The sequence below is a fragment of the Dendrobates tinctorius genome, unplaced genomic scaffold (assembly GCF_039654945.1).
Source record: "Dendrobates tinctorius isolate UK_male_01 unplaced genomic scaffold, ASM3965494v1 ptg000180l, whole genome shotgun sequence".
Lineage (NCBI taxonomy): Eukaryota > Metazoa > Chordata > Amphibia > Anura > Dendrobatidae > Dendrobates > Dendrobates tinctorius.
In genome coordinates, this window is record NW_027361847.1 from 1280882 (window position 1) to 1352970 (window position 72089).

Genomic DNA, 72089 nt, shown 5'->3' on the forward strand with positions numbered 1-72089 from the left:
TCTACAATAATATATACCTGACAGGAGCCCGTACAGTCTGTATCTACAATAATATATACCTGACAGGAGCCCATACAGTCTGTATCTACAATAATATATACCTGACAGGAGCCCATACAGTCTATATCTACAATAATATATACCTGACAGGGGCCCGTACAGTCTGTATCTACAATAATATATACCTGACAGGAGCCCATACAGTCTGTATCTACAATAATATATACCTGACAGGAGCCCATACAGTCTGTATCTACAATAATATATACCTGACAGGAGCCCGTACAGTCTGTATCTACAATAATATATACCTGACAGGAGCCCGTACAGTCTGTATCTACAATAATATATACCTGACAGGAGCCCATACAGTCTGTATCTACAATAATAAATACCTGACAGGAGCCCATACAGTCTATATCTACAATAATATATACCTGACAGGAGCCCATACAGTCTATATCTACAATAATATATACCTGACAGGAGCCCATACAGTGTGTATCTACAATAATATATACCTGACAGGAGCCCGTACAGTCTATATCTACAATAATATATACCTGACAGAAGCCCGTACAGTCTATATCTACAATAATATATACCTGACAGGAGCACATACAGTCTATATCTACAATAGTATATACCTGACAGGCAGTGGCGGATTAAGTGGACTATGGGCCCGGGGCTGTTCATAAAACCTGGGCCCCTGTACCCCCCTTCCCACCTGAGCGCTGCGGTCCCCGTGCGGGAATTGACAGCCGTACGGACCGCAGCACTTGGTTTGCTGCGGGTCCATACGGAAAACCCGCCACCATTCCACCACGTGTGGACATGGCCTAAAAAGACGTTGCACATAAGCTGTAGGCCTACGGCCAATACGCACAAAATCGCCCAATGTGATCCTGGCCATAGGGGATCTACTTTAATGTCCCCACTTTTTAATTTGAAGTCCCCTTACTTCATCCATTGCAGTCCCCTATCACCCACTCACTTCATCTGCAGTGCCGCTTCATCATTTGCAGCCCCTTATCCCCCCTTCCATTTCATCATGTGCAGTCCCCTTCCCCCCAACTTCATGTGCAGCCCCACTCCCCCATCATCATGTGCAGTTAATTTTACCCCCACATCATGTGCAGTCCCACTTACCCCTTAATTCATCATGTGCAGTCCCACTTACCCCTTAATTCATCATGTGCAGTCCCACTTACCCCTTAATTCATCATGTGCAGTCCCACTTACCCCTTAATTCATCATGTGCAGTCCCACTTACCCCTTAATTCATCATGTGCAGTCCCACTTACCCCTTAATTCATCATGTGCTGTCCCACTTACCCCTTAATTCATCATGTGCTGTCCCACTTACCCCTTAATTCATCATGTGCTGTCCCACTTACCCCTTAATTCATCATGTGCAGTCCCACTTACCCCTTAATTCATCATGTGCAGTCCCCCTTATCCCCCACTTCATCATGTTCAGCCCCACTCACCCCCCTTCATCATGTGCAGCCCCACTCACCGCCCTTCATCATGTGAAGCCCCCACTCATCCCCCCTTCATCTTGTACAACCCCAGTCACCCCCCCTTCATCCTGTACAACCCCAGTCACCCCCCTTCATCCTGTGTAGCCCCACTCAACCCCCTTCATCATGTGAAGCCCCCACTCAACCCCCCTTCATCCTGTACAACCCCAGTCACCCCCCTTCATCATATACAGCCCCCAGTCACCCCCCCGTCATCATATACAGGCCCCAGTCACCCCCCCTTCATTGTGTACAGCCCCCACTCACCCCCTCCCCCATTTAATTCATTTTATAAATAAAAAAAAATAAAAAAAAGTTCCCCATACTTACCTCACAGCCGGCTCGCTTCCCAGCAGCGCCTCTGCTTTCAGCATCCTCCGGGACATGGCGGCGTGTGCACGATGACGTCATCGCGCACGCCCGACATCTGACCCGGAAGTACAGCCGGAGGGAGCCGGAGCTGAGCAGCCGTCAAGGTGACGGCCGTGCACAGCTCCCGGCCTCATAGAATGTGACGCGGGCGGCTGTCTGCTGCCGGTGGCGTCACAGCACAGGGCACGGCCGTCACTGTACAGGTGCTGGGGGAGCGGCACGGGGGGCATTTGCCTCTCTGACACCCGCCCCATCCGCCCCTATTAAGATCCGCCATTGCTGACAGGAGCCCATACAGTCTATATCTACAATAATATATACCTGACAGGAGCCCATACAGTCTATATCTACAATAATATATACCTGACAGGAGCCCGTACAGTTTATCTACAATAATATATACCTGACAGGAGCCATACAGTCTGTATCTACAATAATATATACCTGACAGGAGCCCATACAGTCTATATCTACAATAATATATACCTGACAGGAGCCCATACAGTCTATATCTACAATAATATATACCTGACAGGAGCCCATACAGTCTATATCTACAATAATATATACCTGACAGGAGCCCGTACAGTCTATATCTACAATAATATATACCTGACAGGAGCCCATACAGTCTGTATCTACAATAATATATACCTGACAGGAGCCCTTACAGTCTGTATCTACAATAATATATACCTGACAGGAGCCCATACAGTCTATATCTACAATAATATATACCTGACAGGAGCCCATACAGTCTATATCTACAATAATATATACCTGACAGGAGCCCGTACAGTCTATATCTACAATAATATATACCTGACAGGAGCCATACAGTCTATATCTACAATAATATATACCTGACAGGAGCCCATACAGTCTATATCTACAATAATATATACCTGACAGGAGCCCGTACAGTGTGTATCTACAATAATATATACCTGACAGGAGCTCATACAGTCTATATCTACAATAATATATACCTGACAGGAGCCCGAACAGTGTGTATCTACAATAATATATACCTGACAGGAGCTCATACAGTCTATATCTACAATAATATATACCTGACAGGAGCTCATACAGTCTGTATCTACAATAATATATACCTGACAGGAGCCGGTACAGTCTGTATCTACAATAATATATACCTGACAGGAGCCCGTACAGTCTGTATCTACAATAATATATACCTGACAGGAGCCCATACAGTCTGTATCTACAATAATATATACCTGACAGGAGCCGGTACAGTCTGTATCTACAATAATATATACCTGACAGGAGCCCATACAGTCTATATCTACAATAATATATACCTGACAGGAGCCATACAGTCTGTATCTACAATAATATATACCTGACAGGAGCCCGTACAGTCTGTATCTACAATAATATATACCTGACAGGAGCCCATACAGTCTATATCTACAATAATATAAACCTGACAGGAGCCCGTACAGTCTGTATCTACAATAATATATACCTGACAGGAGCCCGTACAGTCTATATCTACAATAATATATACCTGACAGGAGCCCGTACAGTCTATATCTACAATAATATATACCTGACAGGAGCCCGTACAGTCTATATCTACAATAATATATACCTGACAGGAGCCCATACAGTCTGTATCTACAATAATATAAACCTGACAGGAGCCCATACAGTCTGTATCTACAATAATATATACCTGACAGGAGCCCATACAGTCTGTATCTACAATAATATAAACCTGACAGGAGCCCATACAGTCTGTATCTACAATAATATATACCTGACAGGAGCCCATACAGTCTGTATCTACAATAATATATGCCTGACAGGAGCCCGTACAGTCTATATCTACAATAATATATACCTGACAGGAGCCCATACAGTCTGTATCTACAATAATATATACCTGACAGGAGCCCATACAGTCTGTATCTACAATAATATATGCCTGACAGGAGCCCGTACAGTCTGTATCTACAATAATATATAACTTTACAGATTGGAGGCTACAAGGAGATCGGCAAAAAATCCACTCCGATCTAGTCACCTCACCAGTGAATCAGCTACAGTGGAGTGGATAAAATGAGGTCCTCAAAAACATGTGACTACAGAGAGGCCTCAAAAATACAAAAATACAACTCCGATCTAGTCATCTCACTAGTGAACCGTCTACAGTGGAGTTGATAAAATGAGGCCTCAAAAAATCAACTCCGATCCAGACGGCTCACTAGTGAATCAGCTAGAATGGAGCTGATTTTTTGAGAACCACAAAAAGTAAACTCCAAACTAGACGCAACCCACCCGGGACGGAGCTGCAGCACTGACAGCGGAAGGGCCTGTGGTGACGTCACCGTGATGTGATCAGGGGGCGGGGCTCATCGTTGTTTCTTTTAACGGAAACTAGAATAGCCACAAAGAAAAACATAAAGAACCCAAATCCCCGTCACGTGATCCCTTGATGGAAAGTGAAATGCAGGATACACACAGTGACACTAGGAGCCGCCGATGAAGGGTTAAATAGAATTGGTGACTGGAGGAAGTGGCTCAGTGAGAAGCAGGAATTCCAGTTGTAAAACCGTCCTCACAGAGCGGGGAGCTGAGGAGAGAGAAGCGCCATAGAGTCTCCAGTGTAAGGTGAGTGACTGCAGGGGGAGGATATGTGAGGAGCCGGATACAGCAGGAGAGAACTGCAAGATGGAGGAGCCATGGAGAAGAAGAGCCAGAAGGCGGAGTGAGGAGAGCGCCGGGGATGGCACCTGGTGGAGCGAGCGCCTAGGGGAGGAGCCGGGAGCAGAGGGGCTGGCGCTAATAGAAGGATCCTCCCAGGAGGAACGGTGCGAGGAGCAATCACACAGCGGAGACCATGCTGCCGCCAGCCCGAGCTACAGGAAGAGCGACATCACAGGACAGAGAGTGGACCTGGAGGCGTCTTCACAGGGAGCGGCAATGATGGAACCGGAGGAGACGGAGAAACACTGCGCAAAGCGCCAAAATCACAGGATAAGCCAAGCAACGGCTAAAGAGCCCAAGTGACGCATGAACCCATTACAATGGCAGATACAGTGTTATTACCTGGAGGCTGTGGAGCAGATACAGGGTTATTACCTGGAGGCTGTGGGGCAGATACAGGGTTATTACCTGGACGCTGTGGGGCAGATACAGGGTTATTATCTGCAGGCTGTGGAGCAGATACAGGGTTATTACCTGGAGGCTGTGGGGCAGATACAGGGTTATTACCTGGACGCTGTGGGGCAGATACAGGGTTATTACCTGGAGACTGTGGGGCAGATACAGGGTTATTACCTGGACGCTGTGGGGCAGATACAGAGTTATTACCTGGACGCTGTGGGGCAGATACAGGGTTATTACCTGGAGGCTGTGGGGCAGATACAGAGTTATTACCTGGAGACTGTGGGGCAGATACAGGGTTATTACCTGGAGACTGTGGGGCAGATACAGGGTTATTACCTGGAGGCTGTGGGGCAGATACAGGGTTATTACCTGGACGCTGTGGGGCAGATACAGGGTTATTACCTGGAGACTGTGGGGCAGATACAGAGTTATTACCTGGAGACTGTGGGGCAGATACAGAGTTATTACCTGGAGACTGTGGAGCAGATACAGGGTTATTACCTGGAGGCTGTGGGGCAGATACAGGGTTATTACCTGGACGCTGTGGGGCAGATACAGGGTTATTACCTGGAGGCTGTGGGGCAGATACAGAGTTATTACCTGGAGACTGTGGGGCAGATACAGGGTTATTACCTGGAGGCTGTGGGGCAGATACAGGGTTATTACCTGGAGACTGTGGGGCAGATACAGGGTTATTACCTGGAGGCTGTGGGGCGGATACAGGGTCATTACCTGGAGGCTGTGGGGCGGATACAGGGTTATTACCTGGAGGCTGTGGAGCAGATACAGGGTTATTACCTGGAGGCTGTGGGACAGATACACGGTTATTACCTGGAGGCTGTGGAGCAGATACAGGGTTATTACCTGGAGGCTGTGGGGCGGATACAGGGTTATTACCTGGAGGCTGTGGGGCGGATACAGGGTCATTACCTGGAGGCTGTGGGGCGGATACAGGGTTATTACCTGGAGGCTGTGGAGCAGATACAGGGTTATTACCTGGAGGCTGTGGGACAGATACAGGGTTATTACCTGGAGGCTGTGGAGCAGATACAGGGTTATTACCTGGAGGCTGTGGAGCAGATACAGGGTTATTACCTGGAGGCTGTGGAGCAGATACAGGGTTATTACCTGGAGGCTGTGGAGCAGATACAGGGTTATTACCTGGAGGCTGTGGAGCAGATACAGGGTTATTACCTGGAGGCTGTGGAGCAGATACAGGGTTATTACTCTTCTCTTTCCTGAGCTCCTGTCTCAGTGCGGACGGTTTCGCCTTTGCAATTTCTGCTTCTCACTGAGCCAGGTGGAGCGAATCTCTCCAATCACCAATTCTATTTATCCCTTTACGGACGGTGCCTCGTGTCACTGTGTGTATCCGGCATTTTACTTCCCATCACGTGACGGGGTTTCATGTTTTTCTTTATGTCTATTCTACTTTCCGTTAAAAGAAAGAACTATGAGCCCCGCCCCCTGATCACATGACGGTGACGTCACCACAGGTCCTTCACCACTTCTCTCCTGAGCCCCGACCCCTGGTCACATGACGGTGACGTCACCACAGCTCCTTCACCACTTCTCTCCTGAGCCCCGCCCCCTGGTCACATGACGGTGACGCCACCACAGGTCCTCCCGCGCTCAGTGCAGCCGCTCCGTCCCGGGTGTGCGCAGCTCGTGTTCTCTGGGGTCAGCCAGCAGCAGATTTCCGGTTCCCGCCATTCCGGTGAGATGACAGGAGGGTTTGTGGTGAATCTGTGAGAGGAGAGTGTGGGGGGAGATCAGAGCTGTTCCTGTGGAGGCTCCTGCTCCATGTGACTGCGGCTCCTCAGTGTTGGGGACGGGCAGCATTGTATGGGGGATGTGCAGCGTCTCCTCCTCCCCTCACGGCCCCCGCTGGAGGTGGAGTTACCACGGTGACCGTCCCCCGCTGGAGGTGGAGTTACCACGGTGACCGTGCCCCGCTGGAGGCGTAGTTACCACGGTGACCGTCCTCTGCTGGAGGTGTAGTTACCACGGTGACCGTCCTCTGCTGGAGGTGTAGTTACCACGGTGACCGTCCTCTGCTGGAGGTGTAGTTACCACGGTGACCGTCCCCTGCTGGAGGTGTAGTTACCATGGTGACCGTCCCCCGCTGGCGGTGTAGTTACCACGGTGACCGTCCCCCGCTGGTGGTGTAGTTACCATGGTGACCGTCCCCCGCTGGCGGTGTAGTTACCACGGTGACCGTCCTCCGCTTACGAGGCTGATGATGAGCGGTCAGATCGGCGGAGGAGGCCTTGGTGAAGTTTTGTGGCTTTTCCTCCAGATTCTTCCTGATAAATGTTGATATTTGGGCAGAATTTAGTGATTGTCGTTCTCTCGTCCCCTGTGATTTCCATCTTCTCCTTCATCATGAAGACGCCGGCAGGACGAGATCCCTCCAGCTGATCCAGTGCTCATCCCTCCTCCTCCTGAATGACCCCCGAGGATGGACGAGGACAGGGATGAGACCACCAGGAGATTATTCCACTGCGCCCTGGAGATCATCTCCCTGCTGAGCGGAGAGGTAACTCCTCTACATTTCTATCAGCTTTATTGTGTGATGTGACGAGTCCGACACCGGGAAGAGGAAATCCAGAATAGGAGAGAAGGATTCTTTACTGTAAGAGCAGGGATTCTGTGGAGCTCTCTGCCCGGAGGAGTTGTCATGGGGATTCCCTATAAGAGCTGTAGAGGGGCCGGGATGTCTGTCCGGAGTGTAATAATATTCCCGGTTATGGCCCCAGATTACTGGAGACGGTTATTGATCCCGGGATTTCTACTGATTGTCAGATCTGGAGTCGGGAAGGAATTCTTCTCCCTAAGTGTCTCTCTCCATACACAGGATTACACAATAGTGAGGAAGACACCGGGGGACTGTGTGACTCCCATCATCCATCTCCAGGAGTCAGGAGGGCGGAGCCCGGGCCCCATCACAGAGCCTCCCCCGCACTCCCTGATACATGAGAGGAACAAGAGGATCCTGGAGCTCAGCAACAAGATGATCGAGCTGCTGAGCGGAGAGGTGACTGCTGGGACATTATACAGGACTGGGGGATTCTGGGTGATGAGCGGAGAGGTGACTGCTGGGACATTATACAGGAGGGCACTGGAGGATTCTGGGTGATGAGCGGAGAGGTGACTGCTGGGACATTATACAGGATGGCACTGGAGGATTCTGGGTGATGAGCGGAGAGGTGACTGCTGGGACATAATACAGGACGGCACTGGAGGATTCTGGGTGATGAGTGGAGAGGTGACTGCTGGGACATTATACAGGACGGCACTGGAGGATTCTGGGTGATGACCGGAGAGGTGACTGCTGGGACATTATACAGGACGGCACTGGAGGATTCTGGGTGATGAGCGGAGAGGTGACTGCTGGGACATTATACAGGACGGCACTGGAGGATTCTGGGTGATGAGTGGAGAGGTGACTGCTGGGACATTATACAGGACGGCACTGGAGGATTCTGGGTGATGAGTGGAGAGTTGACTGCTGGGACATTATACAGGACGGCACTGGAGGATTCTGGGTGATGACCGGAGAGGTGACTGCTGGGACATTATACAGGACGGCACTGGAGGATTCTGGGTGATGAGCGGAGAGGTGACTGCTGGGACATTATACAGGACGGCACTGGAGGATTCTGGGTGATGAGCGGAGAGGTGACTGCTGGGACATTATACAGGACGGCACTGGAGGATTCTGGGTGATGAGCGGTGAGGTGACTGCTGGGACATTATACAGTACGGCACTGGAGGATTCTGGGTGATGAGCGGAGAGGTGACTGCTGGGACATTATACAGGACGGCACTGGAGGATTCTGGGTGATGAGCGGAGAGGTGACTGCTGGGACATTATACAGGACGGCACTGGAGGATTCTGGGTGATGAGCGGAGAGGTGACTGCTGGGACATTATACAGGACGGCACTGGAGGATTCTGGGTGATGAGCGGAGAGGTGACTGCTGGGACATTATACAGCACTGGAGGATTCTGGGTGATGACGGTGTCGTTGTTGTCAGGTTCCTATAAGGTGTCAGGACGTCGCTGTCTATCTCTCCATGGAGGAGTGGGAGTATCTAGAAGGACACCAGGATCGGTACCAGGCCGTGATGATGGAGGAGCTCCGGCCTCTTACACCACGAGGTGAGCAGCGAGGCTCCTTGTTGGCTCCGGTGGATGTGATGACGTCTCTCCGGCGTCCTCCTATAATAGATGAGTTTTCTCCAGACTTGCTCTGGTTTTTTCTACATTTTCTCCGTCTGACAACAGCTTTCATTTCCCTGATTATTTTCTTCTGATCTGTGAGTCGCGGTTTCTCCGCTGTCGTCTCGTCTTCATCAGTCTTGAGTCTTCGTTCTCTTCTTTCAGAATCTTTCTCCTTCCTTAGAGCATCGGTCACATTTTCTCTGCAGATGTCTCGTCCTTCTGTCCGTTCTCTCCTGTGAGTTCTTTCTGTCCCTAAGTCTGTTGTGGATTGTTACTCAGCAGAGTCGGGGTTAATTTACTGATGATTTTCCCCCTAATCCTCTGTCGCTCGTCCGTCGCTTAGAATCGGTGTAGGCTCAATGTCGTCATCAGTCGTGGTCGGCGTCCGGCTCCTCCCTCTTGGCTGACACTTGTGTCACCTTCCTTGGACTCCTCCTTCATTCTCTCTTCTTCTTTGTGACAAATCACTTTCTCCGTTCTGTGCACAAAGTCCTGGATAAATATCGGCCCCGGACCGTCCCTCAGACCTCGAGACACGAGTCGCTGTCCTGACATAAAGATGGAGCGTGGTGGAGCCGATCACCCGTCAGTCTGACATGGAGGCTTTCCAGCCGTTCTCTGGCCCCGCGTCTATTCACCACTCGCTCTTCCGTAGTGGAGGAGAAGGTCAGATCACCGCTCAGGGGACTAGGGCACCCAACCACATAAAGGGAACCTGTCATTTAAAATAAAATTAACCTTCAGACATGGGGTTAACCTGTAGGTTAATAACAGTTTGATCTTGCCCGGCTCCTGCACTGAGAGCCCCTCTGCCAGGAGGAAATTACCTTTATTCCCCCGGAAGCGATCGACTTCCAGCCATAGAGGTGCGGCCAGTGCGGCTTCAGTTGTCGGGGTAGCTATTGAGGGCTAAATTAACCCTTCATGGTTGAGCCAGTGATGTCCAAATTATTCCACAGAGTGTTGCTAGCAACTGGGAATGACCACACGGAGACTGGGGTCTCTGTACGGGAGGATTGAGACATCACTAGCCCCCTTTTATTTTAGTCACTTCTTTTATAATCTTTTGCTTAATTATGCAAAGTTCTCAACTACCAATAGCATCATTTCACTTTATAAGCCAATAATATTGCAAGAAAACCGGAAACTACATATATGTCCGTATCCAAATAGAAAGTAGTATAATGGCATATTCTTCAGAGTTTTACACCCCCGCCTCCCTTATCTTGTACCTGATGGGAACAGTCTGGTTTCATGACAGCCTGAACTGTTTTTATCCCAATTACAAAAATTTATCTTACAGCAACAAAAATGGAGAAACGAAACCTTCAGAGAATGGATAAAACGAAACTTCAGCTTTGATTTTAGTTTTAACCGTTCACACAGTGACCTCTCCGTATACAGTGAGCGGTGGCTGATTCCATCCCTCGGCGCTGACAGCCGACTCTAATGCTCAGCTCTAATGCTGAGCCGGTTGTCAGTCAGTGCCGGGGGCGCGGTAACAGCTGCCGCTCTCTATACAATGAGCGGTGATTGTAGCTGCTTCGGCCAAATCTCTATGACTGGAAGCTGAACACTGCCAGGTGGAATAAGGTTCATTTCCTCTCTGCAGCGGGGCTCTCAGTGCTGACACCGGGCAGGTTCAAAATGCTATTAATTTGCAGATTAACCCCGTATCTGCAGGCTATTAGCATTATTATATGACAGGTTCAATTTAAATGGCACTGTCAGGCTGTCGGCAGCAGTGAAGTGGTTAAATATCAGCAATCTGAACTGACTGCACAGACGCGCACCTTGCATCCTCCATGTATGAACACTAGATATCAGGAAGGGGTTAAAGACACATCAGAATGCACGGGACAGGGTGTTCTAGCCTCAAGTGCTCAACAACCGCAAAATGTCAGGCGGTCCGCTCTTCCATTTCATGGGGTCTGAGCAGAACACTGTAAGTGGGATGGTGACGCAGGTGTTGGCCCTGCAGGGACATCGGGCCGCACAATGATGGTAATAATCAGTGTAAGTCTCCAGTAAAGGGTTGTTCGTTCTGTAGAATATGTATTATGGGACTTTTCTGTGGAATCTGACCAGACAATCTCTCCTTGGCTCCCCGTGTCCCTCAGTCAGCGCCCATGACCCCAGTGCCTGCTCTCTAGTGTCCTCTTATATTACACAGTGATAGGCACTAACCGCTGTGTACCGGGGGCTCCCACAACACAGTCCTCCCGAGCGCTGTGACTTCATCCATTAGCCGTACACGGGCACTTTCCTTCTTCAGATACATAGAACTTTCCGCGCGCTTTCTGCCTATTTTAGTGTTTATATCGAGGCGAATGTTGAGACTTATCTCTATTTAAAGAAGAATAAAAACACAATAACTCGTCTTATAATAGGAGGACGGCAGGTTCTCTCCTCTTAGTGATCCCAGAGGATCCTGTCCAGGAGGGAGGCCATGTCCTCATGGTGACCTCATCAGCTCTCTGTCAGGAAATATGTATAGGCCCCAGACTTCTATGTCCACTTCCAGAGCTCGTGCTTCCCCTCCCCCATTGTGTGTTAGGAACGGCGGAACGCACTAAATGAAATAAATAATAAAGCGCGTTCGCCGCTCGGGGCCCACCGTGCAGAAGGTGTTATAACTGCTGCTGAGTAATGGCAGACATGCTATATGGCGGTATAATGCGCACGGGCTTAAAAGTCACCCAGGTGCACAGAGCAATCACTGTTTAGTCACAGAGATGCCAGTAAGGGTAAACACAAAAAGGCTGAGCCTGTTAGCGTTACAGGTCTCAGATATATGCACACACGGTATCGGGTCACAGGTGCAGGACCAAAGGCGGAAGGAACTGCGTCCGTCTAGACCTATCGTGTGTGCGGCATCGCTACTGCGGGCGCCAAAGAGAGCTGCAACAGCATCGCGGCGTAGGACACTGCCGCGAGACGATTGTGCTACTCCTCACGGCACTATCGTACGCTAGTGTAGAGGCGCGGTGTGCACAGTGGCCTAAGGCTTGCCACTGACTGGCGCTGACAGCTGAACTAATTCCCTATCCACATGCGTAATATCAGAGGGAAGGAGTTTCAAATGAGTCAGTCACCAGAATCATGCATCCGTCACCATTTACACATCTAGCAAGTAATGTCTGTAAGTAATGTCTGTACTAGCGCATGGCCTTTGGCCATGCGGTCCTTTTATAGCCGTGCGCTGCCGGGACCTTTCAGATCTCTGAGATGGACCAATCAGATCAGGGGAAGGACCTGAGCACGTGACTCACTCCCGAGCTCTAATGGGAGATCGTCTCATGAGCATGCTCAGTGGAGCGGCAGCGGGACTTAGCCTTAGGAGTGACTTGCTGTAAAGCAGTATGTGAGGCTCTGGACTCCTGTTGTGTAGCTACAGGAATACGACGCCTAACATTACCCCCTCTCTTAGGGCTCCCTCCTGAGCCCTCCAAACCACCACCTTATGCCCATCAAAGGCATAGGCTTCAGACTCGTCCGAAGGCAAATCTGATGTCCCGGCAGGTGACACAGAAAACCGGGACACGTGGAGGGCATCAGAGGCGGCAAAATCTCCAGATTTGAGAAGGGACACCTGAGAGACAACGGGAGCGGCACTAAGGCCCGAAACCGAAGTTGGAGTAGAACGCCGCAGAGTATCGGTAGGCATCTTCACTCTCTGTGTAGGGAAGGCTTCCGAGCACAAGAGGCGCATGCCCGAATATATTTTTTAGTGTCCTGAGCCCTGTGCGGCCACCAATAAGACCTTGCCAAGAGTTTTGTGGTCTGCATGTAGCCACAGTGTCCACACAACCTGGACGCATGTGCCCACGCGAGAACCTTCGGCCGAAGGCGAGAGGGAACAAAGGTCTTGCCCCGCGTCACACCGGTTGACCATTGCGGGGCCCTGTTATCGGGAACAGGGTGTTGGCAATGGCAACCGCAAATGGAGCTTAGTGGCGGACGCGCCTCGAGACTGGCGCAAGACACTTCCATGGGCTCTGGAAGTGAACACTCTGGCTCGGGTGACTCCAGAGGTTCAAAGAGGTTTGGAGCCAGAGTAACCTTCCGTCTGGATTGAGCACGCTCCAGCCCGTGCTCCGAAAAACGGAGATCAATGCGGGTGGAGATGGCAGTCAGCTCCTCCAGACTTGCAGGAACCTCTCTGGTAGAGCATCCTTAACATGCTCTGCTAAACCATTCCAAAACACAGTGATGAGAGCTCTATCAGACCACTCCAGCTCGGAAGCCAGAGTCCGAAAACTTACGGCATACTGACTGACCGAGAGCGATCCCTGAGTTAATGCCAATAGCTGAAGAGAGGTGTCTTGCATGACTCGTGGTCCCAGGAAGACCTGCTTGATAGCTGTTGAGAACTGAGCAGCAGTCCGAACATCTGGGTCGCCACGCTCCCAAAGCGGTGTGGCCAACTCCAACGCCCTGCCCGACAGAAGGGAAACAATAAACCCCACCTTAGCACGTTCCGTAGGGAATCGCGCAGCCAGTAATTCCAGTTGGATAGAGCACTGGCTCACGAAACCCCTACAGGAGGCGCTATCGCCCGAAAATTTATCGGGCAACGGGAGGCGGGAAACTGTCGGCGCAGGGGAGGACGTGGACCCACGAGAAACCGCCTCTGCGATCTTCGGAACAGCAGCCTCAGTGGACTTCGCAGCAGAGAGAGCACTCTCAAGAGTAGCCAACCGGCCCTCCAGCTGCCGAATGTACTGTAGTTAATTGCTGCTGTTCTGCCATCACTAGCCAGACCCTGGCGCTAGTATAATGTTAGGAACGGCGGAATGCACTAAATAAAATAAATAATAAAGTGTGTTCGCCGCTCATGGTCCACCGTGCAGTAGGTGTAACAACCGCTGATGAGTAATGGCAGACATGCTATATGGCGGTATAATGCGCACAGGGTTAAATGTCACCCAGGTGCGCAGAGCAATCACTGTTTAATCACAGAGATGCCAGTGAGTGTAAACACACAAAGGCTGAGCCTGTTAGCGTCACAGGTCTCAGATATATGCACACACGGTATCAGGTCACAGGTGCAGGACCAAAGGCGGAAGGAACTGCGTCCGTCTAGACCTACCGTGTGTGCGACGTCGCTACTGCGGGCGCCAAAGAGCGCTGCAACTGCAGTGCGGCGTAGGACACTGCCGCGAGACGATTGTGCTACTCACGGCACTATCGGATGCTAGTGTAGAGGCGCGGTGTGCACAGTGGCCTAAGGCTTGCCACTGACTGGCACTGACAGCTGAACTAATTCCCTATCCACATGCGTAATATCAGAGGGAAGGGTGTTATGAATGGGTCACCGAGGAGGAAAAAAGCAGCAAACCCTAAGTCTCAGAAAACCAGAGAGGTTGGTCACTATGCAGACTGCAGAGCCCTGATCTTAACACACAACTAGAAGCAGTCGTGGAGCGTGCCTACGGTGGTCCTAGACGCCTCGTCACAACCGGAGCGCTACATAAGCCTAAAGCTGGAAGAGAGGAAAACTAACTCCCCAGAGCAGACCCCCAAAGGAAAGACAGCCACATGTATTGACGGTGAAGCGAGGAGATGAAAAACACAAACAAAGGCAGAAAAATAGGCTGAGCAAACGATGGGGCCAAACTAACTTGAAAGGACAGGAAAGGAAAGATACTGTCTGCAATCTGCCAAAAACCCTACCAAAAGTAATGTCCAACGCCTCTGATAACAAAATTAACCCTGAAGTCACTAGACTTCATCCACTATATCAGCACTCTGTAATATTCTGAGACAGAGCAAAAAAGAGGCCAATCTAATAAAGGACAAAGAGGCAAGTTGGCAAACACAGATAAATAAGAGTGGAAATTCAGCACAGCCTAGCTGGGCTGGCAGACCACACAAAAACCGAGTTGACCAACAAGAGACAGTGTGAACATCAGCAAAAAACAAACTTAACTTGAGATGACTGGAGCAGAGCTGTAGTCCAAGACCTGAGTAGCAGACTAATCACCAGCAACAGGATAGGGCGTCGGCTGTCTTATATCCAGTCTGATACTCCAGAGATCCAATCACTATCCTCCTCGTCATGTGGCAGACCATTACCAATTAAACCAACCTCACTACCTCCTGTCACCACCAGAGGGAGAGCGGAAGGAGAACTCCCAGCTGGTGGAGCAGAAAATGAGCTCATAACAGTACCCCCCCCTTGAGGAGGGGTCACCGAACCCTCATCCACGCCACCAGGCCGATCAGGATGGGCCCGGTGAAAAGCACGAACCAATTTATTGGCATGAATATCCGAGGCAGAGACCCAAGAATTATCCTCCTGGCCATAACCCTTCCATTTGACCAAATACTGGAGTCCCCGTCTGACCAAGCGAGAATCCAATATTTTCTCTACCTCATATTCCACATTGCCTTTAACCAAAACAGGGTCAGGAGGAGCCGCCACAGGAACTACTGGCTCAACAAACCTCTTCAACAGTGATTTGTGAAATACGTTATGGATTTTGAACGTAACTGGAAGAGCCAACCGAAAAGAAACCGGATTAAGAATCTCCAAAATCTTATAAGGTCCAATAAATCTTGGCTTAAATTTTGGAGATGCAACCTTCAGAGGAATATTCTTAGACGACAACCAAACCATATCACCCACTTTAAACCGGGGACCAATGGTCCTATGCCGGTTGGAAAAACGCTGGGCCTTTTCTTGAGAGAGTGACAACTTATCCACCACTTGGTCCCATATCTGCTGCATTCTCACAACCACAGTGTCCACATTTTCCACAAAGGCTTTTGTGGATTCAGGACCAGGTCTGAATTTGATGGATTTGGACTTTGCTAAACGTTGTGGCTTGTCCATGACGCCTCTGCAGAAGACTATTCCTTTGAGGGGTATTGATGCCACTCCTTTGGCAGAGAATAAACCTCAGTTTTGGACCCAGGTGATAATGCGAGTTCCCCCAGACCACCAAGAAAATTGTAAATTTTTGGTTCTGCATAATTTACATGATACTATTGTTCTGGGTTTTCCCTGGTTGCAAACTCATAATCCAGTTTTGGATTGGAAATCTGTGTCTGTGGTGAGTTGGGGTTGTCAGTGTGTTCTTAGGGACGCTCCTGTTTTCTCCACCTCTCCTCAGTCTCATGATACTGACTGATTCTCTTAATGTGACCGAGCCTACTACTATCGTAGGTGAGGGGGTAGTTCTTTCTGCCATTTCGCCCGATTTGAGACGCGCCCTGGAGAAATTTCAGGAGTATAAACCTGAGCGTTGCCCTATGGGAAGATTGTGTGTTCCTGACCAGTGGAGAAAGAGAGTGATGTCTGAAGTTCATTGCTCCGCATTGGCTGGTGATTCTGTTATGAATGGGTCACCGAGGAGGAAAAAAAGCAACAAACGCTAAGTCTCAGAAAACCAGAGAGGTTGGTCACTATGCAGACTGCAGAGCCCTGATCTTAACACACAACTAGAAGCAGTCGTGGAGCGTACCTACGATGATCCTAGATGCCTCATCACAACCGGAGAGCTACATAAGCCTAAAGCAGGAAGAGAGGAAAACAAACTCCCCAGAGCAGACCCCAAAGGAAAGACTGCCCCCCACATGTATTGACGGTGAAGTGAGATGAAAACACAAACAAAGGCAGAAAAATAGGCTGAGCAAACGATGGGGCCAAACTAACTTGAAAGGACAGGAAAGGAAAGACACTGTCTGCAATCTGCCAAAAACCCTACCAAAAATAATGTCCAACGCTTCTGATAACAAAATTAACCCTGAAGTCACTAGACTTCTCCCACTATATCAGCACTCTGGAATATTCTGAGACAGAGCAAAAAAGAGGCCAATCTAATAAAGGACAAAAAGGCAAGTTGGCAAACACATAAATAAGAGTGGAAATTCAGCACAGCCCAGCCGGGCTGGCTGACCACACAAAAACCGAGTTGACCAACAAGAGCAAGTGTGAACATCAACAAAAAACAAACTTATCTTGAGATGACTGGAGCAGAGCCGAAGTCCAAGACCTGAGTAGCAGACTAATCACCAGCAACAGGATAGGGCGTCGGCTGTCTTATATCCAGTCTGATACTCCAGAGATCCAATCACTATCCTCCTCGTCATGTGGCAGACCATTACCAATTAAACCAACCTCACTACCTCCTGTCACCACCAGAGGGAGAACGGAAGGAGAACTCCCAGCTGGTGGAGCAGAAAATGAGCTCATAACAGAAGGGGTTTCAAATGAGTCAGTCACCAGAATCGTACATCCGTCACCATTCACACATCTAGCAAGTAATGTCTATACTAGCGCGTGGCCGAACGGCCATGCGGTCCTTTTATAGCCGTGCGCTGCCGGGACCTTCCAGATCTCTGAGATGGACCAATCAAATCAGGGGAAGGACCTGAGAACGTGACTCCCAAGCTCCAATGGGAGATCGTCTCATGAGCATGCTCAGTGGAGCGGCAGCGGGACTTAGCCTCAGGAGTGACTTGCTGTAAAGCAGTATGTGAGGCTCTGGACTCCTGTTGTGTAGTCAGGGCTGTGGAGTCGGTAAGCCAAACCTGCGACTCCGACTCCTCAATTTCCCTTACACCGACTTCAACTCCGACTCCACGACTCCCACATATATTGCTTATATTTAAGTGAAAAATTTATTGTAGTACTATGTGAACATCAGACATTAAATCATTTTTATGATCCAATAATCAAGATATTTAGATATAACATAATATTTATTGGAATACAACTTTAGAACACAAAAAACTGTAATAAATTGTAAATATGTAATACACTATGTAATGTCGATTATTTATTTTTATATATATATATAGTGTGTGTGTGTATGTATGTGTGTGTGTATATATATATATATATACACACTATGTAATAAACTACAAGTGGCAAAAAACAGCTTTCAACAAAAACATACCAAATAACATTTGTGCAGTCTATGAATTTGTTCTAAGAAATATAATTGCCACCATCAGATCCTCCTTCATAGATGACCTCACATCTGACCTAATAATCTTAAGGCTAGAGAACAACCTCTCTACAGTAACTTGGGTTGGAGGCAAAGCCGTAACCACATGGGCAACATCTCTAACAATTTCCGGGTATAAAGGGATTGCCTCATGCACAGTCAGTTTTGATGAATGGTTGAATTTTTCTATTTCTTTGAGAGCAAGTGAAACATTTTGCTGAAATCTGGTCAATCTGCTTGCTATAGTAGACGGAGTGAAATCTTTTTCCTTGCGGCAACGCTTTGCCTGCTCCATATCATCCAAATACTTGTCAAAGTCAAACTCCTCATCTGATGAGGATGAAGATATGGCAGCAGTAGCGCTGGCAGGACCCAAGTCTTCTTGCGCCTGGCAGTCCTCCTGTAGGCCACTCTTCCTAACTGCTACCTCAGTCAGAGCTTCTTTTCTTTTAGTAAGCTGTTGATCATCAAGCAATATATGATGACTTGGGTCCACATAAACAGCTGCCAGAAAAATTTTATTTTCCAATAGCTGTGTCTCTCTCCGTTTCATTGAAGCAGAAATGCCATCTGCGATTAAACAGCAAAATAGCAAGTTCTTCCACTCCCCTCATGAAAATGCCAGGAGTTAAATCCTCAGCTTGTAATTTTTTAGTCATAGTAAATGGGTGATTAAGCAATTCCTTCAATTCAGCCACCTGTCTCCATCGACCTTCATTTAGGGTTACCTGAGGGTTCGCCATATCTATAAGAAACTGTTTTAGTTGATCAACAATTGCCCCTTTTCCAGCACGTCTCTTCAAGATGGAATCAATTTTAGGGGTTCTGGCGGCAATAACCAATTTCCTCACTTTTCCAATCAGATTTCCAGCATGTCCCTCTTGCAGACTCTTATTGCCAGCTGCAGCGTGTGCACAACACAGCTCATGTGATGAATAGGAAAGTGTTTTGAAGCAGCTTCAACAAAATCATCTATTTCTACAGTATAATTTTGCTGTTCTTCTGTAGTAATATCTGTTTGTTCCTCAGTTACATGAACAGCACTGTGGCCTTCCATCTCAAACATACTGAATCCTAAATGTTCCTCTAGCTGTTGTTCATTACTCTCATTCATCAGTGTAATTGTACTTATGTCTGAAGCATTGTCCGTTACAATAACAAGAACCTGTTCTTTTTTGAGTTTGTAATCTTGCAGAACTTTTTCCACTAAGGTCTGGAGAAACTGGCTGCTGTGATGAGCTTTAGAATCTTACTGCCAGCGTGTTGGTAACAAACTTATCGAATATTGATGGCAAAATAGTTCACTCTGTGACGTGTGCAGGCGTCCATTTTAAGAAACATGAAGCAACTTTTGAGAGTCTTTTTAAGATCTTCCTTTTGTTTAAGGGCTTCTTCAATCACTAATTTTCTAATACTTTCTCTTTCCAGAGAAACACCAAGTTTGCGGGCCATTTCTCCATTAAGAGCTGTAAAAGCTGGTCGTGCAAATAGTGATAATGGTACATCGTCCTTCACAACAAGCTGGAGGAGCTGTCTTTTAGACATATCTGCTGTCTTTGTTACAGTAACTTTGTCACTTACAAAATATCTTGATAATGATGTTTGAGACGCTCTTTCCTCCTCCTTTGCAAGGCAGGAAGTGTCAGTCTGTGTGCTACCCGGCTTTCATTCTTTTGGTACAGATAAGATATGGAGACAGATATGGATAAATGGATATATAGATAGAGCAGATTTCTAATCTGCTTTTGATATTGAAAACATTATCTGTGAGCTCAAAAACCTTTCAGGTGATGCGGTTTTTTAAAAATCTGATCTGCTTTTGCAGCTGAAAAACGTATCCACAAAAAAACGCAGCAAAAACGCTGTGTGTGAATGTAGCCTTAGATCAGGAATAGAACAGCCATTTATAGGACATCTCATAACTTTCCCAAATTCCTATGAAAAAATATTCCGCACATTCTGCATTGAATTACTGTACCCAATTTATTATATATTTTAGGAGTCGGAGTCGGTCCATTTTATTCTGACTCCGACTCCACCAAAATGAGCACAGACTCCGACTCCACGACTCCGACTCCACAGCCCTGTAGTGTAGCTACAGGAATCCGACGCCTAACATTGCGTTTGTGCAGTGCTGGCAGATCTCACCCTCATCCCCCTCACATAGCTGCAGTTCCCCTTGCCTATGTGTATTTCTATCCCACCCTTTCCCCCCTCCCTCGGGAATGTGGCTTTTGACCAGGTAAATCCGGTTTCCCTCTAGCACATGGCTTTGAGAGTTCCTTTGTCTATTCAAACTCAAATTTAAAAACACATATTAGTCATAGGGACAGGACAAATATATTTCTGGAATCTGCATAATGCGCCCACCAGAAGCCAAGTAAAGGGTATATGATTCCCAGTGACACATAGATATACGATGTTTGGTATCAAAAGAAAGGTAATGTTGTAATAAGAAAAATGATACCTCTGTCATCACTTTGTGAGCCTCGCAGCTAGAATTATGGCACTTATAAGTTTTTAGTAACTTTAAAAAGGGGAGTACACTCCCTAGCTCCGCCCCACCAGTGAGGTCAGCAAAGAAAAGACGTAAGGCTAGAAGGCTTCATAAGGCTGTTATTCAGACCTAGGGAGACAGTGATCTACCATCCGTGCTGTGGACTGAATCTTTGTCCTTGGGAACTCCCCTCCCCCAGCTCCACACGGCGTGCCAGTGACTGAGATGTATAAGTTTCATATTTTAATCCATCTTACTTTGTAATTGTCTGTATATACTGTATCTTGTCTCTTTTGTAACATCTTTTTATACTTTTGTAAACACTGCCTATACTTTCTGGAGTAAATCTATAAATTTACTAGTTTCGTTTTTCCTTGCTCTATAAACGTACCGCCACGACTTCCGCGCTAATTACGCTACTGTGTGGGTTGGCTCCTCACCGATATTGATTTTTAATGCCGAACGAGTAGCTGGTGGCAGCAAAGTGTTCTGGGGTATTTGGGAGACCCTGGCACTGACAGAACGGAGGTTTGTATGTATTTCCAGGCTGAGCCTGGGAATATACATACCACCCTCACTGCAGAGTGCGCAAGAGCCAGTACACAGCAAGGCAGCCTTTCTGATGACTACTTATCCTGGATGCAGTTCCCGGACTGACCTAAGGGCAAGGGGGGACGCCAGAGAGATGGAAGTGCCAAAACCAGAACTGAAGGTGGAAAAAAAAGTTGTAGGTGGTTATATGACCCACGACCAATAATAAATAATAAAATCATGACAATTAGTGTCATAAAAAAAATCCCTGACAACTGGGGGCATCCACATACCCCCAGTTACTGACATTCAGAAAACAATCACTGGTAAATGGTAACCGTCCTTCCCCGCAATCTCCCTAACGTGGATTAGGAGAGAAGAAGCCGCTGGATAGAAATGTGGAGCTTTCTCCAGCTCCTCTGTGGTTCCATCCCTTGTGGAGGGAAACTTGGAGAAGTTGTGCTTCTTAGGCCTCTTTCACACATCAGTTTTTTGCCTTCAGGCGCGATCCGGCTTTTTTTTGTAAAACCGGATCCGGCAAAATGCAATGCCGGATCCGGTTTTTCCCCATTGACTTGCATTAGCGCCGGATCGTGCCGGATGGCATTGCGTTTCATCCGTTTTTTGCCGGATCCGGCAACTTGTCTCATTCCGGCGTCTGGAAAAAACGGCTACTGTAACGTTTTTTGTCTCCGGCGAAAAAGCCGGAAGCGCCGGATCCGGCGCTTCCAGCTTTTTGCTACAATGAAAGTCTATGGGCGCCGGAATGCGCCGGATCCAGAAAAAGACGGATCCAGCCACCGGATCCGTTTTTTTTAAGTCTGCGCATGCTCAGATCCAATTGGCCAGCCGCCAGGAACAGAGACGGATCCAGCAAAAAACCGGATCCGTTTCTACAGTTCTCCAAAATTTATGCCGGATCCGTTTTTTCTAAAAAAAGCCGGATCCTGCCTGACGGCAAAAAACTGATGTGTGAAAGTAGCCTTAGTGCGGCTCCTCCATCTGACTGACGAGGGTCTTCTCTGTCCCTCTCCTCAGGGTCCTCATCCTCCAAGTACAGAGCAGAGAGCATTAGGCTTTGGCCTCACTGATTATCACTTCATACTTGGGGCCACAATGTGCTGGGACCTTGGTACCGGTGGTGAGGACCACAACAATGTAATTTAGTCCCTGATACATAAACCTAGAATTACCGGTTCTGAGAGGCGTGTCTCATATATAGACAGATACACGGCAGGTCATGTATTCAGTCTGTGTGTCTTCACAGATGGATCCAGGAGGAGAAATCCACCAGAGAGATGTCCCCTTCCTCTGTATCCCCAGGACTGTCCAGTGGAGAATCACAGCATCCCGGAGGATCATCAGGTAGATGACACTGAAGCCCCCACAACATCTGACCATGAAGTGATGGGACCTGAGCTCATCTTACATTTTTCTTTTTAGGGTGAAGATCTGATTGATATTAAGGTTGAGGTTATACATGGAGCAGAAGAGGCGATCGCAATGTGGGCCGATCAGCAGGGTGAGGAGGGGAGACTGTCATGTCTGTTCTGTGGTCACCTACTACTACTCCCACAGGGATAAGGGAGCAGAGCTCCACTATGAAGATTCATTGTTGTCTGCTGTAAGACTGTTGGGTTTTCCTCATGCTGCTATGGTTTATGCTGTACAATAAACCGTATGGACTATGTTTATGTTGAAAAAGCCTGTGCCGGACCTGGTTTATCTGCAGCCAAGAGAGTGTCCCCAACACGAATAACAAGCGCTACCTTACAATCTGTACATAAATTCCCAAAGGGTTATAATTTCTAAAATGTGGTCACTTGAGGGGGGTTTCCACTGTTTAGGCACATCAGGGGCTCTCCAAACGTGACATGGCGACTGCGAATTATGGCAGTAAATTTTACATTCAAAAAGTGAAATGGCGCGCCTTCCCTTCTGAGCACTGCCGTGTGCCCAAACAGGAGATTTCCCCCACATATGGGATATCGGCATGTTCATGAGAAATTGCACAACAAAATGTATGGTCCATTTTCTCCTGTTACCCTTGCGAAAGTAAAAAAAAATTAGGTCTACATGAAAATTTTTGTGTAAGAAAAGTACATTTTTTTTCCACATTCCAAAAATTCCTGTGAAGCACCTGAAGGGTTAATAAACTTCTTGAATGTGGTTTTCAGCACCTTCAGGGGTGCAGTTTTTAGAATGGGGTCATTTTTGGGTATTTTCTGTCATATAGGCCCCTCAAAGTCACTTCAAATGTGATGTGGTCCCTAAAAAAAAATTATGGTTTTGCAAATTTTGTTGTAAAAATGAAAAATCTCTGTTCAACTTTTAACCTTATAACTTCCTAACAAAAAAGTTTCCTAAACTGTGGTGATGCAAAGTAGACATGTGGGAAATGTTATTTATTAACTATTTTGTGCGATATGACTCTCTCATTTAAGGTCCTAAAAATTTAAATTTGAAAATGGCAAAATTTTCTAAATTTTCGCCAAATCTTTTTTTTTTTAACAAATAAGCGCAAGTCATATCAAAGAAATTTTCCCACTAACATAAAGTACAATATGTTACGAGAAAACAGCCTCAGAATCAGCGGGATCCATTGAAGCGTTCTAGAGTTATGACCTCCTAAAGTGACTGTGGTCAGAATTGTAAAAATTGGCCTGGTCAGGAAGTTGAAAACAGGCTTCGGGGTGAAGGGGTTAACATGCCGCTGTATTCCATCACTGTGTTTTTCCTACAGATGAACTCGTGGAAAGAAATCCACCAGATAGATGTCCCCGTCCTCTGTATTCCCAGGACTGTCCAGAGGAGAATCACAACATCCTGGAGGATCATCAGGTAGACGGCGCTGAGCCCTGTACCGGATCTGTATACGGTGAACATTTCTGAGCGAGGTCATAGGTGTCTCAGATTTTGGTGGTTTCTTGTATCGTGCTGATTGTTACATCTGATATATCAGGGGGAAGATCCAACTAAGAATAAAGTGAAGGATCAGACAGATGGAGAAGCGATGACGAGGGAGGATCAGCCGTGTGTGAGTGACGGGAAGGAGGAGATTCCGGTAGATGTTTCCACAGGTATGTCATAATATCTAGTCTGTGATAACGACTGGCGTGTGACAATGATGACCGGTATGTGATATTGTGTGAAGTCTCCAGTGCATTGAAGCTTTATTCACTGCTCACTACAGAAGTGTCCGGTGATGGCGCAACTGCTCCTGTACAAAGTCTGACGGTGCACCTCTTTTTAATGATTTAAGAAGCACATATTTAATTTTTCAAAGTATACATTTTTAATATTCCATCCTTTACTTTAATATTTTTCTTACATAAATCCTGTGCTGCCATATAAATGTCTGAGCTTGTGATTCAGACAGAACCTCTGGCAGAAGATTCCCTATAATAAGGAAGATGGAGGCACTGTGGACGCACTCTGTCCTATGGTTCGGCAGTGACCGTCTTTACTGTATAAGCGTGCATAAAAGGGCGATCGACCACAGTTTTGTGCAGCACTGAAAAGAAAGACACCACTGAACAGAGGCCAGACAGAGTCTAGAGTAACTGCTGCCTCATTATAGGGAATGGATCCCTCGGAAATGTCATCTGAATCATGTATTTTGTAGATTTAGATGGAAACCCTGATGTAAGTGCTCAGCGTGGGGCACAGGATAAATGTTATCCAAAATTTTGTTTACCCCAAAATGCCTCTTATAAAATCTTCTAGTCAATCCCCCCACCCAAAAAAAAACAAAGTCCCCACTAAGGTTCCTCATTTGTTAACAGAAATGTAGGAGGTGTCCACGTTACTGATAGCCACGTCACATTTTCAAAGCCTTTGTGCTAACAACAAAGAAATCCACCAAAATATGAACTCCCAAATCCAAATACACCCTCCTGAAGAGCCCCACAGTGTTCCTAAACCGCAGTTGGGGTCCATACATTTAACATTAATGTATCGAGAATCCCCACTTCATTTCCAGGATACATGTCTCCAGAAGGACGAGCTGAGCATATTGTTCAGGGCACTACAATGTATTGGACACTACAATGTACTAGACACTGCAATTTATGGGGCACTACAATGTACTGGACTCTGAAATGTGTGGGGCACTACAATGTACGGAGCACTACAATGTACTGGACACTTCAGTGTACGGAGCACTACAATGTACTGGACACTGCAGTGTATTGGGCACTACAATGTACTGGACACTAATGTACGGGTCACTACTATGTATTGGGCACTTGTGACGGACAGCACGGCCGGTGCCACCAAATTGTGACGATCCCACCACTGACACGGGTATGTCATCGGACGGAGGGACGCGACGCACTGCCGGCACACGGCTATCACAGGCACAGTGGGGGCTTATCTTAGTTATCCCACCACCGGCACCATGTGACAAAAGTATACAGCAAGCTAATCTTGCCCTAACAATTTATCGCAGGGGGGGTATTTTGGATGCCCCGCCACTGCTAACAACCTTCCAAGAACTGCGGGGATTTATGTATATCCCACTTTCTCAGTTCCACTTGGGAACTCGCAGCTCTCCGGCGCCCCCCCTTGCCCTCAGGTCAGTCAGGGAACTGCACCTAGGATAATTAGAGAAAACAAAAAGCAAAAAACACAAATATCCTAAACTAAAAAGTAAAAAATGTATACTGCAAATAATGCATAAAGGTAATAATAATAAGGGTATTTAGTAAACATAATTTTGATCAAAATAATGTACAAGCCATCCCGCCACGTCACGGCAACCCTTGTGGGACAGTCCCTACTCTAGTATTTAAAACCTTTTCACTTGCCAAGTGGCGTGAATGTGAACAAGGGTCGAGCGGCTGAACCACTAGTAACAGTTTAGGCCAGACTGGATGGCTTTCCCAGCTCAGAAAGAGGGCGGTCACACCCATATATGCACTGAATGCACAATGAAATGAATAAAAAACAAATCTGAACTGAGAAAAGTAAGTTAATGTGTATGCACAATGTAAGTGCATATTAACACATGACCATTCACCAGAGAAAACAAAAAGCAAAAAACACAAATATCCTAAACTAAAAAGTAAAAAATGTATACTGCAAATTATGTTTACTAAATACCCTTATTATTATTACCTTTATGCATTATTTGCAGTATACATTTTTTACTTTTTAGTTTAGGATATTTGTGTTTTTTGCTTTTTGTTTTCTCTGGTGAATGGTCATGTGTTAATATGCACTTACATTGTGCATACACATTAACTTACTTGTCTCAGTTCAGATTTGTTTTTTATTCATTTCATTGTGCATTCAGTGCATATATGGGTGTGACCGCCCTCTTTCTGAGCTGGGAAAGCCATCCAGTCTGGCCTAAGCTGTTACTAGTGGTTCAGCCGCTCGACCCTTATTCACATTCACGCCACTTGGCAAGTGATAAGGTTTTAAATACTAGAGTAGGGACTGTCCCACAAGGGTTGCCGTGACGTGGCGGGATGGCTTGTACATTATTTTGATCAAAATTATGTTTACTAAATACCCTTATTATTATTACCTTTATGCATTATTTGCAGTATACATTTTTTACTTTTTAGTTTAGGATATTTGTGTTTTTTGCTTTTTGTTTTCTCTGGTTAATGGTCATGTGTTAATATGCACTTACATTGTGCATACACATTAACTTACTTTTCTCAGTTCAGATTTGTTTTTTATTTGTTTTTTATTTGTTTTTTACCTAGGATAATTAGTTGCCAGATGGGCTGCTTGTTGTGCATGGGCAATTAGACTAATTTATTCCCAAAAATGCGGGCAGTGATTACACAGATAAAAGTTGTTACAGAGTTGAGACATTAAAAATGTACAATGCAAATATAACATAACAAGGATTAAAAGGCAGAGTAACACATGTGCTTAGTTGGTATTAGGCAACCCATGTGGCTTGGGGGATGGGCAGCAGCCACACATCCCCGGACATCTGGTAGGTCTTGTCAGCGTCAAAACTCCAGCTCAACTGAATGAATTTTGGGAGGGAATACCTTATCCCTTTGGGTTTGTGACCTCACCAAAGGGGCGGTCTGGTGAGTTTCAACTCCCCTTCTCTCCAAGCTGCAATCTATCTAAAAACCTATAATAACCATATCTTAATGAGGGAAGCTCGCACAAACACACATATGGTATCATTGGTTGTAGTTCATCGAACCCAACAAGACAACATCAAACATGCCATAATTAAGACACTCCATTTGGGAGCAATCCATATCTCAGTTTCTGGAGGGGCCAGAACCGTGAAAATTAGGGATTAGAAAGCTGGCCTCGTGCCCTTCGCAGAAATGTAATTATTATATCTCTGCCCCGAGGGAGGTGCACGCTAGAGCTTCTTTTAACATTTCCTATACCTGTAGCCAGCCTCATGGCCAGGACAAAGACACTATTTCCACTCAGCTTAATTAACATTCCTAGCTGTGGAGAGGAGCCAAATGCTTGTAACAGGAAGTGTCCTATTACCAATGCGGACACAGAGCTGTTAAGGAGGGGGGGCAAGGGGGGATGCTGCAGCTTGTGACAGGCTACAATGTCCTCAGTAGAGTGAAATGGGAGATTTCTAGCATGTTACAGAAACATCATATCTACAGTACATTACACCTCCCCCCTTTTGAGGGCGCTACGGAGGCATTATCTGACAGTAATCGGCCATGCGCACCTCTGCGGGTTCGCCCCGGCGGGACAACCCATCGGCATTACCATGTTCGCTGCCCTTTTTGTGTTGTACAGCAAAGTCGTACTATTGAAGGGAAAGGCTGCAGCGGAGCAACCTTCCATTGGTCCCGGACACTGTGTGCAACCAGCTCAGAGGGTTGTGATCGGTTACCACCGTGAAGGTGCGCCCGTACAGGTAGGGCTGCAATTATTGCAGTGCCCACACCATGGCCAGACACTCCTTCTCGATGGAGTATGCCACTTACCTTGGCAAAAGTTTCCGGCTCAGGTACAACACGGGGTGCTCCTGGTTCCCCGAGTCGACTTGGCTGAGCACAGCACCGAGGCCAAACTCGCTGGGGTCGGTCTGTACCAGAAACGGGCGACTGCTGTCGACTGTTCTCAACACTGGAGAGTTGCACAGGGCTGTTTTCAAAGCTTGGAAGGCCGCCTCACAGTCATCTGTCCAGTTGGGGTAGCCTCTGCTTGGTGAGGTCGGTCAAGGGTTTTGCAAGGGCGCTGTAGTCCTGCACGAACCGCCTATAGTACCCTGCAGTGCCCAAGAAGGACTTCACCTATTTCTTGGTCCTGGGGGTGGGCCAGGACGCGATTGCGTCCATCTTTTCTGGCTCCGGACTCATGGAACCCCCGCCTACCTGGTGCCCCAGGTAGTGGACCTCGCTCATGCCCATCTGGCACTTTCCCGGCTTGATAGTCAGGCCTGCCTGGTGAAGACGCTTGAGCACCTCCTGGAGATACTGAAGGTGTTCCTCCCAGGTGGAACTGAAAATGGCGATGTTGTCCAAGTACGCCACCGCATACTCCTCCAGTCCCCGGAGCAGGTGGTTGACCATCCGCTGGAAAGTGGCAGGGGCATTTTTCATGCCGAAGGGCATGACTGTGGACTCGTACAATCCAAAGGGTGTGATAAAGGCAGATTTCTCCTGCGGCTCAGGGGGATCTGCCAGTATCCCCGACTCAAATCCATGATGGATATGTACCTTGCTTTCGCCAACCGCTCAAGCACATCCTCGATGCGCGGCATCGAGTGTGCATCAGAGGTGGTGATGGCGTTGAGCCCCCTGAAGTCCACGCAGAATCGGGTGGTTCGATCCTTTTTAGGCACGAGGACTACAGGTGAAGCCCACGCGCTTCTTGACCGTCGGATCACCCCCAGCCTTAACATCTCATCGATCTCTTGGCGCATGACTTGTTGCACCGCCTCAGAGATCCGATAAGGTGTTCGCCCGTAGTGGGGCGTGATTCCCGATGTTCACCTCATGAACCGCCAACTCCATCCTCCCAGGGCGGTTGGTGAACACAGCCCGGAAGGGTTCCAGGGTGGTCACCAACTGCGACCGCTGGGATACGGTTAACAAACCACTTATCTCCATGTCCCCAATGGACCCATTGGCCTTGGCTTGGGCCAGCATGTCCAGGAGGGGATCTTCCTCCCCATCCTCGGGCAGGTTGCAGACCGGTAGGACGCAAGCTTCACGTTCGTGGTGCGCCTTCAGCATATTGACATGAAAGGCCTTGCGCCTACCCCGAGCATGGTCAAGCATGACCACGTAGGTGACCGGGTTGAGCTGTTGGTGGACGACGTATGGGCCTTCCCAGGCTGCCTGAAGCTTATCCGTTAGTACGGGGACCAGCACCCACACCTTTTGACCCACCTGGTAGGTCCGCTCCCGGGTGTTCTGGTCGTACCAGTGCTTCTGGTTAGCCTGAGCCTGCGTCATGTGGTCATGCACCAACTGCGTCAAAGTCTGCATCTTGTCGCGGAAGCGCATGACATAATCCACGATGGACACTTCTGTGGGGTTTGGCTCATCTTCCCAGGATTCTCTTATCAACCCAAGGGGTCCCCGGACTCGCCTGCCATACAGGAGCTAGAAGGGGGAGAACCCGGTCGAGGCCTGCGGAACTTCTCTGTAAGCGAACAGCAGGTGTGGGAGGTACCGCTCCCAGTCGCGCCCTTGGGTCTCAACCAGCATGTGGAGCATCTGTTTGAGGATACCGTTGAAGCGTTCACACAGACCATTAGTCTGTGGGTGATATGCCGTCGATACCAGGTGCTTCACCTGAATTTTCTTACAGAGAGCCTCCATTAGGTGAGACATGAATTGGGTCCCTTGATCGGTAAGCATCTCCCTGTGAAATCCTACCCTTGAAAAGATGGTCACCAGTGCGTCAGCCACCTTATCTGCCCTGGTTGAAGACCGAGCTACTGCCTCTTGGTACCAGGTAGCGTAGTCTACCACGGTGAGAATGTATTGCTTTCCGGAGCTGCTGGGGATGGCCAGCGGGCCTACAATGTCCACAGCGATTCTCTGGAAAGGCTCCTCTATCACCGGCAAAGGAATAAGGGGAGCCTTAAGAGCAGGCCCCGCCTTACCCACGTTCTGACAGGTGTTACAGGAGCGGCAGTATTGTTACATCTTGGGCCAATAGAAGTGTTGAGACAGCCGTGCCTTTGTTTTGCTGATCCCCAAGTGTCCAACGAGTGGAATCTCATGGGCAATCCGCAAAAACTCAGTTCTGAACTAGAGGGGGACAACCAGCTGTCTTTCCCTCAACCACTCCTTTTGGGAATCTCCGGGTACTGTCTCCCGGTACAACCTTCCTCGTTCCCAGAACACCCTCCTTATCAGACTTGTAGGTGGGCGTCTCGGCGAGACCTCTCAATTTCTCCAGGCTCGCGTCTGAGTGCAGAGCAGCCTGGAACTCCTTGCTGGAGGCTGCCAGAAGTGACGTCAGGGTCCCTTCCTCACTGGGACCCTCTGGAACCTGCTCTGGGTTCACCTCTGGTTCATTCTCTCCTGTAGCAGAAGAGGGTCCAGAAGGCAGGGCGCTACCTGCGATCTGGGCACTCTGGCTGCGTGTGACAGCTGCTGTGTATGCTATCTCCCCGGGGATTTCTACAGACCCACCCGCCGGTGCTGTCATGGGCTCTACCTCCCCATCCACCCCCAACACTTCAGGAGCAGTGCTACTTATGGGCCAGTTACCTTCCTTGGTGGCACTGGTCAGTTGCATGGTATTACCTTCCTCATTGTTCCCATGCACCTCCCCATTTCCTTGAGCACTGTTGCTTGCTCCTGCCAGGGGTTCCTCAGCCATCTCACTCCGCAGAGTGACGGGGCTGAGCACTTCGGTACCTGTGGACACATCTACCGTTTCAAAGAAATGGTTAACAGGTTCAGTCGGCACAGACACATCATCATCATCATCATTCCTAGGAAAAGAATGTTTTTCTCCAGCAACCTTCCACGACAGCATAGGAGGTTGTCTCCACGCCCTAATGGGGGACAGGAAGTACGAGAGGTTAAAAGGTCCCTCCATCTCACCAGTGTTTCCTGTCCCCCATGGGGCATGGAGAGGTTCGGTATACTGTGTGGCCGGCTGCTGCAGCATACCTGGTGTCTTTAAGCCGGGCAGTGGTGGTCGGGGGCGCTGTCTCCCCTCCTCCAGACTGCTTCCGTCTTCTTTTTAATTCGGGACCTTTCCTGGCCCACCCGCGCTCCCCTAGGGGGAGTAAAGCGGGCCAGTGATCCCTGACAGGAGGCCTTCCGCAGCTCTCCGGTCTCTCCTCCTCCTGCTGCGCGCAGTGCGGTGACCCGGAAGTGACATCACTTTCGGGTTATGTCTGACGACTTCCTGTCATGGCGGCCCCCATTCAGCCGCCGGCGCGTGGAGCTCGCCAGCACCTGCTGTGCCTGCTCCAGGACCCAGGGAGGAGGAGGGGGAAAAATGAAAAACTGCGCTGAGGGCGGGGTTAACCCCTTATCGCGCCAGAAGATGCCGACAGGTAAGGCGAAATCCCCTGTCAGCATGGACGGTTCTTCCTGCCCTGCGTCTGCAGAGCCCAGCGCTGCCCCAGCCACTGTGTTACCTGGGGTGGGTCCTAGTGGTGCGGTTCTGGGATAGAGGTCCTCAAAATGCTTCTCCCCCTTTGGTATAGGGAGAAAAGTCTGCGCACAAAAGCACCAATACCACCAGCAAGTCGGCCAAATGTGCCATATGCAGTGCAAAACTTCCCTCAAATTGGGTGAAGAAGTTATGTCAAACTTGCACGGACAGGGTGGTCAGGGCTGAGCACCCATCATTGATTGACGAGATCCGCAGCCTGGTCACTCATCAGGTTCGACTTCTTTAGCCGCCCTGTCCCCCCCTCCGCCACCTCCTCCGATTGTAGGCTCACCATCCCCCAAAAAACGAAAAATACAATTAGAGGACTCAGAATCCGAATCAGAGAGGTCATACAATTCAGGCTCCGGGAATTGGGAGCAACCGGGGACTTCTAAATCAGCCGAAACTAGGAAATACCTTCTTTCCGCGGAATATGTGGAGGAGTTTGTCAGTGCAGTGCGGGCCACCATGGGCCTAGAGGACGAACCCGTTACTCAGTCAGCACAGGACCGCATGTTCGGAGGATTTGAGGGACCCAGACGAACAGGCTTCCCAGTTCATAGGAGCATAGTAGATATGATCTCTCAGGAATGGGAGTACCCAGAGAAGCGCTACCTAGCCCCGTCGGAGCTCAGGCATAGATTCCCCCTGGAGGGAGAGGAGTTTAAATGGGACATCCCGAAGGTTGATGTCCAGGTGGCAAGGATGGTGAAAAAGACGGTCCTTCCATTTGATGACGTGTCCCAGCTTAGAGACCCGATGGACCGTAAGGCAGAAAGCCTCCCAAGAAAGGCCTGGGAAACTTCTGCCTTCTCCCTAAAGTCAGGAATAGCGTCCACATGTGTCTCTAGGTCTCTCTTCCAATGGATAGAGGAACTAGAGTCATATTTCTCGGGGAACCTCAAGAGGTGACCTCCTTAACTCCCTTCCCATACTACAGAGAGCTACAGGTTTCTTGGCCGATGCATCTATGGAGATGATCCGCACTTCTGCCAGGGCCATGGTACAGTCCAATTCTGCAAGACGGGCCCTTTGGCTTAAAACGTGGAGCGGGGACGTGACCTCCAAGGTTAAACTCTGCTCTTTACCCTTCAAGGGTGAACGTGTCTTTGGCCTGGCCTTAGATAAAATTCTTGAAAAGGCCACAGATAAGTAGAAGGTGCTTCCTGAGCAGAGGACCACAAAAAAGCGGCTTTTTCGAGCCCCCCCAGAATCAGCCATCCCAGCCAAGAGGGAAGGGAAAGACGGGGAGATGGAGTTACGCTAAGGGGAGAGGCAGGAACATCCTGGTCCCCCAGCAGCAACAGCCACAAGAAAAACAATGACTCAACCCCGGTGGGGGGAAGGCTTTCGAGGTTCATTCACTCTTGGCAGATGATTTCCAACAGCCCCTGGGTCCTCAGCGTGATCAGGGAGGGCCTACTGCTAGAACTCGAATCCTCCCCCCCGCGGAGTATAAGAGTTACCTCCCTACCACCTTGGGAGACTCCAGCACTAAAATCCGGCATCCAGCTCCTGCTACAATCAAACACCATCTCTCAGGTTCCTGTGGAGGAACAGGGAAGGGGGCATTACTCCAGACTGTTCCTAGTGAAAAAACCCACAGGAGAGGCAAGAATAATAATAAATCTGAAGGGCCTCAACCGACACATTGCATATCACAGATTCAAGATGGAGTCGGTGAAGACCGTCATTCCTCTGATAGGGCCGTCTTACTTCATGGCAACCATAGACCTAAAGGATGCCTATTTTCACATCCCCATACATCCTTCTCACAGGAAGTATCTGAGGTTTGCGATCCGTCAGGGTACAGAAGGCAGGCACTATCAGTACAACGTGCTTCCCTTTGGGATATCCTCTGCCCCTCGAGTATTTTCCAAGATTATGGCAGAGGCTGTGTCCCACATCAGAAGCCAAGGCATATGCATTGTGCCCTACCTGGGCGATCTACTGATTATAGGAGCCTCCTACCAGATCCTGGAAAGCCAGGTGACTCAAACCCTGAGTATTCTTCAATCACTGGGGTGGATCCCGAATATAAAAAAGTCGCAGATCCAACCCTCGCAGGAGATAAAATTCTTAGGAATTCTCCTAGATTCAAGAAAACAAATGACCTTCCTCCCAGAGGAACATCAGAGTTCCATAATATCAAGGATCTAGAGTTTCAGGGAACAAAGGTCCCCAACCCTCAGGTCAGCCATGTCCATGCTAGGGTCAATGACCTCCTGCATCCAGTCAGTACCTTGGGCACAGGCCCACTCCAGAATACTCCAGTCCCACATCTTAGGAAACTTGGAACGGAGATCATACCTGCCTGAACAAAAGAGTCCAGACCCCAGGAAAGGTGAAAGCTTCACTAGTATGGTGGATGGACCGCAAGAATCTGTGCAAGGGAATCAACTGGTCCCAGATCCCCCTGGTCACGGTAACGTCAGTCGCCAGCAAAAAAGGCTGGGGAGCTGTGGTGTCCCGACAACCATTTCAGGGGTTGTGGAGCCAGAAAGTGAGTGCAAAATCCTCAAACTTCAGTGAGCTGAAGGCCGTGGAGGAAGCTCTTCTGGCAGCAAGACAGCTAGTCCAGGGCCATCATATCAGAGTCTACTCGGACAACATAACAACTGTGGCCCATCTGAGACACCAAGGTGGCACGAGATCCAGCAGCCTAGAGGTCCTTTCAGGCCGAATATTTTGCTGGGCCGAAAGACACCTCCGTTCTCTAATGGCAGTCCACCTAAAGGGTACCTCCAATCTTCAAGCAGATTTCTTGAGCAGACAATGCATCCAGCCTGGAGAGTGGAGCCTAAAGAATCTTTCAGAGACTGGTCAACAGGTGGGGTCTTCCGGAGGTGGATCTACTGGCCTCAAGAGAAAATGCCCGAGTGAGAAGCTACTTCTCCCTGAACCCCAGGGACAGATCCCTGGGGGTAGATGCCTTCGCCCACAAGTGGAGGTTTCGTCTGGCGTATGCCTTCCCTCCAGTTCCAATCCTTGCCGCAACCCTGGGGAAGATCGGACCCAAACCTTTCTAGTAGCCCCGCTATGGCCAAAGAGGAGCTGGTATTCTCTAATTACGGACCTACAGGTAGACGGGCCATTCCACCTACCCCTGGAAGACGAGCTTCTCTTGCAGGGCCTTCTACATCACCCAAACCTCCTGGGAATGAAGTTAGCGGCCTGGTTACTGAGACCCAGATCCTGAGGGCCAGGGGGCTATCAGAGGCAGTAATAAAAACCCTCCAGAAATCTCGGAAACCGGTCACCATTGCTATTTATAACAAAATATGGAAAAAGTTTTCCTCATGGTGTCTGCCAGATTTGCCTGACCCAGAAAACCCTAACATTTCCCGTATTCTGGATTTCTTACAGAGGGGGCTTGAGCTAGGTCTAAAGCCCAGCACACTGTGACGGACTCAGCTCCTGCTGAGCCCATTTTTTGAGTGGACCCTCTGGGTCGTGGCACCCACCCACCGAGGGCGAGCTGACCTTGTGAGAATCCACCCCCTATACAGGGAGTGTCAGGGGGAAGACCAAGGTGGTGAGCCACCACGACTGCTGGGACCAGACGGCCGGCTCAGGGGACACTAGACGAGTGTCTGACGACAAGGATGAGCAGGAAGCAAGACGAGACTAGACGTAGGTGCAAGGTATCTTGATTAGAATAACACAAGATCACATACAGAGAAAACAAGCAAAACGTGCAAGGTGCGCTCGTGGGCACGCCAAGGTCCATAACATGGTACGTGCCAGATGGCACGCCTAGGCACAGGTAATGGCATGATGGCATCGGACTCCGGACTGCTGGCAACCGACAGGGTCCAGGGATCAGGCTGCGGACGTCAGCTCCGGACATCAGGCCGTAGTCATCTGGTTCCGGACCTCTGGCAACGGTCGGCAGGTTCCGGGCATCCGGCAGGCAAACCAGGGTTCAGGCAAGGAGGCACGACAGATATCCAAGCAGGGTGCGTGTTAGGGAACACGCCAAGGTTAGGTGCGTGTGTAGGGGACATGCCAGGGTCCAAGGCTAGGTGCGTGTGTAGGGGACATGCCAGGGTCCAAGGCTAGGTGCGTGTGTAGGGGACACACCAGGGTTCAAGACTAGGTGCAAGGCAAGGTGCGTGTGTAGGGGACACGCCAGGGTTCAAAGCGAGGTGCGTGTGTAGGGGACACGCCAAGGTTCGCAAACGAGACGGGGTGCGTGTGTAGCCACGCCAAAGCATAGAATAAGACAGAGTGCGTGTAGAGACACGCCAAGGCACAAGGTACAAGACAGAGTGCGTGTAGAGACACGCCAAGGTACAAGACAGAGTGCGTGTAGAGACACGCCAAGGTACAAGACAGTGCGTGTAGAGACACGCCAAGGTACAAGACAGAGTGCGTGTAGAGACACGCCAAGGCACAAGACAGGGTGCGTGTAGAGACACGCCAGGGTTCAGAGCAGGGCTGCGTGCTAGGAGCTACGCAGGGACGCACACCTCACTGGCCAATGCACACGGCTGTAACGCCAGCACGAGGCACGACTAAGGCACAGGAGGGGGCAAAGGAACCTTCGTGCTAGGAGCCACGCCAGGTTCAGGGCAGGGTGCGTGCTAGTAGCCACGCCAGGGTTCAAGGCAGGGTGCGTGCTAGGAGCCACGCCAGGGCACAAGGAAGGGCTGCGTGCTAGGAGCCACGCAGGGGGCACGCCACACTGGCCAGTACACACGGCTGTACACAAACACGTGGCACTTACCACGGCACAGGAGACGGCCAAGGGGAACCCACGCCGGGGTTCAATGCAAGGACAAGGCAGGGAACAAGGCAAGGAATACAGGCAGAAACAGAGCCAGGTCAGAGCGAGGACAGAGTCTAGCAGCGGAGCGTAGGCAGAAGCCCAGAGCCGGGCCAAGGGAAGACCTTGGGACTAGACAAAGAAACGAGCACTAAGGAGAGGAGAAATGGTGCGTGTGCCAGGGAGCACTACAGAGCACCATAGGAGAGAGCGAGGCAGAGCAAGCAAAGACTGAGACCATAGGGAGGAACACAAAGCAAGGAATAGCAAGGCAGAGAACACAGGGAGGACTACAAGTCAAAGCATAGCAAAAGCAAGACATGGCAAAACAGGCGGACGTGACACACACTTAAAGTTCAGGTATCAGCGTTAAGCTCCATGTTCGACTGTGACTTGGCCAACCACAGGTGGATAAAAAGATTCATCACATCAGCCACTAGGCTACATCCAAAAAGGCTAGTCGCCATTCCACCATGGGACTTGAATATGGTACTTACAGGACTCACTCAATCTCCCTTTGAGCCCCTGCCATCTTGTACTCCTCAGCTCCTAAACAATTAATTAAACAACATGTATGTCAGTACCTAGATAAGAATGAAGTGATTAAACAGAGTCAGCATGGGTTTGTAACTAATAAGTCATGTCAGACTAACTTAATTTCCTTCTATGATGGAATCACTGATTGGGTGGATCAAGGAAATGCTGTAGATATAGTATATCTTGACTTCAGCAAAGCATTTGACAAAGTATCTCACACAATCCTTATTGAAAACATGACTAAGTATGGAATGGACAAGGCAACTGTTAGGTGGATTCATAACTGGCTTAGTGATCGGACCCAAAGAGTGGTCGTAAATGGCTGCACATCCAGTTGGAAGAATGTCTCAAGTGGGGTACCACAGGGCTCTGTCCTGGGTCCTGTATTATTCAACATCTTTATCAACGATTTAGGTTAAGGAATTGAGGGTAAACTGATTAAATTTGCTGATGACACAAAGCTAGGAGGGATAGCTAATACTAGAGAAGAGAGAGAGAGGATTCAAAAAGATATAAATAAACTGGAGCAGTGGGCAGCAACTAACAGAATGGTTTTTAACAGGGAAAAATGCAAAGTACTACATCTGGGCAATAAAAATAAAAAAAGCATATACAGAATGGGAGGAATAGGGCTAAGCAACAGCACATGTGAAAAAGACTTGGGTATACTAATAGATCACAGACTGAATATGAGTCAACAGTGTGATGCAGCAGCAAAAAAGGCAAATGCAATTCTAGGATGTATTAACAGAAGCATACAGTCTAGATCACGTGAAGTCATTATTGCCCTCTACTCCTCTTTGGTCAGACCTCATCTGGAATATTGTGTCCAGTTTTGGGCACCACATTTTAAAAAAGACATCAACAAACTGGAGTAAGTTCAGAAAAGAGCGACCAGAATGGTGACCGGTCTGCAAACCCTGTCTTATGAGGAAAGGTTGCAGGATTTGGGAATGTTTAATTTGCAAAAGAGAAGACTGAGAGGAGACTTAATAGCTGTCTACAAATATCTAAAGGGCTGTCACATTGTAGAAGGATCATCGTTATCGTCTTGCACAAGGAAAGACTAGAAGCAATGGGATGAAACTGAATGGGAGGAGACACTGATTAGATATTAGAAAAAACTTTTTGACAGAGTGATCAATGAGTGGAACAGGCTGCCAAGAGAAGTTGTGAGTTCTCCTTCAATGGAAGTCTTCAAACAGAGGCTGGACAGACATCTGACTGGGATGATTTAGAGGATCCTGCTTTGAGCAGGGGGTTGGACCAGATGGCCCAGGAGGTCCCTTCCAACTCTATGATTCTATGATTCCTCTCCTGTAAAGTGACTTTCCTTATAGCGATAACCTCGGCAAGGCGAATAGGAGAGCTCCAAGCTCTCTCAATCGGGGAACCCTTCCTAACAGTTAGAGAAGATTCCATAGTTCTTTCCCTTGATCCATTGTTCCTACCAAAGGTTGTGTCTGATTTCCATAGATCACAGGAAATAATTCTTCCCTCATTTTGTCAAAACCCAGCAAACCCTAAGGAAAAGGTGTTTCATACGCTGGACGTGAGGCGCATAATTCTCTACTACTTAGAGTGTACCAAACCCTATAGAATTGACCACAACCTATTTATCCATACCTCTGGTCCAAACAAGGGAAAAAGGTAGCAAAGAACACCATTGCCAATTGGATTAAGAAAGCCATCTCCGAAGCATACCTGGCGCAGAACATCACTCCTCCTACGGGGATCAAAGCGCATTCAACACTATCTACCTCTACTTCATGGGCTGAGAGGGCAGGCGCATCTTCAGAGCAGATTTGCAAGGCAGCAACCTGATCCTCCTTACATACTTTCACTAAACACTACAGGTTGGACCTTGTGTCCAACAGAGATCTAGTCTTTGGCCGGAAAGTTCTTCAGGCCATAGTCCCCCCCCCCCCCCCCCCCCCCCGCCAGTGCAGTAAAGGTTGTTATGCCTCCTATGCTGTCGTGGAAGGTTGCTAGAGAAAATAGAATTAGACTTACCGGTAATTCGGTTTCTAGAAACCTTCCACGACACCACTATTACCCTCCCTGCATTCTTGGACAAATTCTGAGAATCTTAAGGTAACCGGTGCTATGGTAATCAGTTATAAGTCACTGGTGAGAGGGAGGTGGGAGGGACCTTTTAACCTCTCGAACTTCCTGTCCCCCATTAGGGTGTGGAGACAACCTCCTATGCTGTCGTGGAAGGTTTCTAGAAACCGAATTACCGGTAAGTGTAATTCTATTATCAGACTTCTTTGGTACAGTTACATCACCATCAGCATCATTCCTGGTGAAAGAATGGTTGTTAGTTGCATCATTACTCATCAAGGCATTAGCAGGTAACACATTCATTTTTCCATCATCATCATCACCAGGGTTAACGTTACCCTTATCAGATTGGGGAGGGGTGTCAGGGACGTAGTATGCAACCATCCGCCCCAAGTAAGTCCCCAATAAAACATCAGTGGGCAGGTTTTCAGACACTCCCACTTCCCTTAACCCGCTCCCAGCACCCCAATCAAGGAATAACCGGGCCACTGGCAAGGGACAGCGCGTACCCCCGATTCAGGGGGTACTCTTCAGGGGCCGCCAGTCCAAGATGGATGAGGGTTCGTTCAGCCCCGGTGTCCTTGAGGCCTGTAGCAAGACGGGCCCCCACCTGGACGGATTGAACGTTGTCATCCATCCTCCCAACCACACCTCCCACCAACAGAACAGAGGCCTTGGCTGGGGGGTTCTTTGGCCTTTCAGGACAGGTGAAACGGAGGTGACCAGTCCGATTGCAGTTGAAACACTGGCGACTGTCAGTAGTAGGCCTGGCGCTGGCAACAGGGACAGGACCTCTGGAGGGTCGGCTAGCTGGGGCACTGGGGTTGGTTGCAGGCTTACCCCCTCTCCTGCTGGTGGTGACTGGCCTCCGCGTCTCTGGCTTCCGGTTGGCCTCATAGTGGTCTGCGATCTGCGCCGCTTTGTCCGCATTCGTTGGTTCGCGGTCCAGGATGAACTGTCGGACCTCAGCTGGGCAAAGATGCAGGAACTGGTCTTTGATCATCAGGTCCTGTAGCAGCTCAAAGGAATCAACGGACAGTCCATGGATCCACTGGTCAAAGTGGGTCCTGAGTCCTTGCACCACATCGCTATAGCTATCGTGTGGGCCACGTTGGAGGTTCCGGAACTTCTTTTGGTATACCTCAGGTGTCAGCTGGTATTTGGCGATCAGGGCCTGCTTTTTGGTGTCATAGTCGTCATCGTCTTCTGGCGGAAGAGAAGCAAACGCCTCCAGAGCTTTGCCTTTTAGCCCTGGCGTAAAGTACCTGGCCCATTGGACCTTATCGAGCCGGTACTGTCGGCAGGCTTTCTCAAAGGCTCGCAGAAACGTGTACAAGTCCCCGTCCTTTTCCATCACGGTAAAATGCTCTGGCCGGAGTTTAGGAGTCTGGACGCTGCTGGGCTCACTGCTTCGGGCTGTGGGGGCATTCCCCCCCCCCCCGCTGGAGCACCTCCAGTTCATGGGCCCTCTGCGCTTGGCGCTCGGCTCTCTCAGCCTCTCGTTCAGCCTCTCTTTCGGCTCTCTGGGCCTCCCGCTCGGCTTGGGCCTCCTGCTGATATTGCTGGATCAGCCTCACCCGTCCCTCACTGTCTTCGGCAGGGAATGCGTCCAAGGCCACTTGCAGGTAGGGGTCCAGCCCGCTCTGGTTGAATGTGGGGCCAGCGCTCAGGAGTGGAGCCTCTGCTGCAGCCCCATTGTCACCTGGGCCAGCTTCTGCATCCGCTGGGCTCTGGTCGTTGTCCAGCTGCACCAGAGCTGCGATCAGTTGGGCTGTTTTTGTTTGCGGCGTCAAGGCCTTGGTACGTACATAACCCAGCGAGAACTTCCTTTGTCTGCTGTTTTTACCAGTGTTCTCCTTTTGCCGCCATGGTTGCCAAATAAAAGATAGAAAAGAAAAGGGAGGGAATACTTGCAAGTACACAAAAATGTCTCAGGACTAATAACCACTGAGTCTGTTCTCCAAAACCTATGACGCAGGATTACCGCAGGAACCGTGCAGGTTTTTAGTGAGAGGGATGATTGCTCAAACCAAATCACTAATGCTCTATGATTGTCCCACCGCTCTGCCACCAAATTGTGATGGACAGCGCGGCCGGTGCCACCAAATTGTCACGATCCCACCACTGACAGGGGTATGTCAGCGGACGGAGGGACGCGACGCACTGCCGACACACGGCTATCACAGGCACAGTGGGGGCTTAACTTAGTTATCCCACCACCGGCACCATGTGACAAAAATATACAGCAAGCTAATCTTTCCCTAACAATTTATCGCAGGGGGGTATTTTGGATGCCCCACCACTGCCAACAACCTTCCAAGAACTGCGGGGATTTATGTATATCCCACTTTCTCAGTTCCACTTTGGAACTCGCAGCTCTCCAGCGGCCCCCCTTACCCTCAAGTCAGTCAGGGAACTGCACCTAAGATAATTAGTCACCGGATGGGCTGCTTGTTGTGCACGGGCAATTAGACTACTGCAGTAAGGGAATTATCAATGCTCTGGCCGCAATCACTCATTCAGTATGTAAGACCCTTCCGTACTGCCAACTAGCCCAACCAACCGCATACACCTCGCTGCCACCAGCCACAATTCACTTAATCAAAGAGTTAATTAAGAGGGTCCATGGCAAACCCCCAAATTAGTAGCGATTATCTAAAAAAAAGTCGCATAGTTCGTTTCTTAGAGCATGAAGGCAGACTGATAATTTTATAATTTATTCCCAAAAATGTGGGCAGTGATTACACAGATAAAAGTTGTTACAAAGTTGAGACATTAAATATGTACAATGCAAATATAACATAACAAGGATTAAAAGGCAGAGTAACACTTACATGTGCTTAGTTGGTATTAGGCAACCCATGTGGCTTGGGGGATGGGCAGCAGCCACACATCCCCGGACATCTGGTAGGTCTTGTCAGCGTCAAAACTCCAGCTCAACTGAATGAATTTTGGGAGGGAATACCTTATCCCTTTGGGTTTGTGACCTCACCAAAGGGGCGGTCTGGTGAGGTTCAACCCCCCTTCTCTCCAAGCTGCAATCTATCTAAAAACCTATAATAACCATATCTTAATGAGGGAAGCTCGCACAAACACACATATGGTATCATTGGTTGTAGTTCATCGAACCCAACAAGACAACATCAAACATGCCATAATTAAGACAATCCATTTGGGAGCAATCCATATCTCAGTTTCTGGAGGGGCCAGAACTGTGAAAATTAGGGATTAGAAAGCTGGCCTCGTGCCCTTCGCAGAAATGTAATTATTATATCTCTGCCCCGAGGCAGGTGCACGCTAGAGCTTCTTTTAACATTTCCTATACCTGTAGCCAGCCTCATGGCCAGGACAAAGACACTATTTCCACTCAGCTTAATTAACATTCCTAGCTGTGGAGAGGAGCCAAATGCTTGTAACAGGAAGTGTCCTATTACCAATGCGAACACAGAGCTGTTAAGGAGGGGGGAAGGGGGGATGCTGCAGCTTGTGACAGGATACAATGTCCTCAGTAGAGTAAAATGGGAGATTTCTAGTATGTTACAGAAACATATCTACAGTACATTACAGCACTACAATGTACTGGACACTGCAATGTACGGGGCACTACAGTGTACTGGACACTGTAATGTATTGGGCACTACAATGTACTGGACTCTGAAATGTACTGGATGCTACAGTGTACTGGCACTACAATGTACTGGATGCTACAATGTACTGGGCGCTACAGTGTATTGGACACTACAATGTACTGGATGATACAGTGCACAGTCACTACAACATACCAGGCACTGCAATATATCCGGGCACTATAATGGCATATTTGCATGTTCACTCAGCAACATCCATTGCTGCTCGTTTCTAGAAAACACACATGGAGTCAAATTCATCACTACACCTGTAGATAAATTCTCAGAGTGGCGTAATTATCAAAATGGGGTCACTTGAGGGGGATTTTGCTCATCTGCCACTTAGGGGCTCTGTATATGGAGTCCGCAAACTTTTCTATGAAAATGTGTTCTCCAAGAGTCAAATAGCGCTTCTTCCCTCCTGAGCCTCGCCATGTAGCTGAGCAGTACTGTACAGACACATATGGGGTATTGCCACGTTCAGCAGAAATTGTGTAATAATTTATGTGGTCATCTTTACCCATTTCCTCTTATGAAAATGTAAAATCTGGGGCTAAAACAACATTATAGTGGTAAAAATGTAATTTTTTTTTCTTCACCGTTCATTGGTATAACATTTTGTGAAACACGTGGAGTCAATTTGCTCGCTGCACCACTGGATGATTTCTTTATGAAAATTATACATTTTCACAGTCCCATGTCTTAAAATTTTGTGAAGCACCTGTGGTTTCAGAATGCTCACCATAACTTTACATAAATTCCTTGATGGGTGTAGTTTCCAAATTTTGGTCAGTTGTGGGGGTTTCCACTGTTCAGGCACATCAGGGGCTCTCCCACACAACATGGCGTCCGCTATCTTTTTTTGCCGATTTTTCTCTCCAAAAGTCAAATTGTGCTCCTTCCTTTCCGAGCCCTGCCATGAAAATAAATAGAAGTTTTTCCCCACATATGGGGTATTGGCATACTCAGGGGAAAGTGCACAACAAATTATGGGGTCCATTTTCTCCTGTTATCTTTGTAAAAATGCAAAATTTGGGGCTTGGGGCTAAACAACATTTTTGTAGGAAAAAGTCAAATTAATTTTTTCTTTCCACATTGCTTTAATTTCTGTGAAGCACGTGATGGGTTAATAAACTTATTGAATGTGGTTGTGAGCATGCTGAGTAGCGTAGTTTTTAAAATTGAGTCACTTTTAGAGATTTTCTGTCGCATAGGCCCCTCAAAGTCACTTCAAATGTGTTGTATTCCCTAAAAAAAAATTGGTTTTGTAAATTTTATTGTAAAAATGAGAAATTGCTGATAGAATTTTACGCCTTGTAACTTCTTCAGAAACAAATATGCTTTAACCCCTTAATGACCAGAAGTATTTTTGGTTTTGCATTTTCATTTTTTGCTTCCCTTCTTCCCAGAGCCATAACTTTTTTTTATTTTTTTGGGTCAAAATGGCCATGTGAGGGCTTGTTTTTTGTGGGACAAGTTGTACTTGTGATCGACACCATTGGTTTTACCATATTGTGTACTGGATAACAGGAAAAAAATTCCAAAATAAAAAAAATTGTGCCATTTTCCGATACCCGTAACGTCTCCATGTTTCGTGATTTCGGGTTGAGTGAGGGCTTATTTTTTGCATGCCAAGCTGATGTTTTTAAACAGCTGACATGTGCCGGAAAAGATGAGGGCTCAACGCCGGAGCCCACATCAAAGGGAGGGTGTCCGACATTGGCGTACTTTTTTTTTTTTTTTTTTTTTTTTTTTTTTTTAACTATTTGGTTTCTGCTTTGAAGTGTAGAAAGGTTTTTTTTCCCTTTCTCAGTTTGATGGCCTTGTCCAGCGTTAGTTATTTACCCTGCATAGTAATGCCTGCTCTGGCCTTGTGCTAATTGGTTAATTACTGATTGTGGCCTTTTGGTGGCTGATGCTAGCAGACATTTCAGTTCATATATATTTAGCTCTGGTTGGGATAGCACGCGTGCGGGCTCACGCATGCAACAGATATTAAGTGCAACGGGATCAAGTGTTTTGCAGTTAGACAATGCAGTTGGACAGGGCAGGAGACAGGTAAGGTGCATAAGTTTTTCATGCACGCATGCTTCTTGGTCAGTCGTACTACATATGCATTGATCATATTAACCTGCTGCTTATTTGTCTTCACCTCTGCTTTCTAACAACTCGCCTGCCCTTTTACACATTCTGTGCACTCTCTGCATATCCACCCCTCCCTTTTCCCCTCTCCCATGTATAACTCTGAGGCTCTATTGACATTTCTTACCCACACCAAACCATCAAAAACCACCATGCAGCACTCAAAACGTTCATACAAATCATCCCACCACCTGCTTTTTCTGTTTTTTCTCCTTTTAATAGTTGCAGGTGACATCTCCCCCAACCCTGGGCCTCCCTCCACCAGCATACGTTACTCTCCTCCATCTGCATATAGAAACCCTGCTAATCTTATTAACATTCAGTGCATACCTTCTCCTCTCACTTTCCAATGTGCTCTCTGGAATGCACGGTCTGTGTGTAACAAACTGACTTACATTCACGATCTTTTTCTCTCTAATTCCCTTAACCTTCTGGCTATTACAGAAACCTGGATCCAGCATTCAGACACCACCGCTGCTGCCGCTCTCTCGTTTGGTGGGCTAAAATTTTCACATACCCCCAGACCTGAGAACAGACAGGGTGGAGGTGTTGGTTTGCTCCTTTCATCACAATGTGCTTTCCAGGTCATCCCCCCGGTTCCCTCACTTACATTTCCTTCCTTTGAAGTCCACGCCGTCAGACTCTTTAAGCCCTTCTCCTTACGAGTGGCGGTCGTTTATCGCCCTCCAGGCTCCTCCCGCCAGTTTCTAGACCACTTCACCACCTGGCTTACTCACTTTCTATCCTGTGACATCCCCACCCTCATCATGGGAGACTTTAACATCCCCATCAATGATCCGCTCTCCCAGTCTGCCTCTCATCTTCTTTCTCTAACTTCTTCATTCGGCCTCTCACAGTTTACTAATTCTCCTACACATGAGGACGGGAATACTCTGGACCTGGTTTTCTCCCGTCCCGGCTCGCTGCACGACTTTACTAATTCACCCCTCCCGCTCTCGGACCACAACCTTCTTTCCTTCTCTGTCAAGAATTGTCTCCTCACCCGGAACACCCCCACTTACCACACTTATCGGAATACACGTACCATTAATACCCAACAGCTTAGGGACAATCTTCACACATCTTTAGCCCCCATCTCCACCCTCTCCTGTCCAGACATAGCATTGTCACACTTCAATAATACACTGAAGAATGCCCTAGATGAAGCAGCACCTTCTATACGCAGAAAGACCCGACACAGACAACGGCAGCCCTGGCACACAACGCAAACACGCTTTCTTCAGCGCTGCTCGAGGTGTGCAGAGCGGCAGTGGAGAAAATCTCTCTTAGCAGAAGACTTCATCCACTATAAGTTCATGCTCAAAACCTATAACTCTGCCCTTCATCTGGCCAAACAATCCTACTTCACCACCCTCATCACCTCACTATCCAACAACCCAAGACGACTTTTTGAAACCTTAAACTCCCTCCTGAAACCTAAAGTACAGGCCCCCATCACCAACCTCAGCGGTGAGGATCTGGCCACTTATTTCCTAGAAAAAATCAACCACATCCATCAGGATATCTCAGCCCTATCTCCTCAGTGCCTGGATCCCCTTCCCTGCCGCACCTCAAGCTCACTAGACATCTTTGAGCCTGTTTCAGAAGAAGAAGTTTCCAAGCTCCTCGCTTCTGCTCGGCCTACAACCTGCAACAGTGACCCTATTCCTTCACAGCTCCTGCAGTCTCTCTCACCAGTGGTCACCACTCACCTGACTAAAATATTTAACCTCTCTCTTTCTTCAGGTATATTTCCCTCCTCATTTAAACATGCCATCATAACCCCTTTACTTAAAAAGCCATCCCTGGACCAGAACTGCACTGCTAACTACAGACCTGTCTCTAACCTTCCCTTCATCTCTAAACTCCTGGAACGCCTGGTCCACTCCCGTCTAATCCGCTATCTCTCGGATAACTCTCTTCTCGACCCCTTACAATCTGGTTTCCGCTCTTTACACTCTACTGAAACTGCCCTCACTAAAGTCTCTAATGATTTAATAACAGCTAAATCGAAAGGTCATTGCTCCCTGCTGATTCTCCTGGATCTCTCTGCCGCATTTGACACTGTGGATCACCAGCTCCTCCTCACTATGCTCCGCTCTATAGGCCTCAAGGACACAGCCCTCTCCTGGTTCTCCTCCTACCTCTCTGACCGCTCCTTCACTGTATCTTTTTCCGGCTCCTCTTCCTCTTCTCGTCCCCTTACTATCGGGGTCCCGCAGGGCTCAGTCCTAGGCCCCCTCCTCTTCTCTTTATACACTGCCCCTATTGGACAAACAATCAGCAGATTTGGGTTCCAGTATCATCTCTATGCTGATGACACCCAATTATACACTTCTTCCCCTGACATCACCCCTACCCTAATTCAAAATACCAAGGATTGTCTGTCTGCTGTCTCTAGCATCATGTCCTCCCTCTATCTGAAACTAAATCTCTCTAAAACTGAACTTCTTGTGTTTCTCCCCTCTACTAACCTCACTCTACCTGACATCGAAATAACCCTGGAGGGTTCAACCATAACTCCCAAGCAGCATGCCCGCTGTCTTGGGGTCATATTCGACACTGAACTTTCCTTTACTCCGTACATCCGATCACTCAGTCGCTCTTGTCACCTGCATCTTAAAAACATCTCCAGAATCCGACCTTTTCTCACCTTTGAAACTGCTAAGACTCTTACTGTCGCTCTTATTCATTCTCGCCTGGACTACTGCAACTCTCTTCTGATCGGTCTCCCTCTTACCAAACTTTCTCCTCTCCAATCCATCTTGAATGCGGCAGCCAGGGTCATATTTCTGTCCAGCCGCTTCACCGATGCCTCCATCTTGTGCCAGTCATTACACTGGCTACCTATTCGCTACAGGGTCCAGTATAAACTCATCTCTCTCACCCACAAAGCTCTCCACTGTTCTGCACCGCCTTATATCTCCTCTCTCATCTCTGTCTATCGCCCTACACGTGCCCTCCGTTCTACAAATGACCTAAGACTAACATCCCCCGTAATCCGAACCTCGCACCTCCGCCTCCAAGACTTCTCTCGTGCTGCTCCAGCTCTCTGGAATGCACTTCCCCAGGCGATCAGACTGATACCTAGCCCTGACCTATTCAAGCGCGCTTTGAAAACCCATCTCTTCAAACAAGCCTACCACATCAACTACCCAGCAAGCTAACTTTGCCCTGTTCCCTCCTTCCAAATATTATTCTGAATCTGCACCCTACTATTCATCTGTCTCCACACCATTCATGCACATGATAACTGCACTTGATACTTGTCTATTGCACTTAAACACACGGGCTGATGACCGGATCATGCAGCTTTATATGAAAATCCCTATTATAATTGCCAGACCTGAATTAACAAGCATTTTTCACCTACTGTGTCCCCCCATTTCCTTGTAGATTGTAAGCTTGCGAGCAGGGACCTCACTCCTAATGTCACTGTTTGAATTGTCTTAACTTGTATTGAATTTATTGTCTGTACATGTCCCCGCTTAATTGTAAAGTGCTGCGGAATATGTTGGCGCTATATAAATAAAAATTATTATTATTACTATTACACCTGATCTCGGAAAGGAGTTAGAAATGATGCTGATGTCTAACACCTACAAAGATATATTGCATACACATTCAATGGGGCTCCCACTTAAAGCAAGATCCAAATGGGAGGGAGAGATTGGGGTGATGACTGACGAGGTATGGGACAGCGTCCTAGAATATGTCTCCAAACTCACTATGAGTGAACCAGTTAGGTTGTCCCATCTTTATGTGATCCATCGTGTGTACCGTACCCCCCTTCTGATGTTTAAAATGGGGCTGAGGGACAACTCTGACTGTCCAAGATGTGGGGGGTCTGATGCCGGAATCCTTCATAGGATGTGGACTTGTCCCAGGCTATCTGCGTTCTGGTGTAATGTCATTAACAGAATAGAAGGGGCTTACGGAAGTGTTATACCCAAAAACCCACTGGTCTGCATACTGGGATATGTGGAGGAAATTGAAATAGTTAATAATGCAAGCTTGCTATGGCCAGACTACTATATGTAGCAAGGAAGCTGATTGCGAGGAACTGGATCAGGAAAGAACCACCTTCTGGGAGAGAGTTTGTGAAACAGGTGTCTTGTATCATCCAGCTGGAGGAAAGGATATATGCTAAAAGAGGCAATTCTAAAACCTATGAGAGGTTGTGGAATCCCTGGCTACAATACGGTACAGTGAACTGATGGGAATGTGCTATATTTTACAATGCTGGTGTTGTGGATAGACCATTAATACCCGGACATAGGAACATTTCTGTTTTGTATGGTTTGATTGATAATATGGGTAAAAAGGATGAATAATGGTAAATTACGGTGTAAGAGAAATCTTATGGAGAAAAGAGTTATATAAGCTGTCTACGTGGGAGGGGGGGAACAGGGATGTTCAATTTGTAAATCTATTGTTTGTGGAAGATTTACTGTATATTCTGTATTTTGAATTCTGATTAATAAAAATCTATTTGATCAAAAAAAAGGTAGACAAGTGGTAAATGTCATTTATTAATTACTTATCTGGTATAAAGACACAGAAATTCAAAGTTTGCAAACTGCAAAATACTCTCATTTTTTTGTCAAATTTTTGATATTTCCATAAATAAAGGCAAATGACCAAAATTTACAACTGTCATGAAGTACAATGTCACAAAAAACAGTTTTCTTAGAATCACTGGGATGTGTGGAAGCTCCAGAGTTATTACCTCTTAAAGCGACGCTGGCCAGAACTGTAAAATGAGGCTTGGCCATTAACGTACAAAGTGTCTTGGTCCTTAAGGGGTTAATGTGCCTTCAGTGCTGTTGGAGGCTTCTAAGGGTTCCTATCATGCCCTTTGTCCAGTGTTTCTCAACTCCAGTCCTCAAGAGCCACCAACAGGTCAAGTTTTCAGGATTTCATTATTATTACATAGGAATTATTGCTTGAGCAGGTGATGAAATTATGACCTGTACAATACTAAGGAAATCCTGAACACTCGCCCTGTTGGTGGGTCTGGAGGACTGGAGTTGAGAAACACTGCCTTAGGCAAACTGAGGACGTGATTACAGTGGCTGGAGCTGGACTGGTCCTGGATGTACGGCCACTTTTGTGATTAGTCAATCTCATTTGCATACGGTACTGAAATATTAAAGCTCCATTTTTAATTGCGTGGACACTTATCTACACTAAGGGCATGATAGGAAGCTTGCTACAAGAGTGAAACTGGTGGTACATTAGGGGGTAATTCCTGATGACCGGTTTCTTTTAAGAACTGTCTATTGCTGTCTAATCTCTGCCACCCCTGACTTATGCCAGTGTCACCAGTTTATAAGTGTTATTCATTTTACCCGTTGTCGTGTTAATGTTATGGCATGTAGTTGTCTTCCTTATTACCGGTACTTACGAGGGTTTTCATTGTGAACTCCATAAAAAAAAATTAGAAATCCCTTTTGTCTTGTCGAAAAAATCACATCCAATCTATTGTTCATCCTTATAGGAAATCCTTGTGAGAATAACGGATTATCACTAAACTGTAAAGAAGATATCAGGAAGCAGTCTAATGGAGAAAACCTCATTACTCTTCATGGACCTCCTGGACTTCACAGCACTTTACGTTCTTATACTCCTCCTAATCATGAGGAACCCTCTCCTGAGCAATCTCACATTGTTACCACAATTCCAGGTGACAAAGTGGATACAAGATTTCAGTGTGACAAGCAACTTACTACAAGCTTAGATTTGTTAGCACAAAGAAAACACAAAGGAAAAAAGAAATACTGCTGCTCAGAATGTGGGAAATGGTTTACAAATAAATCACAAGTTATTATACATGAGAGAATTCACACAGGAGAAAAGCCATTTTCATGTTCAGAATGTGGGAAGGCCTTCTCATTAAAAGGGAATCTTATTACACATCAGAAAATTCATACAGGAGAGAAGCCATACTCCTGTTCAGAATGTGGGAAATGCTTTACAGATAAATCAAAACTTGTTGGACATGAGAGATTTCACACAGGAGAAAAGCCATTTTCATGTTCGCAATGCGGGAAGGCCTTCACAGATAAACGGCATCTTATGACACATCAGAGAAATCACACAGGAGAGAAGCCATATTCATGCTCAGAATGTGGGAAATGTTTTTTATATAAATCAATGCTTGTTACACATGAGAGATTTCACACAGGAGAAAAGCCATTTTCATGTTTAGAATGTGGGAAGAGTTTTTTATATAAATCAATGCTTGCTACACATGAGAGATTTCACACTGGAGAAAAGCCGTATTCATGTTCAGAATGTGGGAAGGCCTTCTCATTAAAAGGGAATCTTATTACACATCAGAAAGTTCATACAGGAGACACTCCATATTCATGTTCAGAATGTGGGAAATGCTTTACACATAAATCAAAACTTGTTAGACATGAGAGATTTCACACAGGAGAAAAACCATTTTCATGTTCGGAATGTGGAAAGGCCTTCTCACAAAATTGGGATCTTATTACACATCAGAAAGTTCATACAGGAGACACTCCATATTCATGTTCGGAATGTGGGAAATGCTTTACACATAAATCAAAACTTGTTGGACATGAGAGAATTCACTCAGGAAAAAAGCCATTTTCATGCTCGCAATGTGGGAAGGCCTTCACAGAAAAACGGTATCTTATGACACATCAGAGAACTCACACAGGAGAGAAGCCATATTCATGTTCAGAATGTGGGAAGAGTTTTTTATGTAAATCAACGCTTGCTAAACATGAGAGATTTCACACTGGAGTAAAACCGTATTCATGTTCAGAATGTGGGAAGGCCTTCTCATTAAAAGGGAATCTTACTAAACATCAGAAATTTCATACAGGAGAGACTCCATACTCCTGTTCAGAATGTGGGAAATGCTTTACAGCTAAATCACAATTTGTTACACATCAGAGAATTCATACAGGAGAGAAGCCGTATTCATGTTCACTATGTGGGAAGTCTTTCACGGTTAAAAGGAATCTTATTATACACCAGAGAATTCACACAGGAGAGAAGCCGTATTCATGTTTGGAATGTGGGAAGTCCTTCACATATAAAGGGGCTCTTACTAAACATCAGAGAATTCATACAGGAGAGAAGCCGTATTCATGTTCACTATGTGGGAAGTCTTTCACGGTTAAAAGGAGTCTTATTATACACCAGAGAATTCATACAGGAGAGAAGCCGTATTCATGTTAAGTCTGTGAGAAATGCTTCACAAAAATATCAAGTCTTGTGAGCCACGAGAGAAGTCACACATAGAAGCATGTTCAGAATGGTGGAAATCTTTCATGCGTAAATCAAACTGTAATTATGTTCTGTGTTTTATAAATGTTAATAAACATTGCTCAGCATAAATGAGTACACCCCTTTGTTCGGTAAGATTTTTATTAATATCTCACTGAACACTAGAACAATTTCTAAAATGTTGCCAACACTTCATGGAACTTTTATTGTAATCAAAACATGTAAGATAGGTTAATATAACTTTCATTACCAAATCTTTTAGGGTTACACAAGTTAGGTGATAAAAATGAGTACACCCCACATCAAAAGCTACTACTTCTATCATTTTGTATGTCTTCCATGATTTTTTAATGACAGCACCAAGTCTTCTAGGCCTTGTTACATAAGTTGAAAAGCTGCAGTAAAGAGGTCTATAGGAGTGCTAAAGGAGAGGCAGAAACCATAAAAAAAGGGTTTAAAAATCAGCTTTTATTCCTCCAATACCCACCGCTCTCCTTTAGCGCTCCTATAGGCCGCTTTACTGCAGCTTTTCACATATTTTCCTCTCCTTGAGGACTAGCGGCAGGAGCAGCTTGGAGGGCAACCACTTGCGGGAGGGCCTGCGGCTTTTTGGGCGACGCTGAGAAGCTCCAGGACCGTATCGCACCTACAGCTGTGGCCGGCTACAGGATATGTCCGGAGGCCAGTGAGAGACGGACCGAACAGGAGAGCGGAGGTTGCTGACAGCCACGTGCAGTGCCCTCCTGGGGTGAGAGGACACGCTCCCCACCCACTAACGTTCACGCCGTGGTTGTGCAAGGGTAGCACAACCCTCTAAGGTGAGCACCGTGTTCATTTAGTTAGGGAAATCAATTTTAATACAGGTACACTCATTGCGCCTCTCTTTTTATTTTTTCCTTGTTACATAAGTTGGTTACGTAATACATCATCTATCTTCTTTCTCTTTAAATAACGAGTGCTCTTAGCGCCTGGATGCTGGATGAAAAGTGATGGCAACTTGTCTCTTCAGAATACACCATAGGTGTTTGGTGGGGTTCAGATCAGAAAACACTTGGCCACTGAATCACTTTCACGATGCTCTTTAAAAGTGCAACATTGGCCTTACATGTATGTTTTGAACCATTGCCATGATGGAAAAGTGCAGGTCTACCAAGAGCACGGAGTGATGGCAGCATCTTCTCTTTCACTATAAAGCAGAACATCTGTGAATTCATGATACCATCAATAACATGTAGACCCTGACAACATCAGCGCTCATGTAGCCTGTCACAAACCGCCGCTGACACAGGTACGTCACGGATGGAGGGATGCGATGCACTGCCGACCCACGGCTATCACAGGCACAGTGGGGGCTTATCTTAGCTATCCCACCGCTGGCACCATGTGACAAAAACAGCAAGCTAGTCTTGCCCCAACAATTTATCGCAGGGGAGTTATTTTGGATGTCCCACCACTGCTAATAATCTTCCATAAACTGCGGGGAGCTATGTAAATCCCACTTTCTCAGTTCCACTTTGGAACTCGCAGCTCTCCGCCGCCCCCTTATCCTCAGGTCAGTAAGGGAACTACACCTAGGATATTTAGTCGCTGGACGGGCTGCGTGTTGTGCACGGGCGATTAGACAGTGAAGGAATTATCACTGCTTTGGCCGCTTATAACCCGTCACTGCCAGCTAGCCCAACCAAGACACACCATGCCGCCACCAGCTCCAGATTTCTCTGCTTAAATTATAAACTTAATAGAGGGGTTCGAAGCCAACCCAATCAGTAGCGTAATTATCTTGAGGCTCATAAGTTCGTTTCTTAGAGCATGAAGGCAGGCTGATAAATTTTATGATTTATTCCACAAAGGGGGGCAGTGATTACAAAGATAAAATGATTTTACAAACGTGAGACATTAGATATGTACATTGCAAATATAAAATAAAAGGGTATTAACATAGATCAACAGTTACAGTTGCTTAATGGTCTTAAGGCAAGCCAGGGGAGGGGCACCCAGCCATACATCTCCACTCATCTGGGGGTCCTGTCAGCACGGACTCTGCAGCTTAACTGACTGGTTTGTTCAAGGGAATGCCTTATGGCCTCTGCTGTGTGACATCCCAGAAGGGGCAGTCTGGAGAGGTTCTGCCTCCTACTCTTGAAGTTATAATTTAACTACAAAACTTATAATGACTAGCTGAGAGTACCGTGTATAAACACGTGCATGGTATCATTTTTTTCAGTTTATCAAAGAAAATAATTAAAACCCAAACATGCAGTAGTTCCGTTACACCATTTGGGAGTAATCAATATCTCAGTTTATGGGGGTGCTAGAACCGTGAAAATTAGGGATCAGAATGTCGGTTTCATGCCCTACGCAGGGATGTGGGTTTTATATCTCTGTCGCATATGGTTCCTGCGATATGATTTTTAATATTTCCCATAGCTGGAATAGCCTCATGACTTCAAACAAAAGAAATCCTTTCACTTAGCTAATCAACATTCCTTAGCTTCACAGGAATTGGCCAGTGTCCTATTACCAGCAGGTAGAGGAGACACATACACACAGCTGCTAAGGAGGGGGGGGGGATCACATCTGCAGCTGTGACAGGCTACAATATCATCAGTAGAGTAGCAATGGGAGATTCTAGAATGTTCTGCAAAATCATATCTTACTTAAACATTACACCTCCCCCTTTTAGAGTGTGCTACAGAGGCATAACCTGACGGTAATCTGCCATGCGCACCTCAGCGGGTTTGCCCCCGGCAGGACAACCCATCGGCATTACCATGCTCGCTGCCCTTTTTGTGTTGTACGGTAAAGTTGTTGTCATGGTTAGGACATGGTTAATGTCCTGTTCTCACAGGGTTAACTTTTGCCGGCCTCTCTTTGGACCTGGGAGGGGTATTTATACTCACTCCAGACTAGCATTCTCTGCTATACTGTTATTCTGGCTGTGTGTCTGACCGATCCCCCTGGTGTGCGTGTACTGCATTGCTTGTTTGATTCCCGTGTATGACCCGGCCTGTCCCCTCACTCTGAACTTCGTCTCACGTTTTAGGCACTATTGTCTTCTCTGGTTCTGACCTCCTGGCTTGGCTATTGTAACTCCGCTACCGTTTGCCCCTATTGTACCATCTATTGCCCGTTCTGGTTTTCTGATCTATTGCTACGTCCTGACTATCCGCTCTGTCTAAACCCTTTGGTACTGTCCTGCTATCTCGTGCATTGACCCCGGCTTGATCTGGTTTCCGCCCCTGTCTATGCCCCTTGGCAACTTGTCCCGTAGTTACCTTTCTAGGAGTTTCCCTGCAGCTCCTAGCTCTGTGGAGCTTAGGCCACGCCCCCAGCAGTCACGTGCTTCAGGTCCTGATAGTTTGAAGCACGCATTGTCACCGCTGCTGCCCACCCCACAGGTATCTTTGAGCACGTTTTTTGTACTCAGGACATGCGCACTGGCTCAGTGAGTGAGTGTAGTGCGCTGTTCCTGACAGTTGTACTGTTGAAGGGCAAGGCTCCAGCGGAGCAATCTTCCCTTGGTTCTGGACACTGTGCAGCCAGCTCAGAGTGTTGTGGTCGGTTACCACCGTGAAGTTGCGCCCGTACAGGTAGGGCTGCAAACATTGCAGTACCCACACCATGGCCAGGCACTCCTCGATGATGGAGTATGCCACTTCCCTCGGCAAACGTTTCCGGCTCAGGTACAACACGGGATGCTCTTGGTTCCCCGAGTCGACCTGACTGAGCACAGCACCGAGGCCAAACTCACTGGCATCGGTCTGTACCAGGAACGGCAGACTTCTGTCAACTGCTTTCAACACTGGAGAGTGACACAGGGCTGTTTTCAAATCTTGGAAGGCCCCCTTGCAGCCATCTGTCCAGTTGACTGTTTGGGGTAACCTCTGCTTGATGAGGTCAGTCAAGGGTTTTGCAAGGGCGCTATAGTCCTGTACAAACCGCCTATAGTACCCTGCAGTGCCCAAGATGGACTTCACCTGTTTCTTGGTCCTGGGGGTGGGCCAGGACATGATTGCATCCACTTTCTCCGGCTCCAGACTCATGGAACCACTGCCTACCCGGTGCCCCAGGTAGTGGACCTCGCTCATGCCCATCTGGCACTTTCCCGGCTTGATGGTCAGGCCTGCTTGTTGAAGACGCTTGAGCACCTCCTGGAGTTGCTGAAGGTGCTCCTCCCAGGTGGAACTGAAGACTGTGATGTCATCCATGTATGCCACAGCGTACTCCTCCAGTCCCCGTAGCAGGTGGTAGACCATCCGCTTGAAAGTGGCTGGGGCATTTTTCATGCCGAAGGGCATGACTGTGGACAAGTGCAGCCCAAAGGGGGTGATAAAGGCGGATTTCTCCTGCGCCTCAGGGCTCAGGGGAATCTGCCAGTATCCCCAACTCAAATCCATGATGGATATGTATTTTCCTTTTGCCAACTGCTCAAGCAGATCCTCGATGCGCGGCATTGGGTGTGCATCAGAGGTTGTGATGGCGTTGAGCCCCCTGCATTCCACGCAGAACCGGGTGGTCCGATCCTTTTTAGGCACGAGGACTACAGGCGAGGCCCACACGCTCTTTGACCATCGAATCACCCCCAGCCTTAACCTCATTGATCTCTTGGCGCATGACCTGTTGCACCTGCTCAGAGATCCAATAAGGTGTTCGCCGTAGTGGGGCATGATTTCTGGTGTCCACCTCTGTGATATACAATGTCTGCAAAATATGTTTTCTGTTGGACTGTGCTAGAAATCCTCCATCCTATGACATTGTAAACTGTCGGTAGTAGCAATTCCTTCCCCCCAAGTGTTATCAACCCTGCCACTTCCTCTGGAGGAGCAGGAATTTTAATTAGCTAGGACACTTACGGTTACAACCATTTGGTTCCTCTCCACAGCTGAGAGAAAAAAGAGAGGGAAAAGCTCTTTGTCTGAAGCCAAGAGGTTTGGATAAACCTATCAGAGACTGCCCTGCGAAAACCATACAAAGCAGAGACAAAACAATCATATTTTTGTGATCTGAGCGGACCTGGCTTCGCTACGGTGCCTCTCGCGAGGTCTTCGGGCTTCCAAAACCTGAATTATGGAGTACTCCCAAATAGAGTGTCCCAGTTATGGCATATTTAGTGTTTTCGGATTCCACTCGCTAAATTACAACCAGTGATGCCCTATATGTGTTTGTGCGAGCTTTCCTCATAGAGTTATGATCTTCATAAGTTTTGTAGCCAAATCATAACTTGGAAAGAGGAAGGTGGGACTTCCCCAGACTGCCCCTTCTGTGATGTCACACAGCAGAGTCTATGGGCATTCCCTATGATATCCTAGTTGGAGCACAGCAGTCGAGCTGAGCAGAACCCAGATGAGTGGAGATGTGTGGCTCCGCCCTCTCCACCCCCCTTAAAGCCACATGCGATGCCTAACACTAACTGACCACATGTGAGTGTACTTTCTGTTCTTTCATCCACTTTGTTTTATACTTGCCTAATGTACATATCTTATGTCTCAATTTTATAGCAACTTTTATCTGTAATCACTGCCCTACCTGTTCGGGGAATAAATGATTTAATATTTAGTTTGTCTCCATGCTCTAAGAACCGAACTATACGCCTTTTTTAGATAATCGCTACTAATTTGTCGGGTTGGCTTCGAACCCCTCCCTTGAGTCTATAACTTAAGCGGAGAAACCAGGAGCTGGTGGTAGCATGTTGTGTACGGTTATTGCTGCTTGCTGGCAGTCCAGAAGGGTCTTATATTGCTGAATGAGGAGCTGCGGCCACAGCATTGATAATTCCCTTACTGCAGAAGCCTAATTGCAGGTTCACAACAGGCAGCCCGTCCGGCGACTAATTATCCTAGGTGCAGTTCCTTGACTGACCTGAGGGTAAGGGGGCGCCAGAGAGCTGCGAGTTCCAAAGTGGAACTGAGAAAGTGGGATGTACATAAATCCCCGCAGTACTTAGAAGATTGATAGCAGTGGTGGGGCACCCAAAATACTCCCCCTGCGGCAAATTGTAGAGCGAGATTAGCTTGCTGGATATTTTTGGTCACACAGTGCCAGTGGTGGGATAACTAAGATAAGCCCCCACTGCGTCTGTGATAGCCGTGTGCCGGCAGTGTGTCGCGTCCCTCCGTCCGCTGATACACCTGATACACCCGTGTCAGGGGTGGGATTGTGACATAGTGGCGACACAGGGTCCGCTGTCCGTCACGTTTTGGTGGCAGCGGGACCCCCGTCAGTCGCCGTTAATGGCGAACAGCGGTGGGCTGTTCGTCACAACCTCATGAACCGCTAACTCTGTCCTCCCAGGTCGGTTGGTGAACATGGCCCGGAAGGGTTCCAGGGTGGCCAACAACTGTGACCGCTGGGGTACGGTTAAGGAGGCACTTACCTCCATGTTCTCATTGGCTTTGGCTTGAGCCAGCATGTCCAGGAGGGGATCTTCCTCCGCATCCTCGGGCAGGTTGCAGACCGGTAGGACGTAAGCTTCACGTTCGTGGTGAGCCTTCAGCATATTGACGTAAAAGGCCTTGCGCCTACCCCGAGCATGGTCAAGCGTGACCACATAGGTGACCAGGTTGAACTGTTGGTGGACGACGTATGGGCCTTCCCAGGCTGCCTGAAGCTTTTCCGTTGGTACAGGGACCAGCACCCACACCTTTTGACCCACATGGTAGGTCGCTCCCGGGTGTTCTGGTTGTACCAGTGCATCTGGTCAGCCTGAGCCTGCGTCATGTGGTCATGCACCAACTGCGTCAAGGTCTGCATCTTGTCACGGAAGCGCATGACATAATCCACGAAGGACACTTCTGTGGGGTTTGGCTCATCTTCCCAGGATTCTCTTATCAACCCAAGGGGTCCTTGGACTCGCCTGCCATACAGGAGCTCGGAGAACCCGGTCGAGGCCTGCGGAACTTCTCTGTAAGCAAACAGCAGGTGTGGGAGGTACTGCTCCCAGTCGCACCCTTGGGTCTCAACCAGCATGTGGAGCATCTGTTTGAGGGTACCATTGAAGCGTTCGCACAAACCATTGATCTGTGGGTGATATGCACTCGATACCAGGTGCTTCACCTGCATTTTCTCACAGAGAGCCTCCATTAGGCAAGACATGAATTGGGTCCCTTGAAAGGTAAGCATCTCCCTGGGAAATCCTACCCTTGAAAAGATGGTCACCAGTGCATCAGCCACCTTATCTGCCCTGGTTGAAGACAGAGCTACTGCCTCTGGGTACCGGGTAACGTAGTCTACCACGGTGAGGATCTATTGCTTTCCAGAGCTGCTGGGGATGGCCAGCGGGCCCACAGTGTCCACCGCGATTCTCTGGAAAGGCTCCTCTATCCCTGGCAAAGGGATAAGGGGAGCCTTAAGAGCAGGCCCCGCCTTACCCACTCTTTGACAGGTGGCGCAGAAGCGGCAGTAGTTTGTTACATCTCTCCCCATCTTGGGCCAATAGAAGTGTTGAGACAGCCGTGCCTTAGTTTTGCTGATCCCCAAGTGTCTAGCGAGTGGAATCTCATGGCAAACCGCAACAACTCAGTTATGAACTGTAGGGGGACGACCAGCTGTCTTTCCCTCAACCACTCCTGTTGGGATTCTCCGGGTACTGTCTCCAGGTACAACCTTCCTTGTTGAGACAGCCGTGTCTTAGTTTTCCTGATCCCCAAGTGTCCAGCGAGTGGAATCTCATGGGCAATCCGCAACAACTCAGTTCTGAACTGATAGGAGACGACCAGCTGTCTTTCCCTCAACCACTCCTTTTGGGATTCTCCAGGCACTGTCTCCTCGTACAACCTTCCTCATTCCCAGAACACCCTCTCCTTATCAGACTCGGAGGTGAGCATCTTGGCGAGGTCTCTCAATTTCTCCAGGCTCGCATCTGAGTGCAGAGCGGCCTGGAACTCACGGCTGGAGGCAGCCAGAAGTGATGTCAGGGTCCCTTCCTCACTGGAACCCTCTGGAACCTGCTCCGGGTTCACCTCTGGTTCATTCTCTCTTGTAGCAGAAGCGGGTCCAGAAGACAGGGCACTACCTGCAATCTGGGCACTCTGACTGCGTGTGACAGCTGCTATGTATGCTGTTTCCCCGTGGATTTCTACAGACCCACCAGCTGGCGCTGCTATGGGCTCTACCTCCCCATCCACCCCCAACACTTCAGGAGCAGTGCTACTTATGGGCCAGTTACCTTCCTCGGTGGCACTGCTCAGTTGCATGGCATCACCTTTCTCATGGTTCCCATGCACCTTCCCATTTCCTTAAGCACCATTGCTTGCTCCTGCTAGGGGTTCCTCAGCCGTCTCACTCCGCAGAGTGACGGGGCTGAGCACTTCGGTACCTGTGGACACATCTACCGTTTCAAAGAAATGGTTAACAGGTTCAGTCGGCACAGATACATCATCATCATCATCATCATTCCTAGGAAAAGAATGGTTATCAGATTTCTTTGGTACATTTACATCACCATCAGCATCATTCCTGGGGAGAGAATGGTTATTGCATCATTACTCATCAAGGCATTAGCAGGTAACACATTCAGTTTCCCATCATCATCATCAGGGTTAACGGTACCCTTATTATCAGATTGGGGAGGGATGTCAGGGACATAGTATGCAACCATCCTCCCCAAGTCAGTCCCCAATAAAGCATCAGTGGGCAGGTTTTCAGACACACCCACTTCCCTCACCCCGCTCCCAGCACCCCAATCAAGGAATACCCGGGCCACTGGCAAGGGACAGCGTTTGCCTCCGATCCCCGTGACAGTCAAGGTTTTCCACTCAATAAACTCTTCAGGGGCCACCAGTCCAGGACGGATGAGGGTTCGTTCAGCCCCGGTGTCCTTGAGGCCTGTAGCACAATGGGCCCCCACCAGGATGGGTTGAACGTTGTCGTCAATCCACCCACCAAAAGAACAGAGGCGATGGGCCCAGGGGCCTTGACTGGGGGGTCTTCTGCTTCTTTGGACAGGTGGCAGTGAGATGATCAGTCCAATTGCAGGAAAAACACCTGCGAGGGTCTGATGTAGGCCTGGCGTTGGCAACAGGGACAGGGCCTCCGGAGGGGCGACTCTTAGAGGCACTGGGGATGGTTGCAGGCTTACCCCCTCCGTGTCTCTGGCTTCCGGTTGGCCTCATAGTTGTCGGCGATCTGCGCGGCTTTGTCCGCAGCTGGGCAGAGACGCAGGAACTGGTCTTTGATCATCAGGTCCTGTAGCAGCTCAAAGGAATCAACTGACAGTCCATGGATCCACCGGTCAAAGTTGGTCCTCAGTCCTTGCACCACATCGCTATAACTATCGTGTGGGCCAACTTGGAGGTTCCAGAACTCCTTTCGGTATACCTCAGGTGTCAGCCGGTATTTGGCAATCAGGGCCTGCTTGATGGCATCATAGTCGTCATCGTCTTCTGGCCGCAGAGAAGCAAACACCTCCAGGGCTTTGCCTCTTACCTGGCCCATTGGTCCTTATCCAGCCAGTACTGTCTGCAGGCTTTCTCAAAGGCTCGTAGAAACGTGTTCAAGTCTCTGTCCTTTTCCATCACGGGAAAATGCTCTGGCCGGGGTCTCGGATTCTGGGCGCTGCTGGGCTCACTGCTCCTGGCTGCGGAGGGCGTTTCCCTCAGCCAGGCCAACTGCAGTTCATGAGCTCTCTGAGCTTGGGCCTCCACTTGGCGCTCGGCTCTCTCTTGAGCTTGCTGGATCAGCTGCAGACGTCCCACATTGTCTTCGGCAGGGAGCTGCTGTAGGGCTATTTGCAGATAGCGGTCCATGACATCCTGGCTGTCGGTCAGGCCAATCTGCACCAGCTGGACCTCTGCGGCTGCACCATCGGCACTGGGGCTGCCTCCTGCATCCACTGGGTTCAGGCTCGCCTCCCATTGCACCAGATCCGCGATCAACTGGGCTCTTGTTTTGTCGGCGGCGTCAATCTGGTTTGTCGTGCAGAGGGCCCTCAGGGTGTCCTTATTAAGCTGCTTATAATTGGATTCTCCCCGCATAGCAATGGTTGCCAAATAAAAGATAGAATAGAAAAACAAAGACAAGGGAGGGGATACTCGCACGTACACACAGTTGTCTCAGGACTAGTAAACACTGAGTCTGTTCTCCAAAACCTATGATGCAGGATTCCCGCAGGAATCATGCAGGTTTTTAGTGAGAGGAATGATTGCTCAAACCAGATCACTAATGCTCTATGATTATCCCACCATTGCCACCAATATGTCACAGACCCACCGCTGACACCGGTATGTCACAGACAGAGGGATGCGACGCACTGCCAATACATGGCTATCACAGGCGCAGGGGGCTTATCTTAGTTATCCCACTGCTGGCACCATGTGATAAAAACAACAGCAAGCTATTCTTGCCCTAACAATTTATCGCATGGGGTTATTTTGGTTGCCCCACCACTGCCCACAATACTTCACGAAGCTTTTCAGTTCCACTTTGGAACTCGCAGCTCTCCAGCGCCCCCCTTACCCTCAGGTCAGTCTGTGAACTACACCTGGAATAATTGGTCACCGTTTGTTTCAGTGAGGTCTGGCCACCCGGCACGCTGCAGTTAGGGAATTATAAATGCTCTGGCCGCAGCTATCCAATTAGCTTATAAAATTCCTTTCTGTCATAGCCAGCCGTACCCGGGGCCCAGATCACATTTCGCTGCCACCAGCTGTGATTCACTTAATCAATGAGCTAATTAAGACGGTCCGTAGCAAACCCCCAGATTAGTAGCAATTATCCTAAAGGCGCATAAGTTCGTTTCTTAGAGCATGGAGACAGAGCTAATAAGTTTATAATTTATTCCCCAAAAGGAGGGCAGTGATTACAAAGATAAAACGATTTTACAAAGTTGAGACATTAGATATGTACAATGCAAATATAAAATAAAAGGGATTAACATAGATCAATACTTACAGTTGCTTAGATGGTCTGTAGGCTAACCATGTGGCGGGGGGAGGGGCAGCAGCCACACGTTGCCCTGTATCTGTGGGGGTCCTTCTGGCATCAAACCTCCCGCTCGAATGAATGATTTTTGGAAGGAAATGCCTTACAGCTTTGGATTTATGACATCACGAAAGGGGCAGTCTGGAGAGGGTTAGCCCCCTACTCTTGGAGTTACAATCTATGTACAAAACTTATAATAACTATATTTCGCAGAGGGTACCTCATATAAACACGCACATGGTCTCATCTTATCCCGTGTGTCGCTAGCATTCATCCACAACTAAACGTGATGTCATTGTGTCACACCGTTTAGGAGAAACCCATTTCTCGGCTTCTGCTGGGGTTAGAACTTTGCAAGAGCCACCGTAGTGAAGCTGGATCAGCATATATCACAGAAATGTCCATTTCATTTTTCTGTCGTGAACGGAGTCCACGCTATAGCTTCACTAATATCTCCCATTCATATGCTTCCCTGCATGGCTCAAACAAAGGAATCCTTTTCCTGCCTGTGCAGGAAAGGGGGAAGAAAGAGAGAGCTGCTGGCACAGGAAATGTCTGGTATCCTATTACAAGCGGGCAGAAGAGACGCACACAGCTGCTAAGGAGGGGGAAAGAGGGTCACATCTGCAGCGTGTGACAGGCAAGAGTCTGATGTGTAGTGTAACAATGGGAGATTCTGGAATGTTCCAGCATAATCATATCTTACTTAACATTACATTTGGTATCAAAAGAAAGGTAATGTCGTAATAAGAAAAAGGATACCCCTGTCCTCACTTTGTGAGCCTAGCAGCCAGAGTTATGGCACTTATAAGTTCTTAATAACTTTAAAAAGGGGAGTACACTCCCTAGCTCTGCCCCACCAATGAGGTCAGCAAAGAAAAGACATAAGGCTTGAAGGCTCTATCAGTCTGTTATTCAAACCTATTGAGACAGCGATCTACCATCCGTGCTGTGGACTGAATCTTTGTCCTTGGGAGCTCCCCTCCCCCAGCTCCACATGGCATGCCAGTGACTGAGATGTGCAAGTTTCATATTTTAATCCATTTTTTTTTGTAATTGTCTGTATATACTGTATCTTGTCTTTTTTGTAACATCTTTTTATACTTTTGTAAACACTGCCTATATTTTCTGGAGTAAATGTATAAATGTACTAGTTTTGTTTTTTCCTTGCTCTATAAACCTACTGCCACGACCTCCGTGCTAATTACGCTGCTGTGTGGGTTGGCTCCTGACCCGATATTGATTGTAAATTCCAAGTGAGATGCAGGTGGCAGCAAAGTGTTCTGGGGTATTTGGGAGACCCTGGCACTGACGAAACAGAGGTTTATGTGTGTATTTCCTGCCTGAGCTTGGGAATATACATACCACCCTCGCTGCAGATTGCCCAATAACCAGTACACAGCAACGCAGCCTTTCTGATGGCTACTTATCCTGGATGCAGTTCCCGGACTGACCTAAGAGCAAGGGGAGGCGCAGAGAGCTGCAAGTTCCAAAACTGGAACTGAAGGTGGAAACAAAAGTTGTAGGTGCTTATATGACCAACAACCAATAATATATAATAAAGTTGTGACAATTAAAGACATATAATAATTCCCTGACAACTGGGGGAAACCACACACCCCCAGTTCCTGACACTCAAAAAACAATAACTGGTAAATGGTAACCGTCCTTCCCCCAATCTCCATAACATGAATTAGGAGAGAAGAAACCGCCGGGTAGAAATGTGGAGCTTTTTCCAGCTCCTCTGTGGTTCCATCCCTGGTGGAGAGGAAACTTGGAGAAGTTGTGTTTCTTAGTGCGGCTCCTCCATCTGACTGACGAGGGTCTTCTCTGTCCCTCTCCTCATGGTCCTCATCTTCCTGGTGCAGAGCAGAGAGCATTAGGCTTTGGCCTCGCTGATTATCATTTCATACTTGCGGCTCACAATGTGCTGGGACCTCGGTACCAGTGGTGAGGACCACAACAATGTAATTTAGTCCCTGATATATAAACATAGAAGTACCGGTTCTGAGAGACGAGTCTCATATATAGACAGATACACGGCAGGTCATGTATTCAGTCTGTGTCTCCACAGATGGATCCAGGAGGAGAAATCCACCAGAGAGATGTCCCCGTCCTCTGTGTCCCCAGGACTGTCCAGAGGAGAATCACAACATCCCGGAGGATCATCAGGTAGATCAGGGGTCCCCAACCGCCGGTCCACGGCCCAGCACCGGGCCGCTGCAGTGCCCTTGCCGGTCCGTGGAAACAAGGGGAGCCAGGGTAGGACAGTGGCGTAGTGGGGATCAACATCCAACACTGCGGAGACACCATCACGTGTTTCTCAACGCAGTGATTCTAGAGCACTGCCCCCATCCCTTATGGGAAATATGCAAAACATAAGCCGCGGAGACACCATCACATGTTTCTCAACGCAAGCAATGACCAGTCAGGTCTTTCCCCGGGAAGGAACAACCACGGGAAAGGCAGTCTCCAATGAAGGAAACCACCTATGCCAAAACATGGTATCCATCCACAGACAGCTGTTTCGGGGTATTGCCCCTCATCAGTGTGGAGTAGGAAACTGGCTGGTAGGAGCAATGCCTAGTAAAAGACTGTGAAAAATGAGGATGAATGAACTCATGGAGATCAACATCCAACACTGCGGAGACACCATCACGTGTTTCTCAACGCAGTGATTCTAGAGCACTGCCCCCATCCCTTATGGGAAATATGCAAAACATAAGCCGCGGAGACACCATCACATGTTTCTCAACGCAAGCAATGACCAGCCAGGTCTTTCCCCGGGAAGGAACAACCACGGGAAGGGCAGTCTCCAATGAAGGAAACCACCTATGCCAAAACATGGTATCCATCCACAGACAGCTGTTTCGGGGTATTGCCCCTCATCAGTGTGGAGTAGGAAACTGGCTGGTAGGAGCAATGCCTAGTAAAAGACTGTGAAAAATGAGGATGAATGAACTCATGGAGATCAACATCCAATGAGGGGCAATACCCCGAAACAGCTGTCTGTGGATGGATACCATGTTTTGGCATAGGTGGTTTCCTTCATTGGAGACTGCCCTTCCTGTGGTTGTTCCTTCCCGGGGAAAGACCTGGCTGGTCATTGCTTGCGTTGAGAAACATGTGATGGTGTCTCCGCGGCTTATGTTTTGCATATTTCCCATAAGGGATGGGGGCAGTGCTCTAGAATCACTGCGTTGAGAAACACGTGATGGTGTCTCCGCAGTGTTGGATGTTGATCTCCATGTGTTAATTCATCCTCATTTTTCACAGTCTTTTACTAGGCATTGCTCCTACCAGCCAGTTTCCTACTCCACACTGATGAGGGGCAATACCCCGAAACAGCTGTCTGTGGATGGATACCATGTTTTGGCATAGGTGGTTTCCTTCATTGGAGACTGCCCTTCCCGTGGTTGTTCCTTCCCGGGGAAAGACCTGGCTGGTCATTGCTTGTGTTGAGAAACATGTGATGGTGTCTCCGCGGCTTATGTTTTGCATATTTCCCAGTGGCGTAGTGGGGGCTGGGGCGGCGCGCAGCAATTCTTAAACTGCCCTCGTGTAGCGGCGGGCAGGGAGCGATCAAGCAGCTCCGCTGCCTGCAAGAGGGAATAGCAGGAGCGGAGCTGCAAGGACCCGTCCAGCTTCCTGCCCGCGCTTCCTGTCTCTGACTGACACAGAGAGGAGCGCGCCGCTGCTGTGTCAGAGCGAGGAAGCGCGGGCGATGCTGCAACAGGTGAGAGGAGAGAGGTGGTGTGTGTATGTATGTCTGTCTGTGTGTGTACATGTATGTCTGTGTGTGTGTGTGTAGGTGGAGCCTGGCCCTGGAGGAGATGGGGACATGAGGAAAAGACCATGATGGGGAGAGAAGGCCATGATGCCTGGGGTGATGGGAGAAGGCCATGAGGGGGTAATGGGAGAAGGCCATGATGGGGGTGATGGAGAGAAGGCATTGATGGGAGTGATGGAGAGACGTCAGTGATGGGGTGAAGGCAATGATAGGGAGAAGGGAGTGATGGGGTGAAGGCAATGATGGAGAGACGGCAGTAATGGGGTGAAGGCAATGATGGAGAGACGTCAGTGATGGGGTGAAGGCAATGATGGAGAGATGGCAGTGATGGGGAGAAGGGAGTGATGGGGTGAAGGCAATGATGGAGAGATGGCAGTGATGGGGAGAAGGGAGTGATGGGGTGAAGGCAATGATGGAGAGACGGCAGTGATGGGGTGAAGGCAATGATGGAGAGATGGCAGTGATGGGGAGAAGGGAGTGATGGGGTGAAGGCAAAGATGGAGAGACGGCAGTGATGGGGTGAAGGCAATGATGGAGAGATGGCAGTGATGGGGAGAAGGGAGTGATGGGGTGAAGGCAATGATGGAGGGATGGCAGTGATGGGGAGAAGGGAGTGATGGGGTGAAGGCAATGATGGAGAGATGGCAGTGATGGGGAGAAGGGAGAAGATGGGGTGATGGAGCAGGCAAGGATGGGGGTGATGGAGCACTCATTCAAAACCTATGGTGAGTTGAGTCACATTATAAATGTTATTTAATTATAAGTATGCACTGCTACACTACAACCGCGTCCATAGCCCCGCCCCCTTATAACCAAAGCCCCGCCCCTGCCACACCTCCATCCCCGCCCTGCCGGGCCATGGAAGAATGGTCTTGCTTGAAACCGGTCCCTGGTGCAAAAAAGGTTGGGGACCATTGAGGTAGATGACACTAAAGCCCCCACAACATCTGACCATGAAATGATGGGACCTGAGCTCATCTTACATTTTTCTTTTTAGAGTGAAGATCTGATTGATATTAAGGTTGAGGTTATACATGGAGCACAAGAGGCGATCGCAATATGGGCCGATCAGCGGGGTGAGGAGGGGAGACTGTCATGTTTGTTCTGTGGTCACCAACTACTACTTCCATCATCTTATCATCACATGAAACAATCTACAGTGGTATGTAAAAGTTTGGGTACCCCTGGTCAAAATTACTGTTGTTGTGAACGGTTAAGCAAGCTGAAAATGATATGATCTGTAAAAGGCTTAAAGTTATAGATGACACATTTTCTTTGTATTTTAGGTAAAAAAAAGTTTGATCTTTTTTTAATTTAAAAGGAAAATAGGACAATACAAAAGTTTGGGCACTCTCGGAGATTTGTGAACTGCGATAACTTTGATGAAGGTTTCAGACCTTTATTAGCCTGTTACTGTTATGGCTTCCTCACTATCATCGTTAGGAAAGGCCCCATCATACTTTATAAAAACCTTACCTCCTTTAACCTTGTTCCAAAAACATCAGCCATGGCTTCTTTTAAACAGCTGCCGAGCACTCTGAAAATGGTGGAGGCCCACAAAGCAGGACAAGGCTATAAGAAGATAGCAAAGCATTTTCAAGTTGCCCTTTCCTCAGTTAGAAATGTAATTAAGAAATGGCAGTTACCAAGAACAGTGGATGTCAAGATAAAGTCTGGAAGACCAAGCAACATCTCAGTGAAAGCTGCTTTTAGAATTGCTTGAGAGGCAAATCAGAACCCCATCTTGACTGCAAAAGACCTTCAGAAAGATTTAGCAGACTGGAGTTGTGGTACATTGTTCTACTTTTCAGAGACACCTGCAAAAATATGGCCTTCATTGAAGAGTCATTAGATGAAAACCTCTCCTGCGTTCTCAACATAAAATTCAGCGTCAGTAGTATGCAAAAGAACATCTAAACAAGCCTGATGCATTTTGGAAACAAAACCTGGGGACCGGTGAGGGTAAAATAGAACTCTGTGGCCACAATGTTCAAAGTTATGTGAGGAGAAAAAAGTCACAGAATTTCAGGAAAAGAACATCTCACCAACCATTAAGCATGGGAATCAATCATGCTTTGGGGTTGTGCTTCAGCCAATGGCACAGGGATCATTTCACAGGAAGAGGGAAGAATGAACTCAAAATTTCAACAAATTCTTGATGCAAAGATAACACCATCTGTAAAAGAGCTGAAAGTGAAAAGAGGAAGAGGATGGCTTCTACAAATGGATGATGGTCCTAAACACATCACAATCCACAATAGGCGCAAGCTGAAGGTTTTACAATGGCGCTCACAGTCCCGTGATCTGAGCATCATTGAAAATCTCAAAAAATCTAAATAATTCTTGCTTTAATTAGTTATCCAATGGCTTCTACAGAAAAAAACTAATTCTTTAAAATATACTTTATTATCAATTCTTTAAAAAATGAAAAACAATCTCAAAGGCACAAACAACACACACTGATCAAAAGGTCCAGCACCTTCAAACATATGATGATACCACATCAGGTAGGGATATGTACTCTATTTGACCCTATAGGGCCTGTAATTATTCCCTAACAGCGGAGGTTGGCACCCTCTTGAAACGCAAATGGCGCCCCCGCTCCACGGTGGCCATCCCTACTCGCCCTGTTAAATTCTATGTATAGAATATCAAATTACAGAGCAAAAAAAATGGCTGAGTACAACAAATCATCATCAAAAGACCACCAAAAAGACTAAATGATCATTGAAAATCTGTGGCGAGACCTCAGTATAGCAGAGGACGGAAGACGCCCCAGGAATCTCACAGAACTGGAGGAATTCTCCAAGGAAGAATAGAGGAAAATCCCTAAAACAAGAATTGAGACTCTCGTCTGGCTGCAAAAACCATTTACAAGCTGTGATACTTTCAAAAGGGGGCGCTACTTGGTACTAGCTATGCAGGGTGACCAAACTTTTTGCTTTGGCACATTTTCCTTTTTTTTTTTGCCTAAAATACTAATTTCATCTTCAACCTTCTTAACTGTTCACAATAATAGTAATTTTGCCCAAACTGTGTCCAAACTTTAACCCCTTCCCGAAATGCGCTGTACTGCTCTGCGGGAGGTGCGTTCCTGCAAACAGCAATACTAGTACGGCGCATTGATCGCGTGGCCTCACGCTGAGGTATGTGTATGCGGGTGTATGTGACAGCTGACATCCCGCACCAATGCCCATGATCGGGGCTACCACCAGTCGCAGGCATTTAACCCCTATGATGCTGCTGTCAGTAGTGACCGCGGCATAGAGAAGCTTCGCACAGGGAATCAGTTCCCTGCATGCATCCCTCAGGACATGTTCTGAGCGTCTCCATGGAGACCTCGGCACCAAGATGGCCGTGGGGTCCTTCTGGGTCCGGCAGGGAAATATCTTGCGAGCGCCTGCCGAGAGCAGGACCTGAGACGCCTCCTTCACTGCCTGTCAGATCTGTTTCTAAGCAAAGTGTCAGCTCAGCGATCACACATTATATAGTGATGTGTAAAGATATATTTTTAAAAAAATGTCCTAAGTAAGGAAAAAAAATATATATATATATATTTCCAATAAATACACTTATTTATGTAAATATAAAAATAATAAAAGTACACATTTGGTAGCACCGCGTCCGTAACAACCCGCTCTATAATACTAGTCTACTTGTTAACCCCTTCAGTAAGCTCTGTAAAAAAAAGGCAAAAAACAATGCTTTATCATCATACCGCCAAATAAAAAGTGCATTAAAACGCGATCAAAAAGACGTATGTAAATAAAAATGGTACCGCTTAAAAACGTCATCTTATCCCGCAAAAAAACAAGCCGCTGTACAGCTCCATCAGCAGAAAAATAAAAAAGATATAGCTTTCAGAATAAAGCTATGTAAAAATAATTATTTTTTTCTATAAAATAGTTTTTGTTATGTAAAAGCGCCAGAACATAAAAAATGATATAAATGAGGTATCGCTGTAATCATACTGACCCGACGAGTAAAGCTGTCTTACCAATTTTACCACATGCGGAACGGTATAAAAAAAAAAAAGCAAAAAGCAATTAATTAATTGCTGGTTTTTGTTCATTCTGTCTTCCGAAAATTGGAGTAGAATGCGATCAAAAAATGTCATGTGCCTGAAAATGGTACCAAAAAAAAGTCATCTCATTCCACAAAAAACACAAGCCCTCACATGACTCTGTCAGCCAAAAGATGAAAATATTATAGAGCTCAAAATATGGTGATGCAAAAACTAGTTTTCGCAATAAAAAATATCTTTTAGTGTGTGACAGCTGCCAAACATAAAAACCCGATATAAATCTGGTATCGCTGTAATCGCACCGACCCGAAGAATAAAGTCGTCTAATCACTTATACCGTACGAGGAACGAAAAATAAAGAAAACTAATTCTTCACATGCTGTTGATTTTTTTCATTCTGCCTCCAAAAGATCGCAGTAAGGCTCGGCGCACTACAACAGCAATTTGCAATTTTCACTCAGAAACATCCACTGCAGCTTGTTTCTGGAAAACACCCATAGAGTCAAAATTGTCGCTATATCTGTAGATAAATTCCCAAAGGGTTATAACTTCTAAAATGTGGTCACTTGAGGGAGGTTTCCACTGTTTAGGCACATCAGGGGCTCTCCAAACGTGACATGGCGACTACGAATCATGCCATTAAATTTTACATTCAAAAAGTGAAATGGCTCTCCTTCCCTTCTGAGCACTGCCGTGTGCCCAAAAAGTAGATTTCCCCCACATATGGGGTATCGGCATGCTCAGGAGAAATTGCACACCAAAATATATGGTCCATTTTCTCCTGTTACCCTTGTGAACGTAAAAAAAATTAGGTCTACATGAAAATTTTTGTGAAAGAAAAGTAAATGTTTTTTTTTCCACATTCCAAAACTTCCTGTGAAGAACCTGAAGAGTTAATAAACTTCTTGAATGTGGTTTTGAGCACGTTCAGGGCTGCAGTTTGTAGAATGGGGTCATTTTTGGGTATTTTCTGTGATAGGCCCCTCAAAGTCGCTTCAAATGTCATGTGGTCCCTAAAAAAATAATGATTTTGCAAATTTTGTTGTAAAAATGAAAAATTTCTGGTCAACTTTTAACCCTTATAATTTCCTAACAAAAAAATGTTTCCTAAACTGTGGTGATG

The 72089-nt window shown here is 47.7% G+C and overlaps 1 protein-coding gene across 1 annotated transcript; it reads left to right on the top strand.

Annotated features, from left to right (window-relative positions):
* The first annotated feature begins 6239 nt into the window (after nucleotides 1-6239).
* LOC141054885 (uncharacterized) lies at nucleotides 6240-52354 on the top strand. Its single transcript, XM_073551773.1, has 9 exons — nucleotides 6240-6750; nucleotides 7425-7572; nucleotides 7891-8070; nucleotides 9074-9197; nucleotides 22513-22610; nucleotides 22689-22767; nucleotides 23989-24086; nucleotides 24208-24325; nucleotides 50470-52354. The coding sequence occupies exons 2-9, from the start codon at nucleotides 7495-7497 to the stop codon at nucleotides 52185-52187; spliced, it is 2493 nt and encodes an 830-aa protein (XP_073407874.1). The 5' UTR covers nucleotides 6240-6750; nucleotides 7425-7494; the 3' UTR covers nucleotides 52188-52354.
* Nucleotides 52355-72089: the final 19735 nt, after the last annotated feature.

What these genes read in the sequence shown, in the direction of transcription:
- LOC141054885 (XM_073551773.1), top strand. Translation starts at nt 7,495, where the DNA reads ATGGACGAGGACAGGGATGAGACCACCAGGAGATTATTCCACTGCGCC. An exon ending in TCTCCCTGCTGAGCGGAGAG is followed by an intron (nt 7,573 to 7,890) that starts GTAACTCCTCTA and finishes CTCCATACACAG; the next exon opens with GATTACACAATAGTGAGGAA. An exon ending in TCGAGCTGCTGAGCGGAGAG is followed by an intron (nt 8,071 to 9,073) that starts GTGACTGCTGGG and finishes CGTTGTTGTCAG; the next exon opens with GTTCCTATAAGGTGTCAGGA.